Below are 72089 nucleotides of genomic sequence, written 5' to 3'. Positions count from 1 at the left end.
AAGTGGCATTTTACCATCTTGCCCAAATGCCCAATGTCATCGGGGCCATTGACTGCACCCATGTTGCACTTGTTCCTCCAAGTGCTGATGAATACATGTATCGGAACCGGAAGCTTGGCCATTCGTTGAATGTCCAAGTAGTGTGTGGCCCTGACATGGAAATATTCTCTGTTGTCGCTAAATTCCCTGGTTCGTGTCATGATGCCCATATTTTGCGTGAATCTGCCCTTTTTAATTTTTTTCATGCGTTTTATCGTGAAGGCGGCTGGTTGCTTGGTAAGTTGATCCTTATTTTTTTTGTTTTTGTTTGGGGAGTTTTGCATTTGTCAGATATATATCGGTATGTGTAATGTTGCCCTACTAATTTGTTTGCTTTGTATTATATTCAAGGTGATGCAGGATATCCTTGCCTGCCCTGGCTTCTGACACCTCTTGGCCATCCAAGCAATAATGCGGAAGAGGCCTATAACAGAGCACATGTGCGTACCCGTTCTGTTATAGAGCGTTGTTTTGGGCACTTAAAAACGCGTTTCCGCTGCATTGACAACAGTGGAGGTGCGTTGTTATACAAACCACAGAAGGTCATTGACATTATAGTGGCCTGCTGTGTGTTACATAACATTTGCATTAAGCAAAACCTCCCTGGCTACAGGCTTCCACACACACCCTTAGCAGTGCAATCCGATGACTTTGAGGACGAGGAGCCAGATGAGGAGGAGGAGCCAGATGAGGCTGGCAATGTAGTGCGTGGAAGAGTCATTGTAGAGTTTTTTGAGTGATTTTTTTTTTTAAATTTGTTTTTATTTGTTGGCTCCCTTTGTTGCAGCGTAGAGTAAATCTTTGGCCTATCAATAGTACGCTGGACATAGGCTTGCAATGCTGTTGTCCATGTATATTGTGGCCTACATGTGTATTTGGCACAAATTACTGCATAATGTATGTCATTTGCACACTGCATGCCATTGCATGTGACCATTGGGCAGTCTCAGGTGATGTCTACCTGTATTGGAATGACCGCCACTAGCGTTGCGCTCCCTGGCCGCAGCCGATCCACATACAAATCACGCACGGCGCAATAGACGCCCACAAAATCATTTCTGTCGCCAAATGGATTGCCAGGTGCCTTTTGCACAAACTATTACCACCAGAAAAAATCACACTGATCGCACAGTTGGACACTGTCCAACTGTGTGCTCACTGGGATTGAATCTGCTCACAATAGTTATCGGCAAAGGCAGCTGCCAATGCATTTTGCGGCCGGAAAAATGCCGTTGCAGGCAGCACTTTTACTACAACGTGCAGACTTACATGTAATGCAACGTGGCCAGTGTGAACAGGCCACGTGTTACATTGTTGTGCCTTACTTACAGGTTGCCCTAACGTGTGCCAGTAACGTCCCTGGGTGCAAGCAGCCTAAATGGGCCCTAAGTAGCTAATTATTAGCTCTGTATGTTTAACTTTAAAGTGAACCTCCGGACAAAAATTCTACTCCTCAGCACTGAAAAGGGCTGGTGTGTCCTTACCAGTTTCACACCATCAGAACATTGTTTCTCTTATCCAAGCCTCATTTTTAGCTGCACAGAAGAAAACTGCCCGTGCTATTTTCCCCTAATGCTGCGCAAAGCATGATGGGATTTCAGATGTGGTTTATCTGGTTTTTTTTTTTTTTTTTTTACATTTCAAATTTGACATTTGCAGCCTAGCGTGTGCAGCTGGGAGGGGTAATCAGGACACAGGACAGTTGGAACTGTGTCTCCTGCTCCTTGTCACCTCCTTTCAACCAAAAAGATGGGTGCCCCCATGACAAAGATGCCAGCCCCCATGAATCACAAACATTTGCCTGTTCTTTTAAAACAGGGTGGCTAAAAAATTATATTACCCATCTATTCTAATTAACTTAACTAATGTAACTGAATGACAGTATGTTTGTTTAGGCTGAAGTTCCCCTTTAAATTTTACTTCAGCCTCTCCTGTGTTGTGTGCAATATGCGCGTATAGCGCAGAGTCCTATGCGCGTATAGCGCAAGGTGGTATGCGCGCACGCCGCAAGGCACCGTGTGCGCGCGGCGTTCAATGACATGTGCATAGCGCGCTACGTGGTACGCGCGCGTTGGCGCCCTTAGGAAACAGGAAGTGACAGGAAGTGACGTATCTGGTGAGAGGGAAGCAGACTGAAGAGGCAACATGGTGCAGCACTTCACCAGGCGTGAGCGCGTTTATTTGGCCACCGTAAGTATCTGAGTTTGTGCCTGTGTATTACATGTATCTGTTGTCTTGCCTGTATGTATATATGTCTGTATGTAGTTGTTTGTTGTTTTGTTTCTTCATTACTGTATATCAGGGTGTGGTTCCAACCTGGCTCTATCACAGACTGTAGTTTTTGTAAATGTTGACATGTCTGTAGATCTGAGTTCTGATATTGACTGTCTACATTATACATTTTGATCAGTGTCAATTTCAGCCGCATGTTTTTTTGGACAGTATTATAAATGTGTTGGGTTATTAAGTTGTCATGTGGTAATGCTGGAAAATGTCTGGTGCTGTTATGTGGCATTGGGGAAGCAGAAGCTTCTTTTAATTATTTGTAGTACTTAAAGGGCCAGTGCACAGTATATTTTTGGGATGGAAAAGTGTTGTATTGTAAGGCTAATTATGTGGCAGTGGTTAATGGTTTGTCCTTTGTGAAATGGTTTGTTCCCATGAGTGATGTTACCCCTTGAGCAACAGAGCATTTTTCACCTTTCTGTGCTACTTCCATTCAATTGTTTAGAACGTTAGCTTTACTTTTTGCAATTAAATGAACTCAATCTTTTTTTGCCACACACAAAAGCATGTTTTTGGAGGTGTGACATTTTGGCAATTGTTGTTTGCTTATTTTCATATCTTGTAATGGGGAATTTGCCCAAAATGTGTGTTCCAATAGTTTTGGCCTGATTAGGCCAAATATAGTAGTTAAAACAAGCGTGGTACTGTATTTAAAGGGACTGTGAGCAGTGCATAACCTCTGGAAAGATGAATATCATGTAAAGCTCTTTCTCCTCATTCAAATTATATATACACCGCCGCCCTATGCCTTTTCAGTTTTGCTATGTTCATGATTGTAATTGCCGCGGCAACAATTTGGCTTGCAAATATCGAGACAAATAAAAGGCGTATAATGACAAATTAGGTGTTGTATGAAAGCGCCGAAAGATAGCTTTCCAATCATGCCCATCTTGCCATAGTGATCTTGGATTACACAGGGCGACATTTTCTGAAAGTCAACAGCTCCATTCAGCCACAAATGTCGCCGTGTGTAATCCTATTGAAGTATGGAAAGATGGGTTGAATTGTAAAGTAATTGTTTGACTCTTTCTGCCAACAGCTCAATCCACATTCTACGCCTTTTTTTTTCTCACTCTTTGCAAACAAAATGTGGCCCGCGCACATTACAATAGCAAAACTACTCAACAATAAAAGGTGTAGGGCGCTGGTTTATATATAATTGCAAAGAGGAGAAAGAGAGCTTTCAAATTAGCTGCATGTTTCCATAGGCTATGCCCTGTTTGGAGTCCCTTTAAAGACCGTGAAATTTAGGTGCACATTTGTCCCGGCTAGAAAACAATGATATTTGGGTCTTGATCTCATTTTTTGATCCCAATATTGCATGTGCTAATTAAGGAGAATGTTTTCCCATTTGGCCTCCATCCATAATTCCAAGTGCATAGTTTGGAAAGTAACAGTGTTATCCCCTCTTGACAGACCAGTTTGCCACATTAAATCCCTAAGGTATTTTAGATATTTTATTGTTGTCTTTGCTCATCTGAAATCCTAACATTTGCGGAACTGTGGCCGGGAATTATGGAATGTTTGTGTGGGCCCAAAAAAATAGTGGTATGTGAAAAATGCTTTAGGGTGTGGTTGGACTATTTGCCCACAAGATGTCCACAGTAACTTTTGGTTGATGCGCCCTGCAAGCGTTCTTAAGTACGCTTGCAGGAAGTAGTACGATGCTGAGCCCAAATTTGTAAGGTCACAATAATTGCACTGCTTCTCATAGAAGCAGCGCATCATTGCAAGGGTTATATCAACGACCGTTAATAGTTTTGCCCGTTCATTGATCTCCATTTCACCAGGCAGTGTGCATGTGAGCGTTCCCATGAGCACCTGGGCCTGGGGGAATGAGGGATTTGGCCATCCCTGTTAGTGAAAGCATAGAAAAATGGGCAGATAAATACCTACACCGGGGGGGGGGGGGGGAAGTGGTTAATTAGCTGCTGACCTTGTTGATGCACGAAGGCAATGTAGCTGGGTATTTGGCACACACTGTAAGGCTGTGTCACCAACTTGGTGAAACATTTGTCAATGCCACAGACAACACAATTTCAACACCATGGTATGTGGAGTTGCTGAAGGCAAGGGTTTCTAACCCATTCCATTAATACTCATGCCCCTGTAGCGACCTTTAGAGGAATGTTTGGTTGTGTGAGAATGGCTTGAGGTCACTTAGGCTATTAAGTCACTGAGGGCACCCCCACCACAAACCTATTCTCCCTTGGGGTTCTGTGTTGTAAATGATGTTTGTGCCTAGTAGGCTGATCGTAGTAATACTGTGGCGACAGATGACTCTACCCTCCTTGTACTGCTGACTTGGGTGGGATTTGTGAAGTGTTCTTTAGGCAGTAATAGTTTGTATGTAATGGGTGTGTCCGCTGGTAATGGCACGCTAGCAGCAGCCAACAGAACTCCTTATCTTGGTTACTGTATCACTGGCAAGCTGACACTGAGAAAAGGTCCTCAATCAAATATGAGGAATTGGTTGTGTGTGGGTAATGTTTGTGTAACTTAACCAAAGTTTCACTCTTTTCTCAAACAGACGGTATGACATTGTAGGAAATGTATGTATTAACTTCACCAATTAACATTATTTGCAATAGCCAACATAAAGGTCCCCAAAGTCTCATGTCAAACATGTGTAATGTACAGTGTGTAGCATACACACAACAATGCTGTGTTTGTTGTCATTCTGTGCTTGAAACATTTGTTGTTTGTTAAGTGGCTCACTCATTTCAGACTCAGACAGCAAGTGAGAGTTGCCTCACTGCAACAAGCAAAGTTATATTAACTACTTACTATCCAGATAATGAGTTTGAATAAAATACATTAAATTAGAGTTAACAACAATCCAATCAGTGTCACTACAGACTCAGGAGTGAGTCACCCACTTAAAATACCACATATGTCACTCTTTCAGACACAGAAAGTGAAAAGGAACACAGCATAGTTGGTTATTTGTGTGCTACCCACTGTACATACACATGTCTATCTCAGCTATACTTTCATTTGAAAAGATAATTTTTTCCCAATCTTGTTTCTCTTACAGACACTCCTCCGTACAAACTATGACGGGCTGGCGGACATGTACGCCAAAAGGCGTGTGATGGAGGAGCTGCAGAGTGAGCTCCGCCAGCACTTCCAGGGCCACCACAGCATTACCCAGATCCAGCGGAGGTGGTCCGACATGAAGCGTCGTGAGCGGAGCTTCGTCCGAGAGGTCCGCCGGGAGCATGTTCCTGGTAAGTAATGTATACGAACGATCAGCATTATGATGGCTGGCCGCTGGTAAGCTAAATATGTAATTTACAGGTCCCTATGTAATTGTGTGTGCCATGCTTTCTGTGTTTATGTGGCCCAAATTGGGGACTGAAGGAGCCTCAATGCATATTGCAGGGGTAGCTTAAGTAGGTTTTATGTGGGATCATTACCTAGAGCACAGGAACGAGCATGCATCTCTATTACCATTACAGTGATATAGAAACCTATGTTTGGTACACTGTTGTGTAAGAAAAGAGGAGGCGCCAAAAGGATAAAAGGAGAATCAGATTTAAAATGTTAAAATTGTAGGTGGCAATGGTGGACTTGCTCACCTCACAAAAACACCAGCACTGGTTAAGTGTAATAAAATCACAAAATTTAATAACTACTCCTTATCAAAAAACAACAAAATTTGCAACGCGTTTCACGGATCTCAAGTCCGCTTCATCAGGCAACAAAAAATCACATAGGCAGGAGCAACCGTGGTGCTGTGTAAACACGTATGGCGCCTCCGCTGCGGAGGCGCCATACGTGTTTACACAGCACCACGGTTGCTCCTGCCTATGTGATTTTTTGTTGCCTGATGAAGCGGACTTGAGATCCGTGAAACGCGTTGCAAATTTTGTTGTTTTTTGATAAGGAGTAGTTATTAAATTTTGTGATTTTATTACACTTAACCAGTGCTGGTGTTTTTGTGAGGTGAGCAAGTCCACCATTGCCACCTACAATTTTAACATTTTAAATCTGATTCTCCTTTTATCCTTTTGGCGCCTCCTCTTTTTGAGTACAATTTGATCCACCTGGTGGATGGGTGTTGACACCCCTTTTCCTTTTTTCTACGGAGAGCGACTTTCTTAAACCTGAACGAGGACAGGTCTAATCTCCTCGTCTGCGATTGAAGTGGTTGCCCCAATTGGCAACCCATACTTGTGAGTATAAATCTTTCTTTTCCACAATTGTGCCATATATCATACGATAATACACTATCGGGGGCTCTCGATCTCTTCTCCCCTTTTTTTTGTTGCACTGTTGTGTAAGAAATTGTGAATATTCGTTATAGGCCAAGCAGATCCCTTCATGCCTTGGACACACCATTGCATTTAACCATGAAATAGCACTACAGATATAGCAGCGAGTGTTTGTGTGATTGCCCATACACCAGTACTACAGGTGTGTTCTCTGCACCATCATTGTCAAACCATAACTTGGTTCGTGGGAATGTACAAATTATTTCACACACATCCATGTGCATTTATAAAGCAAAGTAATAGTGACAAACGTTATAGGCGAGGTTGGATTGATGGCTTATTATTGGAATGGGCCCCACTGATGATGAAATCTGTTTCTGTCACTCAAACTATTTCAAATGAAGATAAGGGAAATGGCTACGTAATTCATTGAATCAACTTGCGTTATACAACATCGATTGTGCACAATGTCATAGTACATTTGGTAAGCATTGTGTAATCTTACATCTAGTTAGCAATATACTTCTTTACACAATACAGAGGTATACGAATTGTGTTGTGTGAAACAGTGCTGATCACCCTTAAGTGGCTGAACCACTTAAGTACCATCCGTCACAGCCCCCTTAATGATCCAAGAAGGTACCTACAGGCTGATGGAATCCTTACTAATAGATGTACATATCTGCCACATGTCTGCTTTCAGAGCCACTATTAGGGAGGGAGCATTCTGAATGGCTGTATTGCTGACTCTCTACTATATAATGGCAGGTAACCATTAGGCCCCAAAAAAATGACCACCTTTCATGTAGCATGGGCCTTAAATACCTATGTTTTTCTTTTGCTCTCTATAGATGCACCAATGCCACCCCGCCGACACCGCGGGGACCCGGCACATGAGGACTCGGACGAGGCTCCGGACCAGCCCCCTCCGTTGGATGTGGGTGAAGAAGGTGGGCCATCCCAGGACCCACCTGATGTTGGGCCCCCAGCTCTGGAGGCCGAAGCCCTGGGAGGCCCACCGGATCTTGTGGCCCCGGAAGGCCCCCCAGCCCCACCTGCAGCCCAACAACCTGGCCGAAGACGCCAGAGTAAGTGTAACCATTCTTATTACTTCAAGAAAGTTTCCATGCATCTTGTTTTTAACCTAACTTTTGTTTTGTTGTGTTTTTTTTTACAGGACGTTCCCAATTGGCAGCCATAGCCAGACAAATGGCCCAAATGGCTGCTGCTTTGCAGGGGGCCCTCTCCGACTCGGAGTAATGTACATAATTTTATTTGTTTAATTTGTTTTATTGGTTTTATGTGTAGCTGATGTATATAGTTTGAGATTGTGTGTAGATAGTTTTGTATTGTGTGTGTATATATATTTGTATATATTTTTATGTAGATATTTGTATATATTTTGATATCGTGTGTGTATATATTTGTATATTATGTAGATAGTTGTATATATTTTGATATTGTGTGTGTATATATTGTGTACATAGTTGTATATATTTTGATATTGTGTGTATATTTGTATATTGTCTATTGCGTGTATATATTGTGTATATAGTTTGATGTTGCTCGATCATTTTCAAATATATGTTTCAAATGGTACACTTGTGGTTAGCATTGTGTTGTTGGTCTATAGTTGCTACAACTTAGGCTTCCTTCACTACACATGTTTTGGAGATTCTGGTTACATTACTGGCCTAATTATCTTTCTCCAAACACCTAATGCTGGATACACACGGTGCGTTTTAGCGCTTGATTTTCCTCCTTGGAAATGTTTGCCTAAAAAAATTTGACGGGAAAATTGAGCGCGCAAAAGCAACGTGTGTATCCAGCATAATGCACAGTTCCAACTCCATCGCCACACGGCCCACCAACAGTGCATGTATTCTCACGCAACATACATGGGCAATATGCATGAAAGTGAGACAGATTTTAAATTACATCCATTTCACTGTTTGTGGGCCTTCAGGCCAATGCTTTCTGCAGTGTGTGGTCAACTTGTTATACATAACCTATTGGCATGGTCACAGTCCCAAGCGCCCAACTACAATGATGGCTGAGAACTTCACACTCAGACAGCATTATAATATTGCAATAGTCAATGTGTAACTAAGGACATAGTGAATATTTTTTAAAAATTTAGGGGAAACAAGTGGCCCTACACAATGTGAACTAATCTATTGGTGGCCATACCTCAGTCTGAATTGTTTTGTTTGAACAATAAAGTACTCTTCAAAGGACACTAATGTAGGAACCTAATCAGATGCATGTTTTTTAAAGATTAACACTCTTAATAAGGTATACCCCCAAAAGAAAAAAAATGGAACTGCAATGTGTGGCCCCAAAAATTATTTATTCAAAATTTGGAGCAGCAAATCATTCTGCCTTTCAGCTATTTCATTGTGTCTTTCAATGGCTTCAGCCATTCTGGCTTGAGTGATGTTTTGTAGCTCTTGACCATTAGCCAACCGCCCCAAGATCTGATTTTGGGTTTCGCCAACCCGAGCCATCCGGCTCAGAATCAAGTTCTGGCGATGAAGATCCTCGGCCAAACGCACGTGGCTCGCCTCAAGGCCCACTCCGGCATTGGCCAGTCTCTGCACATTTCCACCCATGTCTGTAGAAGTCCGATTCAAGGTGACAAAGTCCTGGTGGAAGCGGGCCATGTGTTCCTCCATTAGTCTACGATAGTCCTCTTGGGCTTGAAGAAAGTGCTGGGAATGCCACCGGTCGTTATTATAGTCGGCCCTGGTGTAATTTGTGGAATGGGAGGAGGTGCCGGAGCTGGCCTGGTCAGAAGTGGGTGACATAATAGGTATCGTGGTGTTGCTTTCTGCAGAGACATGAAGGTTGAGGGTTGGCCCTGGCAATTCAACCATCACATCGGAACCACTATGCAGTGACATTTCCTCACCTAGGAAGAGAAGAGTAAATGGTTTCTAAGTAGAAGTTTGCAACAACCCAAACAACCTTTCACACAAAACTAGACATTACAAATTCAAGAAACCAAAAAAAATAGGGTCAGCATGCACAGGCTCCAACACAATGACAACATCATGATTAGAGTCAGTGTGAGCTATAGTTTAAAATGAACTGAAAACAAATGCAAACCATCACTTTTGCATTTACATACTGTCACAATGGCCCGCAATGTTTAATACAAACAAATAAGTTTCCTGACCCGAAAGTTCATGTACTGCATTAAATTGCAAAGCGTGTGATGTGGCTTTAAATGAAAACCAGATTGAGAGGGATATGGACTAATATGGATGCTTCCTTGTAAACAATAACAGTTGCTTAACAGTGCTGATGATGTATTTGCCTGTCTTCATGGTCAAATGTGATGTCTCAAATCCTTGATAACTTTGACCACAGCACATGATCTACATGCTTCTTCAGGGGCAGTTGCACTAAATATTAGGGTCACACAAACAGCAAAGTCATGCAACTGTTATTTAGTTCCAAAGGAAATGCTATTGACTTTTGAAGGCCACAAATCACAAAACTAGAGTGCCGGTTATATACAGCTGCATCCCTGAGTGTGATGGAATATGGTGTGAAATCAGTGCCCAAACACTGCCTACACCATTGTTGAAGTAAAATCTTTACTTTCAATCAATCCATACATCAAATTTCAAAAATTGACGGGGCCTTTGGGAGTGGCTCTATAGTGGCACTCAAATGGATGACAGTAGCAGCAAAACATTCCCGGCTACTGACAGCACAAGTCACCCTGTGTCCCCCCCCCCCCCCCCCAGCTTTTTGGGCAGCACTTGACTGCAGCTTCATATAACTTCCTGGCACCGCTCAAACTTGACACACTACACCACCCTCTGTTTAAAAGTAAAGCAGCAATAAGTGCAGATGGAGGCCAGCGCAGAGAAGAAGCAACAGGGACAGAGGGGGACTACCGCTCAGCAGAGCTGGTAATGTATGAGTGGTGTCTGTGGAAACCACAAGGCATTGGCAGCATCTCCACAGATATTGTTCATTTTCATACTGAAATACAATCACATTCTGTTGCCAGTGAAGCCAGCCATACAATCCCTGTATCATCAAATGTTTGGCCTGAGTGATCTGTTGGTTGGATGTGCTCTCAAAAATACCAGTATATGCCAGCTGTTCCTTTTGCCACCCTTTAATGTAAGGTTTGCAGACTCAGGTACATGGTACTATTTTCTTCACAATTGCCTTGATTGGAGACATCGACATACATATATACTGGTTCACTGTAACCACCATGGAGGCTGGCCATGGACTTTACAGTGAGAAGCACATACAGACAAAATACACAAATCTAATTTGTATGTGCTTCTCACTGTAAAGTACATGGACAGCCTCCATGGTGGTTACATTGAACCAGTCTTGGCAAAACATTACCGTGGGGGGGGGGGGGGGAACCACCTGTGGTGTATCAAGGCTTTGGATCCTATTGACCGTTTCCCCCCTCCTCCGTCCCATGGTGGTGGACACTATCCTCCTCAACCAACTGCTATTGACCTCGGAACCTAGCACACGCAACCACATGCACAGTACGGGTCCTCTTGACAGAAATTGACTACAATAGGCATTCGCCATGCAGCAACTATAATGCTCAGACACAAGTGGCCAGCATACTATAGTGTGAAGCACGGAAAATGCCTATTCACAACAATCACAATTATAATCCTCACTAAAGTGCCCCCACTGGAGGGCCAAAAGGGTAACATTGCCCAAATAAAAAAAATGGTCAGCTCTGGGTTCCCTACCCTGCACCACCAACGACAGAGGAAAAGGTGGGAAGCCTCTGAAGGCTGATGAGGCTTCACACACCCAAGGTCAGTACCAATGCATTGCTGAAACTTAATAGTGAATGTTGTGTGTTTATTTCACCATACCAACAACATATCTTACACAAAAACAAACGCCATGTAGAGGATCAATGTTTGGATTCACAGATTCCTTCTTTCAATGTGAATTACAACATCTAACCTCCAATGGCAGCATTCCTATTGGTCAAAATTGATAGTCCCTGCAAAATGCCATGCCATGTAGGTGTGGTTGGACATGGAGCATTGTAGATCATACAAGAAAAATAATGGAGTCAGGCACTAGCAAATCCTTAACAAAGGCGTATATGCTCATGTGCACTCACTACCTCACCAACCCATGTGTCACTTGCCATTCAAGAGCCATTGAAAGGTCCTTTGTGGCAGATTAGCTGCATGCTTTGAGATGTATAGACTCGGAACATTACCCACACACCTCTCCACCGGCCACATGCTACACTGTCACAGTGTTTTCACAAGGAAGATATGTTAGCCAGCAAATCCCTCTTCATATCCTTTGGCCTCAAGGACATATACTAACACATAAAACTCACCAGCACTTGCTGCTCCATGGGAAGCCTCCTCATGTTGCCATGAGTCAGACTGCAGGCCCTCATCCAGACTGGACCCAGAAATCACATGAGCTACACAAAAAGGAGCACACATAGAAAGGTTAGGACACTAGGCAACACAGCCAGCTCCTCGGCTGCCTTGTTCAACAGCAGTTTCTACATACACAGGAAACTCACCAGCACTTGATCCTGCCGGAGATAAGTCCACAGATTGGAGGGTCATCAAAAACACTGCAGCATCACTCCCCGAAGCAGCAGCAGAGCCAACAACAGCTACACCAAAGGCAGAGGAACACAAAGGTTAGGACACTAGGCAACACAGCCAGCTCCTCCACTGCCTTGTTCAACAGCAGTTTCTACATACACTGCAAACTCACCAGCACTTAGTCCTGAGGGAGCTAAGTCCACAGAAGACAGTCCAGCATCAGTCTGTGCGGCAGCAGCAGAGCCAACAACAGCTACACCAAAGGAAGAGGAACACAAAGGTTAGGACACTAGGCAACACAGCCAGCTCCTCCACTGCCTTGTTCAACAGCAGTTTCTACATACACTGCAAACTCACCAGCACTTAGTCCTGAGGGAGCTAAGTCCACAGAAGACAGTCCAGCATCAGTCCGTGCGGCAGCAGCAGAGCCAACAACAGCTACACCAAAGGAAGAGGAACACAAAGGTTAGGACACTAGGCAACACAGCCAGCTCCTCCACTGCCTTGTTCAACAGCAGTTTCTACATACACTGCAAACTCACCAGCACTTAGTCCTGAGGGAGCTAAGTCCACAGAAGACAGTCCAGCATCAGTCCGTGCGGCAGCAGCAGAGCCAACAACAGCTACACCAAAGGAAGAGGAACACAAAGGTTAGGACACTAGGCAACACAGCCAGCTCCTCCACTGCCTTGTTCAACAGCAGTTTCTACATACACTGCAAACTCACCAGCACTTAGTCCTGAGGGAGCTAAGTCCACAGAAGACAGTCCAGCATCAGTCCGTGCGGCAGCAGCAGAGCCAACAACAGCTACACCAAAGGAAGAGGAACACAAAGGTTAGGACACTAGGCAACACAGCCAGCTCCTCCACTGCCTTGTTCAACAGCAGTTTCTACATACACTGCAAACTCACCAGCACTTAGTCCTGAGGGAGCTAAGTCCACAGAAGACAGTCCAGCATCAGTCCGTGCGGCAGCAGCAGAGCCAACAACAGCTACACCAAAGGAAGAGGAACACAAAGGTTAGGACACTAGGCAACACAGCCAGCTCCTCCACTGCCTTGTTCAACAGCAGTTTCTACATACACTGCAAACTCACCAGCACTTAGTCCTGAGGGAGCTAAGTCCACAGAAGACAGTCCAGCATCAGTCCGTGCGGCAGCAGCAGAGCCAACAACAGCTACACCAAAGGAAGAGGAACACAAAGGTTAGGACACTAGGCAACACAGCCAGCTCCTCCACTGCCTTGTTCAACAGCAGTTTCTACATACACTGCAAACTCACCAGCACTTAGTCCTGAGGGAGCTAAGTCCACAGAAGACAGTCCAGCATCAGTCTGTGCGGCAGCAGCAGAGCCAACAACAGCTACACCAAAGGAAGAGGAACACAAAGGTTAGGACACTAGGCAACACAGCCAGCTCCTCCACTGCCTTGTTCAACAGCAGTTTCTACATACACTGCAAACTCACCAGCACTTAGTCCTGAGGGAGCTAAGTCCACAGAAGACAGTCCAGCATCAGTCCGTGCGGCAGCAGCAGAGCCAACAACAGCTACACCAAAGGAAGAGGAACACAAAGGTTAGGACACTAGGCAACACAGCCAGCTCCTCCACTGCCTTGTTCAACAGCAGTTTCTACATACACTGCAAACTCACCAGCACTTAGTCCTGAGGGAGCTAAGTCCACAGAAGACAGTCCAGCATCAGTCCGTGCGGCAGCAGCAGAGCCAACAACAGCTACACCAAAGGAAGAGGAACACAAAGGTTAGGACACTAGGCAACACAGCCAGCTCCTCCACTGCCTTGTTCAACAGCAGTTTCTACATACACTGCAAACTCACCAGCACTTAGTCCTGAGGGAGCTAAGTCCACAGAAGACAGTCCAGCATCAGTCCGTGCGGCAGCAGCAGAGCCAACAACAGCTACACCAAAGGAAGAGGAACACAAAGGTTAGGACACTAGGCAACACAGCCAGCTCCTCCACTGCCTTGTTCAACAGCAGTTTCTACATACACTGCAAACTCACCAGCACTTAGTCCTGAGGGAGCTAAGTCCACAGAAGACAGTCCAGCATCAGTCTGTGCGGCAGCAGCAGAGCCAACAACAGCTACACCAAAGGAAGAGGAACACAAAGGTTAGGACACTAGGCAACACAGCCAGCTCCTTCACTGCCTTGTTCAACAGCAGTTTCTACATACACTGCAAACTCACCAGCACTTAGTCCTGAGGGAGCTAAGTCCACAGAAGACAGTCCAGCATCAGTCCGTGCGGCAGCAGCAGAGCCAACAACAGCTACACCAAAGGAAGAGGAACACAAAGGTTAGGACACTAGGCAACACAGCCAGCTCCTCCACTGCCTTGTTCAACAGCAGTTTCTACATACACTGCAAACTCACCAGCACTTAGTCCTGAGGGAGCTAAGTCCACAGAAGACAGTCCAGCATCAGTCCGTGCGGCAGCAGCAGAGCCAACAACAGCTACACCAAAGGAAGAGGAACACAAAGGTTAGGACACTAGGCAACACAGCCAGCTCCTCCACTGCCTTGTTCAACAGCAGTTTCTACATACACTGCAAACTCACCAGCACTTAGTCCTGAGGGAGCTAAGTCCACAGAAGACAGTCCAGCATCAGTCCGTGCGGCAGCAGCAGAGCCAACAACAGCTACACCAAAGGAAGAGGAACACAAAGGTTAGGACACTAGGCAACACAGCCAGCTCCTCCACTGCCTTGTTCAACAGCAGTTTCTACATACACTGCAAACTCACCAGCACTTAGTCCTGAGGGAGCTAAGTCCACAGAAGACAGTCCAGCATCAGTCCGTGCGGCAGCAGCAGAGCCAACAACAGCTACACCAAAGGAAGAGGAACACAAAGGTTAGGACACTAGGCAACACAGCCAGCTCCTCCACTGCCTTGTTCAACAGCAGTTTCTACATACACTGCAAACTCACCAGCATTTTGGGCAGAACGTGATGGGCCCTCTGATTGTGGGATGCTAGGTGCCACTCCAGCAGGAGCCTGAAGGCCAGACCCACCTTCACCTACAATTTTGACATAGAGAAACAAAGCATTATAAATGTCATAAGCATACTCAAACACGTGTTCACTTTCCAAGAAAACAGCATCATGAATTACCCTCATCCGAAGTTGGCGCGTCGGCATCGTACCCACCCTGGATGCCATGCAGGGCCACGGTCATCAAATGCGGCTCTACCACCTGCTCATAATCGAGCAACGCCAGTGATGCGGGGGGACCACCACCGGTACCAAGGCTATGTTGAACAAACAAAAAAAAAAATATATATAATTAGACCACTACAACTAACCAGTCTGCACTATCCTGATAATCCTGTCTGTGTGACTGTGATCCAGTGGCAAACATTCAACATACACTTCACATGCTAGTATTTAAAGCCGACACATACTGCATGCACCTTTGTAATGTCGAATTCACACACTACTGCAGCCTTTAATGTGTGTACACACGTCAGTTCAAAGTGTGGGCCACAAGAAAGCTCACAGACCAATATTACCCCCTTCCATGTAGTATGAGAGACATACCTTGAGGGCTGGAACCCACAGGAGCGCTTTTGGCAGCGTTTTGGCAGCACTGCGATACGCTAGCAGTTTGCCAAAACGCTGGGCTAATGTTAATGGATGGGGCAACTTCCACAGGAGCGTTTGCGTTTCCCAGAAACGCAAACGCAGGACCTGCAGCATTTTGGGAGCGTTAGCGCTTCAATGTAAAGTATTGAAACGCTAGCAGAAACGCTCAGCAAAACCTAAACTGAGCGGTTTTGCTAGCGTTTTGCGGTTCAGCACACTGTAACAAAATGAAAAATAATTCACAGGACCAATCAGGATAAAAACGCAAAACGCAAAACGCTAGGCACCCGCTGGGGAAAAAAATACAATGTTGCAAAACATGACCAAAAACGCGCATGAATCCGCTTGCAAACCGCTCAGACAAAACGCTAGCGGTTGCGTTTTGCGTTTGCTGATTTCAGTGGGTTCCAGGCCTCAGTCTATTGTATGTAGCTGAACTCCCCATCAGACCAAAATCTTTGCAAGATGCTGCACACACTCAAGCGATCAGTAGCTGGCAAAGATCTGCTCCTGCAAAATATCCATTCCTGCAAATTGCAAAAATAGTCAATGAGATATGCAGAACACCATACACACATGATTTCACTGACATTCATCTGCAGATCAGATCCACCAGGATGGATTTTCAGATCTGCGGAAGATTGCTTGATCTGCAGATGAATGACAGCTAAATCGTGTGTATGCTGATCTGGCAATCTCATCGACGAGCATTGCAATTTGCAGGAATGCATTTTTGCAAGAACACCTCTTTTGCAGATACTGATCTTTTGGGTGTGTACAGCATCTGTGTGTGCAGCATCTTTCAACGTTTTTTATCTGATGTGGAGTTCTGCTCCATAGAAAAGAGTGTGTAGAGTATGGCTGTCATACTACATGAAGGGTGGTAAGATTGGTCTGTGATCTTTCATTTCCCAAACACTATAGTCTGATGTGTGTATGAGCCTTAAGACTGTTCAGAAAAACACTAAACGCTAGGTGAAGCGCTACACAAAAAATAAACAAAACCTATTAAAGGGAACCAGAGTCCATAGCCAAAGATTGTATACATAACTTCCAGCCCCATAGACACGGATCACTCCCACAACGCCGTCCTTTGTTGGTTGGATCCGCCGGGTCCCCCAAAAGTGACTGGAGCCGGTAACGACCATCCAGGAAGTGGATGATGGCGGCGTGGGAGCCAGTGTTGGCAACTCATCCCTTTAATTAATGACACATGAATTATGCTGGTTTTGGGGCTAGGTGGATGCAGTTAAGGCACTGATTATGTCCAAATAGCCCCTGAACCGGTATAACTTACATATGAGACTAATTAAAGGGATGAGTTGCCAATACTGGTGATAGCAATCCTGGCTTATGGGCCTTTAACACCCCAAATATATCGCAAAGCTTACACTTCACACACATTTGCACAGCTCAGATTCACTTGAAACATATTCTAGCATTTAGTGGATGTGATAGCTGGTTTTGCTATGTGCCAGGCCGCAAAGAAAAAAAAAATGTGTTTATGCATTGCATTGCCCATTATACTACATTGCATTGCCCATTATACTACATATAAACGGTTTCGATTGGATCAAATTTACTTTAACCATGGATGGCCAACAGCAATTACACTACGACATATTTCTTGCTTCCGTTGTGGAAGACAAATAATATACATGCCACCAATTACATTGACCATTATTGTAATTTAGCACAGGGTTAATTAACTAACATTGTTGTAAAAAATACACATGCTTTCAAAACTTACGCATATTGACGCAGCTTGGTCAATTTTTTGCGAAGCCGCAGCTTGATGTCGGCAAACCGCTTGCGGCATTGCTGCTCGGTCCGCTGTTGATGGTCCACAGCGCACACTTCAGCGCAAATAATTCGCCAAAGGCGGTTTTTGGTAGCCACATCTGTCTTGCCAGAATCTCGCCCGTACAGCTGATCGAAGCGCAGAACAACCTCCTCACACAGTACCAAGTTCTCGGCCTCTGAGAAACGGATCCCCCTTCTCCGGGGCTCTTGGCTGGTGGTCCTCTGAGTGCCGGAGGTGCCAGGATGGGGGCTAGGACTGCGGTGGTGGCGGTAACTGCCACCTCGGGGACTGGTGCGATGGGGACTGTGGCGACGGGGACTGCGGCTGCGGTCGCGGTCAGAGCCAGGCCGATCGGATCGGCCACTACGGCCATGACGAGCAGGGGTGGGCGACTGCACCTGGGAAGAGAGGCGCAAGCTTCTCCTCCTATTAGCATCCATGTCAACCCACAACAAAGCAGCCTCCAACTAATCCTTTAATACACACACTACATAGCTCAATTGAAATCACCAATAGAATTAATTACATGTAATTGCACACATTTTCGCGCGAAGCCGCTCGCGCGAAGCCGCAGAACGCGCGCACACGAGCATGCGAGCACGCTACCACGCAAGCACGTGCCGGCGAGATTTTCACATTTGCAGGCATCGCGTGAAGAGCAGTACTTCGCGTGAAGAGCCCCGGTTCACGCGAAGCACACCGCTCTTCGCGCGTGTGCAATTTAGCGCGCGAGCACCCATTTCCCGCGCGAGTCCGCACATCGCGAGCCACGGCGTACGCCTGTCCGCGCGCAACCGCAAGGGCGCGCGAAAACTGGGTTTGCACTGCTTGGTGAATCGAGGCCTCTGTGTGATGTGGGACTGCAATACAGATAAGCTCTCTGTCCCATCTCAGGCTATTCTCAATTTCTCTCCACTCCTCCTCTCTCTGGGCTAGTGTATGCCAAAATCGCAATAGCAATTGCTAGCAATTTGCGAGTGCAACTTTGTGAAGCGATTTTGAGAGCTATTTATGAAGGAATCACTCTGAAAAATGCTACATGCAGTATGTATGCAATTTTGAAAAAAATCACAAAGCTGCTGTGAGAACACCGTCATAGGGTAGCCAGTCGCCTTTTAAATCGCTTTTATTTGAAAAACGATTAGAAGCACTCTTGGTGTGCACCAGCCCTCCCTCATTCACCTTTGTTTCTCTCTTCCCCTAGTGCTGGGTGTCTGTGTCTTCTTGTCATATAGGAAAGTTAAATAAAAGTGCAATCCTGGTGAGGCAAATACCCTTTTCCCTCTCTTTCAGCTTTTCTCTCCTCAACGTTTCTCCCCTTCTCTGCATAAGGGCTTAGACACACTATAAGCACTTTTCTGAGTGATTTTACAGCGATTGCAATTTTACTGTGATTTTAATGTAAATCAATGGGAGCGTTTTTTAAAAAGCTCTCAGAAAGCTGAGAAAAGCACTTATAGTGTGTCTGAGCCCTTAGTATTTGTGGGTGAGTTGGGCGCCGGAAGCGCCAAATGACAGCTCTTCCTGCTGCCACTAAACTCCCCGGCAGAGTTAAATACTATTCTCCCTCCGAGTCGTTGTAACTCGGAGGGAGGTTTAATTTGGGGTACGGCGGTCACCGGAGCCCCAAATTACCCTTACGCGCTCTGCGCAGCATATTATTGCTGCTATGGGGCTCCTGGTTTGGGTAATTGGTGCTTAACGCAGTGCATCAATTGTTACTAACAGATTCTTTTACTATGATCGAATCATAATCAGGGATGAGCAGAAACTACGCCAGTGCGAATTTACGCATCGTAGTTCACAACTATGCATCGTAGTTCGTAGGTTAAGTTTCAAAACTAAGCTTACGCATTTACGCGTAGCGGTACGCCCACTATGCGTAGTTAACATGTGTATTGCGTAGTTATTCGCGTCTAATTTTCTGCGTGCAATTGTATTGCTTACAAATTTGCGCATTGGAAAGGGTAATGTACGCATAGAAGAGTCACCACTATAGGTATTACACTACCCTTCGCACTACGCGTAATTGCGTATTTTAACGCGTAGTCTACGAAATGCATACAAAGCGAATATTTGATTTTGTAGCCGTAGTTTGGCGAAGCATAATTGCATAAAACTACGCATAGTTCCAGCGTAGCGAAGTTAGCTGTCTACGACCATCCCTGATCATAATGCCTTTTCCACCTGTCAGTACTAAGTATGGATGTGGCATATAGGGTTTCATACTATAGTAAAGTGGGTCATGGGCAGGCAGAGATCCACTGCCCACCAATAAAAAGCTGGTAAGCAAAGCATGGATGTTGAAGGGAAGGGGGGGAGAGTGAAAACAGTGATGGAAGGAGGGGTACCGAAACTTTGGAAATTAGCATTAGCGAGGCAGGGATCATGGTGCCTGGAGGGAGGTCAGTAAAGATGTTACCTGACTGAGGGAGATGGTGGTCTGGTAAAGGGGGAGGGGATATCCGAGATGGAAGAGGGGCTTGTTTGAGGGATTCGTAGAGATGGTGTTGAAGGGGAGGACATAAGTGGTGGGGGGGGGAGGAATGACCCTTGGGGAATTAAAGTGGCCATACATCTGATAACTGGGCAGCACGGTGGCGTAGTGGTTAGCTCTCTCGCCTTGCAGCGCTGGGTCCCTGGTTCGAATCCCAGCCAGGGCACTATCTGCAAAAGAGTTTGTATGTTCTCTCTGTGTCTGCGTGGGTTTCCTCCGGGCACTCCGGTTTCCTCCCACATTCCAAAAACATACGGATAAGTTAATTGGCTTCCTCTAAAAAAAATTGGCCCTAGACTACAGTACTTACACTACATAATATAGATATATGGCAATGGTAGGGATTAGATTGTGAGCTCCTTTGAGGGACAGTTAGTGACAAGATATATATATATATACACTGTACAGTCGGCGTAATATGTCGGCGCTATATAAATACTAAATAATAATAATAATAATAACTTGACAGACGATCAACCATTTGATATTATCGAATCAGATAAAACATTTGTCTGGAAATCGGTTAAATGTATCAATCTGAGATGGTGGGAAATTTCGGGCCAATGTGGTTGTCAGGTGCGATAATCACGGTGTGCGATAACTATGAATGTACGACACAACATAAACCACGGCCGTTGTCCCTCAAAATGTATTATGTGGCCCCCGGTGCCTGTACTTTACCTATCATGCTGTCCCTCGAGTGTCCTTGCTGTATTTCCGCATTGGCGCTCCACGTGACTACTGGCATATAAAACGTGGGGTGTGTGTGATGTCATTTGGGCTGGGGCTGCCATGATAACGTGCCTCTAGTTTCCCCCCCAGGCCATAAGGTCCCAGTCCTCCCCTGCTATCACCCATATGGCTTCATGTACTCACTCCCAGTACCAACTTGGCACTCAGTATTTGCACCTAGGACTCACACGACACCCCTAATAAACTCCCACATGGCAAAGTACTCACACGGCACCAAGTTACCAAGCCATTATATGCACCTACTACTCGTCCATGGGCAGCTCCCAAATAGCACCCAGTACTCACCCTTGGTCCGAACCCATATGAGACCCAGTATTCTCCCATGGCACACATCCAGACCACATATGACACTCCCTACTCACTCATGTCCTGCTCACTGCACCTACATGCACCTAGTACACACTCTTGGCCTGTACCCAGCAACTGAATGGCTCCCTGTACCAATTAACACTCACATGGGACCCACTATTGTTTATCAACATCTGCTACTCATTCAGCACCCAATACTGCGTAACACCCAATGCAAATAAACACCCAATACAAACTGGACCTTTGTACCTACTGCAGCTTGACACAAACCGTACTTTGGCACTTCCACACCCAATGCAGCTTGGCACAAACTGGACCTTTGCTTCTTACCACCCACTGCATCTGGGTACCCACTGCACCTTGCCACTTACTGCCATTTTGCACCTTCAATTGCTTAACAACCACTGCACAATCTTTGCCTGAAAATAAGCTTGGGTGCTGATCAAGAGGGACAGAGGTCCCAGTAATGAAAGGTGAGTCCGTGCCTACATCAGGCTCCACTTTGCCCACTCTAATAGTGGGCACCTATCACTGCTGATTTAAGGGTGGTTGTGCCAAAAGACTTGGTTGGAAGGAGACACAAAGTCTGCCTGATATTGCGTTGTGGAGAGAAGGTATCACATACACAATTTAACACGATTGATTGATTAGGACCCCTTTTTCACATTTGAGCACCATCCGGTTGAGGATCCTCTGCACGGCCCTGGGCATCATCTTCCCTATTTCATGGGATGTTCTCCATTCGCAGCCTTCTCCTCGATATGTAGTAACTCGAATTTCACTTCCGGGTACCTCCGTGGGCTGCTGCTGCCTTTAAGCCTTTCCAGAAATCAGGTCCTATTATTATGATTTTTAAATACATTTACTTTGCCTGTAGTTACAGGGGTTACGTTTACAGTTTTTATGATTAAATATCAGGGTGTTGCTAAACTTTAAAAAAAAAAGAACCACATGATGCTGTTTTTTGGCTAATTGGCTAATCGAATTTATAACTGATAACTATTCCTGCTCCTTCAAAGTGTACAATTGCACCAAAATGTCCCCAAAGTTCTGTTCACAATTTACTTGTTACTGGGATCGTTGCAGAAAAGTCTAACATTCAAACAATCCAATAATTACTGCTGCGCTCTCTGTGATCTGAAATACACATAAAGAGACTCCACATAGGGTAATAACGTTCTGTCTGCCTATAGCACACCACCTCTGTGTCTGTGTATTCGTGAGAATGCGTGCCCCTCTCCTATAAATCCACTTCATTTAATTCTATGCACTCACCAGAAAAAAGCCACCTCAGCTTCCAGGTGGGTCTTAAAGGGATACTGTAGGGGGGTCGGGGGAAAATGAGCTGAACTTACCCGGGGCTTCTAATGGTCCCCCGCAGACATCCTGTGTTGGCGCAGCCACTCCCCAATGCTCCGGCCCCGCCTCCGGTTCACTTCTGGAATTTCTGACTTTATAGTCAGAAAACCACTGCGCCTGCGTTGCCGTGTCCTCGCTCCCGCTGATGTCACCAGGAGTGTACTGCGCAGACACAGACCATACTGGGCCTGCGCTGGGCCCTCTTGATGACATCAGCGGGATCGAGGACACGGCAACGCAGGCGCAGTGGTTTTCTGACTTTAAAGTCAGAAATTCCAGAAGTAAACCGGGGCAGGGCCGGAGCATCGGTGAGCGGCTGCGCGGGCACAGGATGTCTGCGGGGGACCATTAGAAGCCCCGGGTAAGTTCAGCTCATTTTCCCCTGACCCCCCCCCACAGTATCCCTTTAAGTTTTATTCATAAGCCTCTTGCTTGTACTCTTGTCCTGTAAAGATATATGATCTCCACATAGGGTAATACTGTTTCTGCTAATTACAGCAACATACAACACTTCTCCACAGTGCTTAAAGTGAACCTCCGGACTAAAAATCGACTCAGCAGCACTGAAAAGGCCTGGTGTTTCTTTAACAGTTTCACAGCATCAAAACATGGTTTCTCTTATCCAAGCCTCATTTTTAGCTGCACAGAAGAAAACTGCCCGGGCTTTTTTCCCCTGATGCTGTGCAAAGCATGATGGGATTTCTGATGTTGTTGCTCTCGTTCTGCTGTTTTGGTGCAATTTTTCTTTTTTTTACATTTTGAATTTGACATTTGAAGCCTAGTGTGTACAGCTGGGAGGGGTTATCAGGACACAGGACAGTTGGAACTGTGTCTCCTGCTCCTTGTCACCTCCTTTCAACCAAAAAGATGGCTGCCCCCATGACAAAGATGGCAGCCCCCATGAATCGCAAACATTTGCCTGTTCTTTTAAAACAGGGTGGGTAAAAAATTATATTACCCATCTATTCTAATTAACATAACTAATGTAACTTAATGACAGTATGTTTGTTTAGGCTGAAGTTCCCCTTTAAGTAATCACACTCTGTGTTGGTGACAATCCCCTTCACCCCACACTAGTTGCTCACCAGATATAGCCCACCTCTGGTTACAGGTGGATCATGCACATAGGGTATCTCCTAAGAGCATTCAACGGCCATATGCAAAGATTCTTAGCCTCTCTTGAGGATTCTTTTATTCCAAAATATGATCTCAATAAAACACATAAAATTCAGATAGCGTAAAACTGTAAAAAGTTTACCTCTGGGCGCAATTAGATTTGCACTTACGCGCATGTAACATAAATTGCTTGGGTCCTCTATCTCGCCGTGTGGGAGCCCCTGATAAGTCTGGCTTGAGGATGAAACGCGTAGGGTGGAGCTTAACTACTTTCACCTCCTGGAAATAGAAGCTACGTCCAGGAGGCCATGTGCGCTACCACGCGCACCCGAGGCCGATCGCGCGTGCACGCGTGCTCCCGGCCGCGGTTCGTTAGCCCAGGAATCAATGAATCGGGCCATGGTGCCCAATCACTGATTCCTCTCCCCCGCAGAAAAAGCGACAGCTTCTCTCTGAAGCCTCACTTTTTCTGCCTCCTACGTCCCTCTAAACATACATGTTACGCTTAGAGTGACGTCATGTAAACAAAACTAAGGTTTCCATCTTGTGGCCAAAAAGTAAAAGTACATCTACATTGAAAAAAAATAAAAAATAAACATATAAATATTTACATTAAAAAATTACTATTTACATCCCACCCTCCCAAAAATACCAAAATAAAATGTTTAATAATTAAAAAAAAACACAATAAAAAAACAACACATAAATATTTACCTAAGAGTCTAAACTTTTTAAATATCTATGTAAAGATGAAATATTTCTATTTTTTTTATTATAAGCTTGTAAATAGTGATGGATGCAAAACAGAAAAAATGCACTTTTATTTCCAAATAAAATATTGTCGCCATACGTTGTGATAGGGACATAATTTAAACAGTGTAATAATTGGGACAAATGGGCAAATACAATACGTGGGTTTTAATTATGGAAGCATATATTATTTTAAAACTATAATGGCCGAAAACTGAGAAATAATGATTTTTTTCCATTGTTTTCTTATTCTTACTGTTAAAATGCATTTACAGTAAGGTAGCTCTTAGCAAAATGTATCACCCAAAGAAAGCCTAAATGGTGTCGGAGAAAACAAGATATAGATCAGTTCATTGTGATAAGTAGGGATAAAGTTATGGGCTAATGAATGGGAGGTGAACATTGCTCGGATGCATAAAGTGAAAACGACTTAGGGCTGAAGTAGTTAAGGTCTGACATGCAAACGCAAGGTTGTGAACGGACCGGCCGGTCAATGGTAGCTGCGTGAACCGGAGGCTCACACACGGCGGGATAGAGGACCCAAGCGGGATGCCGCAGCACCCTCACCTGGGACCCACTAAGCGGATGGGCCCTGGGCAGCAATTTATGTTACATGCCATAGTTTTACCTTGATGCGTAAGTGCAAATCTAATTGCGCCCAGAGGTAAACTTTTTACAGTTTTACGCTATCTGAATTTTAGTGTTTTATTGAGATCGTATTTTGGAATAAAAGAATCCTCAAGAGAGGCTAAGAATCTTTGCATATGCCGTTGAATGCTATTAGGAGATACCCTATGCGCATGATCCACCTGTAACCAGAGGTGGGCTATATCTGGTGAACGACTAGTGTGGGGTGAAGGGATTGTCACCAACACAGACTGTGATCACTTAATAAGCACAGTGGAGAAGTGTTGTATATTGCTGTAATTAGCAGAAACAGTATTACCCTATGTGGAGATCATATATCTTTACAGGACAAGAGTACAAGCAAGAGGCTTATGATTAAAACTTAAGACCCACCTGGAAGCTGAGGTGTCTTTTTTCTGCTGAGCACATAGAGTTAAAGGAAGTGGATTTATAGGAGAGGGGCACACATTCTCACGAATACACAGACACGGAGGTGGTGTGCTAGAAGCAATCTGCAGACAGAACGTTATTACCCTATGTGGAGTCTCTTTATGTGTATTTCAGATCACGGAGAGTGCAGCAGTAATTATTGGATTATTCCTGCTACTTACCGGACAAAGTGAGACCATCAAAACCAGATTTACGTAATGACGGTATGATGTATAGAACAACCCATTCAGACTTCCATGAATAAGAAATTGTTGACACTTTTTTACCCAGATGCGTACCTCTAGGGGAAGCAACCCCTCCTATTGCAAGAGTTCCCAGGGTTGTGAGGTGCCCCACCTACTTACCAATACAGAGGCCCATTACCCAGATCATGTGATAAGGGGGAAGAGACACCCAGGTGTGATAAAATACATTAAAATCAATAAAATAGAAAAAAGATAAGGTGCCAAGTGCCAAACAGTGCTGTTAACTGCAAGAGAAGTGCCTAACTTGTGGCTAACAGCAATGTTTGGAACTTTTTATTTGGCCTGAGGAAGTGGGCATGTACCCACGAAACATATTGCCAGTGCATAATATAAATTCATATAAAAGATTAATTTGTCTTTATTGAGTTAAGCCACCTCATCTTTTTCTATGTTATTGATTTTAAAGTATTTTATCACACCTGGGTGCCTCTTACCCCTTATCCTGTGCCTTTACCCTCCCGTTGGGAGGGGGGGTTATTATCCCTCATTGATCCTCGGTGGCTTCAACCACCTTTTAGGTCAATCGAGATGTGTTTTTGCTACAAGAATGAGACCATCTCCAGCTCTGTATAGATACCCGAGTGGAGTCGGGGTCATATCTCCACCTGCCTACAGCGATTGGTTTCCCTTACGCAGTCCACCTTTGTGAGTATCATTTATTTACCATCCCCTTTTTCCTCCAATTACTGTGACAAACTGCACCGTTTGGGCTCCTGTTGTCTCTGTGCTTTTTCCTTGTAGGGCATTCAAAACACCTCCAACAGCTGCATACCCAGATATTGTGTTCTTGTAACGCTTGGTGTCAGCAAATAACAGATGTCTGGTTATTAGATGATCTGCAGTATCACCAATAACCCAGACACTATACCTGATTATATGGTGATTTGCAGAATCACCAATAATGCAAGTATAGCAAGCAGTGGCGTAGCTAAGGAGCTGTGGGCCCCGATGCAAGTTTTACAATGGGGCCCCCCCAAGCACTCTATACATAACAATTGCTACGGCGCACCAAAACCTGCCAATGGCAACTACAGTGTCAGAGGTGCAAGAAGGGGGTGGGGAGCAGTTTGTTAATGATTATCACTATACAAAGTATCTATAGAAGTGATTATTAGGAGCACAGGAAGAATAGAGAGCTAATACTGTAGTTGAGGGAGGGCCCTTCGGGGCCCCTCTGGCCCAAGGGCCCCGATGCGGTCGCTACCTCTGCACCCCCTATTGCTACGCCCCTGATAGCAAGCCACAGATGTGATAGCTAATTGCAAGGTATAGTGCTTGGTGCAACAGTAAGTACTGATAGGTTTAGCAACACCTCACCAGAGGAGCTGGTGGGTACTAACAGTACAGAGCCCCTCACCAGAGACAAGGGCTCCCTGGTGAGAGTAGAGTGGTCAGACTAATCGAGTTGGCAACAGACAGGCAGATAAGGTACAAAATCAGAAGGCAAAGACAAGAAGGTTTAACAGGCAGAGTCGGCAGCAAGATCAGATGGGCAAAAGTACAGAATCGTAAAGCGAGAGGGAAGTCAGAACAAGCCAGAGTCATAGACAGATAATATACAGTCTTTCAATGCTAATAGATTAAGCTATCAAAAGGTCTGAGCGCTAACACGAAGTATTCGCAACAGCTGACAAGTTGCGAGTGATTCTGCCTGGCTTAAAGGACTTCCGAGGCCAAAATCCGGGCCCAAAACATAAAAAAAGTTAGCTACCTTCATGGCTTTGTAAGGCACGGAGGACGCCGTCCACGCCCTCCGTGCCGTTCCGCCTGGTCCCCTCTGGTGAATAGCCCCCCGAAAGGCTGCGACCCCACGGTCCGGGTCGGCATCTTCTGCCCCTATAAAGATGGCCGCCGGAGCTGGCCACGGCTGTGCAGTCCGCATAGCCGCTACTGCGGCTGCGCAGCTCTAGGGCCAACCCCCCGATCACGTAACAGGCAGCGTGGATCGGAGGGTTGGCCCTAGAGCTGCGCAGCCGCAGTAGCGGCTATGCGGACTGCGCAGCCGTGGCCAGCTCCGGCGGCCATCTTTATAGGGGCAGAAGATGCCGACCCGGACCGTGGGGTCGCAGCCTTTCGGGGGGCTATTCACCAGAGGGGACCAGGCGGAACGGCACGGAGGGCGCGGACGGCGTCCTCCGTGCCTTACAAAGTCATGAAGGTAGCTAACTTTTTTTATGCTTTGGGCCCGGATTTTGGCCTCGGAAGTCCTTTAAGAAGCAGAGGAGACCCTTGGAGCACGCCCACACCCATCAGCCAATGGGAAGCAGCGAGCGTCTCCTCTGACGTCAGCCGACCGGCCGGTCAGCTGACGCGCCTCCTCCCCGCATAAAAGTCCTGTCTGTGCGCGCGCCCGAGGCACGGGTACACTGCCAGGCAGGGAGACGGAAGCAGCTGCGGTGGTAGCGCTGTTCACCGCAGCTGCCTCGCCACCGTTTATTACAGTTCTCTTAGTCACACTTGTTATGGGGTGGGAGGAGCCATGTTGACCACATTTGTCATATGACCCCGACCTATGGACCCGAGATTGTGGGGTCACCAAGGGGAGAGTGGGAAAGATTTGTGAGTGTTAGGAGTCCCCATAAATTGTAGGTATGACCCTGAGTACCACCCTAACCAGTTACTGATGTCATGTCGGTAAGACCCATCTGAGACAGTCATTGATGCTTGGAATGCCAGTATATTTGGAATGTATTTTTATTATTTACCTTTGCTTGGTTTGTTACATATTGAAGTTGTATTTATTGCACATTACAGCAGTTTAAGCAGCAAGAATTATCACATCAGATTAGCGATAGAAGAGCAGGACAGCAGACTCGGTGATCTCCTTGGAGGCACTCCACCCGGCACGTTTCCCATAGCCGTCCCAGTCCCAGCCGGCAAAGTCTCCACACTGGCGGGGGCTGGCTTCTGGAAAATAGCCGCCTCCTCCTAGGCAGTGCTACAAGAAAACATACGTAGTACATATCAAATCAGGTAATGGGCAGTATTTAAAGAGGAGCTGTCAGCCATACTATGCCAGGATAAACACGCACACATATAAGTAGATAAATACTAGCTCTACTTACATGACAAATGTATTGCACTGTCCACAATTTCATTTCAGTGAATTTTATAAAACAAAAATACGGAAATGCAGAGAATTCTGTTCCCTGGCAGGGGCCATCTTTAGTCCCTCCAGCGAAGCCAATGCTGAGGTCATTTCCTCCCTTACCCCCCTTCCCTCCTACCTACAGCAATTGCTGACACCCCTGCATCCATGAGAACCCCCCCAGCCCTGCTACTATATCAGAAGTGATTCCCCCTGTATTTACCCTCAGCCCTGCAGCGTCCATCTCGTCTTCTAGCATAACAGCACTTAGCAGGGAAGAATATGTGCAGCTCCAGCACCAGAGGAGAATCTGTGTGCGCTGCGTGTGTTCTTCCCCGCTGGGCTCTGTGGTGCTGCGGGCGGGGATGTTGCGGGGTGGAGGGATAATGCAGGGGGAGTCCCTTTGTAAATGGTGGCGGGGCCGGGGTCCCCATGGATGCGGAGATGCCCCCCGAATAAAATTACGGAGATGCCGACAGAGTGCAGGGAGGACAGTGCAGACGCGAGGCGGCCAATGAGAGAGGGACAGGCTTGAGTGACACAGGCTGCAGCCAATCAGGCTGAACTAGCTGTGTCTGGGCAAAAAAGCAAAGGAGAACTCCCTCCCGCCCCAGCCTGCACTGCATCTCCGGTTATGCGGCTTCTTGCTGCGGCTTTAGAGATGGGGACATGAGGATTTATCTACAATAAAAAAAAGTAAGATTTGTTTTTAAGTTAGGCATTGCCTTTTTAGTATCAATTTTATCTATATTACCGATAGAAATAGGGAATAGATTTTTGTTTTTAAGCCTAACAGTTACTCTTTAAACTTCCTTTCCTTTTTTCCTTTTTTTATTGGGGAGGGGTGGGGGGGGGAGGGCAGATCTGTAACCCTAATTCCTGGTACAGACCATGCAATTTCCCATCAGATAGATAGTTCAATAGATCATTTACGACAAATCCGATCGGATTTCCAATTGTTTTTCTGATTGATTTTCTAATCACTTCTATGCAAATCGATCAGCAAAACGATTGGAAATCAGATCGGACCTGTCTGAAATGATCTGTTCGACCCATCTATCTGATGGGAAATGGCATGGTGTGTACCAGGCATTAGGGTTACAGATCTGCCCTCCCCCTCCCAGGCTTTAGACTGCAGCCGACTTCTATAGGTGGTCTGTGTTTTCACATCCATATACCCTGGACATCTAAAAGCTCTTTAATACAAAACTACTTCTGCCTGCAGTAGACGTCTATGGGTGTTTTTGTGTCCACATATCCCCTTACCACGGATGTCTCAAAGGCGTTTACTACAAGGTTTTGGCTCAGTGCCAACTTTCTACTTTACTTGTGAGAATTGTGGCTGCAAAAGTTTGTAGTAAAGAAAATCTGTAATTAGCTTTTCCAATATTTAAACTAGCTGTGCCATATTTTGCCAATAAGCGTGGAGAACATTTCCTGTGCGAAAAAGATCATTCAACCAGAGCTAGGCCCGGATTTACATCACAGGAGCCTAGTGAGCTGGCACAGGAGCCACAAGTGTCCTGGCTGGCCCAGCTGCCCCTTCTCCCTTGCCCGGCCATCATAGCAACAAGAAGAAGAATGGGGTGCTTGGTAACACCCCCTGGTGCGATCAGGCCCCTAACATAATGTGCTCAGTTGCTCCCAAAGTACCACTGTAGGAAAACATAAAAAGAAGAAGGGGCGCTTTGAGCTCTCTATCAGAATAAATGAACGCTGCTGCTGGGCAGGTCTCACCTGGTTCAGAAGTGGCTGGCACAGCGTACACAGCCTCCGCAAGCTTGCGTCCCACTCAGCCGAGCCGGGGACCGGGCTCACACGCGTATGGGCGGATCTGACGTCACGTTCCAGCGTCCTCCGTGGTCTGTAGTGATGGTAACCAGGACGCTCGCTGCAGAGGCAGCGTGCGGAAGTGCACTAGGTATATACTATTACGGGCTGGGCCGGATTTCTGGCAAGGCAAGGCCATGGCCTAGGGCACCAGAAATTTAGGGGCGGCTCAGTGAGGGGCAGTAAAGCTGCTCTATGCAGCCATCCCTATCTACAAGGACAGCTTTAACCTTTGAACTCTCTATCCTGTACTTGTGTTGTCCCTGCAAGAACTGTAAGCTCTATCCTGCAGGTATACATCAACCTAAGGGCCCTTTTACACTTAATCCGTTGCTCTCAGTGAAAACGGAAAGAAAACTGATTTTCAAAGTAATGCCCATGTTTTTCTATGCCACCTTTTACACTTAACGCGTTTTAACTGAAATCTTCATCCTAATGCACTGCTATGGAAAAAACGCGTACTAACTCGTACCAATGCGTACTAACGCACACTAACGCACACCAACTGATTAAGTGTAAACGGGGCCTAACTCTCATGGTGACACAATAAATGGGTCCATCATTAACGAGATGGCAAACATAACATAAAAGTTCTTAAGGAAAACATAATTTATAATCTATACGCGCATTACTGAAATAGTTATTGTCTGTGACATCCAATGATGGAAAGTAAGTTCTCATTGGGGCACACAGAGATAACAATTATACAGACGGTATAGTTGGCCTTGGGCGGTAAAAAGTACAAATCCGGCCCTGATTACGGGTAGAATCCTGCAGCTTGCATAGTTTAAAAGAAGGTGCATAGGACTTCTAAAAGTACTTGGAAAGTACAATTTATTAAAACGACGCGTTTCACGGAGGCACACCCTCCGCTTTATCAAGTTAATCACATATACATTTATAAAGCACCTGTTTATATTACATACGTAGCTATTGCTAACCAATGGGCTTTGCATGGGCGGGGATAGTATTACCTTAATGTATTCCTTCAGATTGTAAGCTCGCAAGGGCAGGGCTCTCACCCTTTTGTGTCATGGAATGTTATTAATTCAATTGCTTGCACACTGTTAGAAATTTATACATTTTAGTCATCCTGTTAAATCAAATTGTAATCAGCAGTGCTGTATCTTGTATCAGTGTTCATATTTCCATGTATATCATTGTCTGTATCATTATGTATCCCTTGTTTGTTTTCTTACATTGTACAGCGCCACGGAATATGTTGGCGCTTTATAAATAAATAAATAATAATAATAATAATAAAATGTATCTATATTAGGGTTCAGGAATATAATGCTCCTAATATAGGAGCATTCTACTATTTATTTAGCCACACGCTAGGAAAGAAGAATTATATGTATAAAAATATATAAATATATATAGAATGGTAATGAAAAATTCATAAAAAATTAATTAAATGCCCTGCACCATGCAATGCCAAAAGGCCTTACATGTATCTCACAGCAACACTCCCCCCCCCCCCCCTCCCACACACCCCTACCACACAGCTCACAAGTAACATCCCCAGTTCATATCAATATACGTGCACGCATAGTTGGATCAGATTCTAGGAAAAGGATATAAGTTGAGGATAGCACTTCCCAGGGCAATTATGAATGGGAAGAAGGAAAAGATAACAGGGGGAAACCAGGAGGGGAGGGGGGGAGGGGGGAAGGAGGGAAAAGGGAAGGAGAAGGGAAGGAAAACACGGGGAGCAAAGGGGGGCGGGGGGAGGGGGGGAGGAAAAAAGGGTGGGGGAGGAGAGGGACAAGGGAGGGGGGGGAAGAGAGAGGGGGGAAAAGGAGGCCCGGGGAGGCCGGGGGCAACAGCAAGATCCTAGCCCCTCTAGACTAAGTCAATATAAATATATATCCCCTAACCCGACATTAACGAAAAATCGGATGGAGATGGCTCATTTCTTCTAAGCACTTGTTTAGGCCCCCTGGTTCAAGGGTCCCCAATTTCAAGATCCAAAAGGACTCGCGTCTACATAGAGCGCTATACCTTTCATACTTGTTATGATGTGACACCTGTTCTATTATAGTGGCCCTCAAAAGTTTAAACACCCTATTATGGGCTAGATGAAAGTGTTTGGAGACCCCATGATTGAGTTCCCCCTTCCTTATATTGGATCTATGTTTGTTCAGTCTCATTTGGAACTTTTGAATTGTGCGGCCCACATATGAGAGCCCACATGGACAATTCAGTAGATAAATTACGTACGAACTTTGACATGTTAGGTAGCTTCCTATATTAAATTCGATCAAAGAGCTAGTTTGAAATGTACGTGCCCCATTGTTCAAAGTTTTACAAGAGAGGCAACGTTTCGATCTACAAGAAAAACATCCCACCTTTTTGCCCTTTTTGGTCTGTACTTTCATTTTATCAGATGAAATACATGTAGATAGCTTACTGGGTGCAATATGTCCCCTAATCGTTTTCCCCCTTCTATAAACTACCCGCGGCCTTAGGGGGAGAGTTTGTCTTAATATTGGATCACTTAGCAGAACTGACCAATATTTATTAAAAATCTCTTTGCATTCCTTGGCCTGTCCTGAGAAGTTTACCACTATGGGCAGGCGATTTGGAATCGATTCCGTTGTTGTAGCCGAGGTCTTCACAACAGGGCTCCTAGGTACTAGGCATTCCTGCTGTGACAAAACAGCGGCTCTATTGTAAGCTGATTCCACCAGAGACACTGGATAGTGTTTCTACAGGAATCTGGATGTCAATATTCCCGATTGTAAATGGAAATCCTCATTTCTATTGCAATTCCGTCGCAATCTTTTAAATTGGCCAAATGGTACATTTTTAAGCCATGGTTTATAGTGGGAGCTATGGTAATCCAGATAACCATTCTTATCGGTAGGCTTAAAGTGAACTGAGCACCTTTTTAGCACTCAGGACATTTCTATAGCACATGAAAAATGCATGCCAACAATCTGTTTCATTATTAAAATAAACTTTCATTTACCTTGTATTTTACAATCAAAGTAGTAGTATTACCCTGTTTCAGCAGACCTGACCGTCCGCAGAGCTCTCAGGACGCTAATTCTTTTATTGAGCTAATTACCCATAAGTAAACAATAGCTTTTCTCTCAACAAAGGGGGTGGGTAATTAGGACTATTTGACACATACTATGTCTTTGAAGAAACAGTCCTTCTGGGTAATTAGCTCAATTAAAGAATTAGCGTCCTGAGAGCTCTGCGGACGGTCAGGTCTGCTGAAACAGGCTAAAAATACTACTTTGATTGTAAAATGCAAAGGTGAATGAAAGTTTATTTTAATAATGAAACAGATTGTTGGCATGCATTTTTCATGTGCTATAGAAATGTCGTGAGTGCTAAAAAGGTGCTCGGTTCACTTTAAAGTAGTTGGTCGTATTGATCCCTCCACTCTCCGGGTTCACCTCTATATTGAAATCCAAGAAATGTACTGTTAGGGGGTCTGTTTCCATAGTGAAAGACAGACCAAGTTCGTTTCTATTTAGATACTCTAGGTATCCCTGAAGACTGTCCGCCGAACCTCTCCAGATACACAAAATATCATCTATGAAACGGTGATGCAGGACGAGGCTCTCTCTATATGGGTTGGTGTCGGACCACACGTATTCCTCCTCTAGCCATATATAAATTGGCGAAGCCCGGAGCGAACCTCGTCCCCATCGCCGTTCCCCGCAATTGAAGGTAAAATGAATCCAAAAAGGTGAAATAATTAGTCTTCAATATGAACTCTATAGAGTCCAATATAAATTGTTTCTGTGCCTGAGGCATCAGGGGGTCTTCCTCCAGGTAGTAGCTAATGGCTCTCAAACCCAGATCGTGGGGTATATTTGTGTATAAAGCACACACATCGAGAGTGGCCCACCTATTAGAAGAAGTAGACCACTCCACATTCCTAAGCACCTGTAAAGTGTGGGTCGTGTCCTTCAAATAGGCGGGTAATTGGCTAACAAATTTTTGCAGGTGTAAATCAATGTAATGGGACAGTGAACTTGTAATCGACTCTATACCTGCAATTATAGGTCTTCCTGGGGGATTACAGGTACATTTATGTAACTTTGGAAGCGATAAAAAAATGGAATTTTAGGGGCTTCAATATTTAAATAATTATATTCATCAATTTTAAGTACACCATTGGAATAGGCCTGGCTAATTAAATCTCTATATTTCATCAAAAAGCTCTCCGTGGGGTCATGTATACGTTTTCTATAATAAAGGGGGTCCCCCAATAATCTGTGTGCTTCAGTGATATACATTTCACGATTTTGTACCACCACTCCCCCCCCCCCCCCTCCTTTATCTGTTTCCCTGATAACGATCGTATCGTTGCTTTTCAATAGTATCAGGGCCCTCTTCTCTTTTTGACTTAGATTCTGCTTCTGAACAGGTTTATTGTACAATTTGAGTATATCTGTAGTGACCAATTTGCAAAAGGTCTCTACCTGTGGGCCCTTATATTGAGTGGGATTAAATTTGGATTTTTTCTTTAAATCAGTATATATAGGTTGCATCAGTGCCGATTCCAGGGGGTCGTCTGGCACCGCATGTGCAGCAGTTGACATCACGGTGCCCACCACCTCCATTGGACCGGAACCGGTTTTATTGGGTATTCTTTTATCATTTTTCAAGGCAAAATATCTCTGCAAGGAAAGCTTGCGGACATATGCATGTATATCAGTAAGCATTTGATAAGTATTAATTTTATCACTAGGGCAAAAAGATATGTCGGGTTAGGGGATATGTATTTATATTGACTTAGTCTAGAGGGGCTAGGATCTTGCTGTTGCCCCCGGCCTCCCCGGGCCTCCCTTTCCCCCCCTCTCTCTTCCCCCCCCCCTTCCCTTGTCCCTCTCCTCCCCCACCTCCCCCCCCCTTTTCCCCCCCTTTGCTCCCAGTGTTTTCCTTCCCTTCTCCTTCCCTTTTCCCTCCTTCCCCCCTTCCCCTCCTCCCCTCCTGGTTTCCCCCTGTTATCTTTTCCTTCTTCCCATTCATAATTGCCCTGGGAAGTGCTATCCTCAACTTATATCCTTTTCCTAGAATCTGATCCAACTATGCGTGCGCGTATATTGATATGAACTGGGGATGTTACTTGTGAGCTGTGTGGTAGGGGTGTGTGTGGGGGTGGGGGGGGGGGGAGTGTTGCTGTGAGATACATGTAAGGCCTTTTGGCATTGCATGGTGCAGGGCATTTTATTAATTTTTTATGCATTTTTCATTACCGTTCTATGTATATTTATATATTTTTATACATATAATTCTTCTTTTCTAGCGTGTGGCTAAATAAATAGTAGAATGCTCTTATTTTAGGAGCATTATATTCCTGAACCCTAATATAGATACATTAAGGTAATACTATCCCCGCCCATGCAAAGCCCATTGGTTAGCAAGAGCTACGTATGTAATATAAAGAGGTGCTTTATAAATGTATATGTGATTAAATTGATAAAGCGGAGGGTGTGCCTCCGTGAAACGCGTCGTTTTAATAAATTGTACTTTCCAAGTACTTTTAGAAGTCCTATGCACCTTCTTTTAAACTATGCAAGCTGCAGGATTCTACCCGTAATAGTATATACAGTACCTAGTGCACTTCTGCACGCCGCCTCTGCAGCGAGCGTCCTGGTTACCATCACTACAGACCCCGAAGGACGCTGGAACGTGATGTCAGATCCGTCCATACGCGTGTGAGCCCGGTCCCCGGCTCGGCTGAGTGGGACGCAAGCTTGCGGAGGCTGTGTACGCTGTGCCAGCCACTTCTGAACCAGGTGAGACCTGCCCAGCAGCAGCGTTCATTTATTCTGATAGAGATCTCAAAGCGCTTCTTCTTCTTTTTATGTTATCATAGCAACAGGTGTCCCTTAGAGTTAGGTAGCCAGAGGTACCCTCAGTATTAAGTAGATAGTGGTGGGTGAGTAAGCTCTCATTTACTCTCTGTTCAGGACTCTGTATAGGGAAGGCAGGAGGGAGGCACTAGGGGAGGAGAGTGAGCCACCTTCCCATTATCAGGCACCTGTAGGCAAAGGCCTACAGTGCCATGCTCAGGACTCTGCATAGGGAAGGAGGGATGGAGGCACTAGGGGAGGGGAGTGGGCCACCTTCCTATCATCAGGTGCCTGTAGGCACGTGCCTACAGTGCCATATGGTAAATCCGTCCCTGATCTGGGCCATTTGCTGCTATTTAACCCTTTATAGTAAGCAGGGAAGCGATCTGCAAAGCGGGGGTGGGCCTTTGAGGGTTCACTTAATAATCACTTAATTTTATGCTAATCACATTCTCACTAGTGGGTTCACCATTATTGCAATACATTGGCAAAGCGTTTATTTGGAATCACTAATCCCGGCCCTAATGCTTGCTGTGTGGGCAGTTTGCATAATGGTAGCTTTGTCTTAGTAAATAGGTCCTCTGCCACTACAGGTTCCCTTTTTAAGAGCGCAAAGGTGTCCAAGAGGACCTGCAGTAATACTCACGTGTTCTGTGTTGCAGCCTGTCACCTTCACACCGGCACACAAAGCCATGGCAGCTTTTTCTGTGTTAAAAACACGGAACTGGACATATCCGGCAGTGAACTCACCTATAAAGAGTGGAAAATACATCAGCATTGTCTTCTTTATAAATGGTACAAAACGAAAAAAGGTGGCCATTAACGATACAATCCCACATACAAGCGTTTCTCATTGTTTCTTGTAGCAGAACAGTGGCGTAGTGGTTAGCACCCTTGCCATGCAGTGTGGGGTCCCTGAATCCCAGCCTGGGCACTATCTGCACGGAGTTTGTATGTTCTCCCCGTGTCTGTGTGGGTTTTCTCTAAACACTCTGGTTTCCTCTCACATCCCATAAACATACAGATAAGTCAATTGGCTTCCCCCTAAATTGGCCCTAGACTACGATACATACACTACACGATACATACAGTGACATATGTAAGGTAGGGATTAGATTGTGAGCCTCTCTGATGGACAGTTGTGACATTCCTATATACTCTGTACAGCGCTGCGGAAGATGCTGGCGCAATAAATACTGAATAATAATAATAATCGTTAAAATCAATTGGAAACAATTGGTTGTGCCCACTTATGTCCAAAAACCTGATAATTAACTCAATCAGTTAATGGAATCAATCCAGCAGTCTGATCAAACTGGTTATCACGTTTTCAGCCATTAGCGGGCATGAACAATCATTTCCAATTGATCATAACCATGATTGGATTGTTTATGATTGGATTGTTATGGAATAGTAATGATGTTCTTACTTGCGCCATTTGGGGAGTAGTACGATCTGGTCTTCTCAATGCTTCCAAAGTCATACGTAACTGCAACAGCTGGGCCGTTTTGTTGCAGACAGTTACCGGTCCCGTACACCACAGGGTATTTCTAAAAACATATATATGAATCAGATTATCATGCTATAAACTAAAGATATTTAGTAGCAAGACTATTGCGAAAAAAGTAACAGAACTGACAGGTTTTGGACTAATCCATCTTTTCATTGGGGAGTCTTGGGGTTAACTTTGTTTTCAAAAGCATTTCCTGAAAGGCAGTTGCTAGGTCTATCAGCCAAAATAGTGTTCAAATGGGTAAGGAGGGTGGCTGATATCTTTTTTAGCAATTCTTTCCAGGGAATGCTTTGAAAAGAACAAAACAGAGATACTGAGAACCCTCATAAGGAAATGGACTAGTCCAAAACCTGTCATATTTTAACTGCTTATTTTTTTCTGCGATAGTGGTCTTTTAATTGTCTGAAAGCTTTAATACCCTTAGCTGGGTAATATCAGAACATAGTGGACTTGTTGAGTTTCATGTGCAGAACACCAGGCTGTTCCGGGTTTATTAACCCTTTAACAACCAATTTATTTTAGCATTTTTTTTTAAATGTTTTCTTTCTTAGATTTCCTAGCTTTAAATTAGTACTGCTGTAATGTGTAATTATGGCCAATTGTCACTAGGGGGCAGTGTAAGACAATAAAGAGGGCTTCTGCTTTCAGATTCTATGTTTTCTGCTTGGAGAAGAGAGATCAAAGCAAGCCAAATATTTACAGCACAACGAGTTCTGCAGGCTGAAGACGAAAGCAGTGCATTATTTTAACCACTTGCCGACCACGCACTCATACCGCGCGTCGGCAAAGTGGCAGCTGCAGGACCAGCAACGCAGTTCTGCGTCGCCGGCTGCAAGCTAATTAATCAGGAAGCAGCCGCTCGCGCGAGCGGCTGCTTCCTGTCAATTCACGGCGGGGGGCTCCGTGAATAGCCTGCGGGCCGCCGATCGCGGCTCGCAGGCTAAATGTAAACACAAGCGGAAATAATGTGCTTTGTTTACATCCGTACAACGCTGCTAACAGTAGCAGCATTGTACCAGATCAGCGATCCCTGGCCAATCAGCGGCCGGGGATCGCTGTCACATGACAGGCAGGATCCTGTTAGAGGCTGCACAGGACAGATCCGTTCCTGTGCAGCCTCGGATCTCCGGGGAAGGGAGGGAGGAGAGGGAGGGGGGAATTTCGCCGCGGAGGGGGGCTTTGAGGTGCCCCCCCCCCCCGCAACACCCAGGCAGGCAGGAGCGATCAGACCCCCCCAGCACATCATCCCCCTAGTGGGGAAAAAAGGGCGCGATCTGGTCGCTCTGCCTGCACCCTGATCTGTGCTGGGGGCTGTAGAGCCCACCCAGCACAGATCAGCTAAAACAGCGCTGGTCCTTAAGGGGGGGGTAAAGGGTGGGTCCTCAAGTGGTTAAACTGTGATAACTCGTTTGTGGCTGTTAACAGGTTAAAAGTATTGTCTTACTGTGGATACAGGCATGTTACTACTATAGCATGAATGCAAACAACGTCTCACCAAGTCCCACTGACTTCTGATATGACCCAGACAGTTGCTGCAAATATTTCCCCCTTGGTAGCAGGTCCAGTGGCTTCAAAGGACAAGATCCCCGCACTTTGATTGGCCCAATAGTCTACCTGTCACCTGATAGCCAGCCTATTGGGCCAATCAAAGTGCAGGAATCTCGTCCTTTGAAGCTGAGGCCAGGTTCATTGGAGAGCTCATTAGTTTCAACGATGCACTTGTTAAACTATAGAAGTAGAGCCTAATTTAGCAGCGCACGCTGGGGCAACATAGCAGCACATGTACTCCTATGCGGGTCATCCCTAAACAAATGTACCCCCTACCAAAAGTGGGTGTGGCCATGACATAATGTGGGTGGGGCCGCTGTGAAAAGTGGGTGTGCCTATGACATGATGTAGGTGGGGCCAAATACTAGCGAAATACAGGTAGTCCCTGGTTAACAAATGAGATAGGAAGGGACTGTATCCATACTTAATTTTAAAAAAAAGTTCATGCGAAATCTGTTGTTGCATATTTGTAGCAATTTTGGTAAAATCTGGTATCAGAGGTGACAGCTGACAGCGTATATCTGCAGAGGCATCAAGTCTGTTTCTCTTTTTAACTTTTGTGTCACAGTATTTTGCAAACCCACATTAGCACATATACAGTATACAGTATGTCATCACAAAAGGTAGAAGTTTAGGAATAGCTGCATCTCCTGCATCTGGAAAACTTTCTGATAAACTAGCCCAGAATGCTGACAGGGGGACAGTGTGAAATGTATCCAGGAGTGCAGTGCTACAAGAGATATCAGTAACTTCTTCTTCTGCTTTTGCTGAGAGATTAGATGTATTTTGTCCTTTTGAAAAATGGTTAGCTATCCACCTGTAGTTTTCAATGTCCATCATTGGAGGACGATATTTCTGGAAAGAAACAGTCAGCAGTGTAATATGATCAATAATTGCTGCCTGTATGTCCGAGTTGATGGGTATGTCCTTTTCCATTAAGAATGTGTTCATAGTCTCAAAGGTCTCAAATTTACCTTCTTCGGCTCTCCTTTTCCAAGCAACCATTTTTTCTTTGCAGGCAGATGTTTTATCATGGGCAGTGAAAAGTGTGGTATTTTTACCCTGTAGAGCCAGATTTAGTGTGTTCAGTTTCCCAAATATATCGGATAGGTATACAATGCCCTGCAAATTGGTGTCATTTGACATAAAATCAATACATTTCTGCAGTTTGTCTCGTGTACTTTGACTACTTGTTTTAGTTCTTACTAGTGATGTCGCAAACCTCCGATTTTCCGTGGAAAGTTCGGTTCGCGAAAAAGTTTGCGAACCGCAATAGACTTCAATGGGGAGGCGAACTTCAAAATTTAGAAAAATTTCTTCTGGCTGGAAAGGGTCTCATCTGCCAGAGAGAGAGAGAGAGAGAGAGAGAGAGAGAGAGAGAGAGAGAGAGAGAGAGAGAGAGAGAGAGAGAGAGAGAGAGATGAATCTACCTGGCTATCTGGGGTCTCTTTGGACAAATGTTGAACACAAAAGGCAAGGCCATGCCTGGCTACATATCCTTAAGCAGTGGCTGGATTGTGTAATGGTTAAGGGCTCTGCCTCTGACACAGGAGACCAGGGTTCGAATCTTGGCTCTGTCTGTTCAGTAAGCCAGCACCTATTCAGTAGGAGACCTTAGGCAAGTCTTCCTAACGCTGCTACTGCCTATAGAGCGTGCCCTAGTGGCTGCAGTTCTGGCGCTTTGAGTCTGCCAGGAGAAAAGTGTGATATAAATGTTATTTGTCTTGTCTAATTTTTCTCTTGGATTGAGCATAAATGGTACATGCTAGACTAGTTTCAGCTAGTAGTGTTGGAGGTATAATGGATATGTTAGTTACCTACCATACACTGAGACCTGGGTTCAATCCCCAGCCACGGTATGTAAGCTGGCTTTTTAAATACTGTATTCCCTGGCAGAAGAGACCCTCCTCCCTCCGGTCGGAGGTAGAAGGGTAGAAGGGAGGAGGGAGGAGAAGCCTACAAGAGGCTAATTAAACTCTCCCTAGCAGAGTGTGTGTAGCAGCTGTCCCTTAACTAATTAGTATAGGCAGATGAGTGAGTCGAATGGCTCAAGGACCTTGCTTTGTATAAGGGGGGTGGGGCTCCACCAGTGAGTGTAGTCTGATTGGCAACAATGTGCCTGCTGACTGTGATGTAGAGGGTCAAAGTTTTGCTCAATAGAGCATTATGGGGCGAATCGAACTTCCGGGAAAGTTCGCCTTTGGCAGGCGAACGCGAACCACCGAAGTTCGCCGGGAACCGTTCGCCGGCGAACCATTCGGGACATCTCTAGTTCTTACTTCATGCAAAAACATCAAGATTTCACTGTGTTATTCAAAGACTCGTACCAACACTTTTCCACGACTAAGCCAACGAACCTCTGTATAAAATAGCAAACAATCATAATCACTGCCCATTTCATTGCAAAGTTGCTTGAACAGACTTGTGTTCAAGGCACTAGATTTCACATAATTTACAATTTGAACCATTGAATGGAAAATTTATTTTAGTTTTATAGGTATGTTTTTCACAGCCAAGCTTTCCCTGTGAATTAGACACTGGCTACTAGTGCAAGAAGGGTGGGCAACTGTCTTAATTCTTGTAACTACTCCAGAAATAGGACCCTGCATCAGACCTACGTTACCTAATCCACCGCTGCGCACTGTGTCCTTTGATCTCCTCCTCGTTCATGCAGCCGAGCATTCTATAGCGTCTCTCATGCTTCCAGTACCATTAGACATCGGGAGTCACATGGTACTGAAACGGGAGAGACGCTAAAGTATGCTCGCCGGCATGAACGAGGAGGAGATCAAAGGACACAGCGCGCAGTGGTGGATTAGGTAACGTACATCAGCTCTGCTACACTGTTTTCACTGAACACGGGGGAGAGAGGCAGCCACACGGGGAGAGAGCGGAAGGCACTGCAGCTGCTGGGAGGGGGAGTTTGTAGGGAAAACTGACCATAGTACTCGATGCCTAGATATGTGCATATATCCGCTCTGCATATGTGAGATGCTGCCAGGATGGGAGGAGAGAACTAGGGTGCATAAAGAGAATGCTGGGTTATATTGGGAGGCTGCAAGGAGTGTTTAGGTAGGGGTAAATGTGATGTGTGGAAAAAATGCCAAATGCCCATGAATGGTTGTTTTTGAAAAGCCTTCTAATATGGAACTTCCTTCTCTAGTCAGCAGTCAGTAATTATGTATTTTTTTTTCCTGGTCCCATTACAGTAATGAGCTTGAGCATCAGAGTGCAGAAAAAAATGAGTTGAACAGTGAAAAGCTGAAGCAGCACCTGAGGACCAGGAGGAGTTAATGTCTGCTGAGTTTTATGCACTACAGCCATTAACTTCTCCTGTTCCCCAAGTGCAGGCATTACTTCTCCTGGACCCCAAGTGCAGAGCCAGTAACCCCTCCTAGTCACCACCTACAGCCACCAACTTTCCTAGGCCGACTTATACTCGAGACTTTGAAAAATACCAGCTTTTGGGGATCAAATTTGGGGGTCGACTTATACACGGGATCGACTTGTATTCGAGTATATACGGTATATCTGGATGAGTTTTTTCAAAATGTCTTTTCAGCATGCTGGGCTTCATGGAGTTTTTACTAAGTTTTTGTTCACAAACTAAGCATACTGAAATTTGATTTGCTTCTCCACCACAATAATAGAACCCATATTTCAAATACTCATCATGATAATATTGTTTTTTTGTTTGACCAGCCTCTACTGAAGAACGAGATGTGGAGGATTTGGATGTCATTGTTGACAGATTATCATCACAGTCCTCACATAACCTCTCATTTTCTTGACAGTTTTGCTCCCTCTGACATCCCTCATTTGTTTCGGAAGAATCACTCTTCCTTCCTCTTATTACAAATTTATCCATGATATCCAAACTAATGATTAACTAAAATCCCACAGAATAAAATGTTCAAAGTGACTGATCAAGAAAGTGACCTCTTAATGATGTACTACTATTGTACTTTAATTTTAGATTGCAGTATATTAGTATTTTGTCTTTGTGGATTTTGTTTGTGGATGAATGTAAAAAAAGGACAGTACCCAAAATATGTTCTTATCAGTAGTCACACTATAACAGCACACGCAATAAAAAAAGATTGAAAAAATAACTAATTGTACAGTTTTTTTTTTCACGTTTGCGGTGATGCGCTGGGCAGGAGTGACAATACGATTGCCTTGCACTAGTCACGCAGTATAACAGCACACACAATGAAGATCTATGGGCCTCAGCAAGGTAAAAGATTGAAAAATAAAATAATTGTACACGTTTTTTTTTTCACGCATGTGGTGATGCGCTGGGCAGGAGTGACAGTACGATTGCTTTGCACTAGTCACGCAGTATAACAGCACACACAATGAAAATCTATGGGCCTCAGCAAGGAAAAAGATTGAAAAACAAAGAACTTTGTTTTTTACACCACCACCACCAGCCTACCTATCCACTTAATATTAACACCCCTCCTTCTCCTAATAATAGCTTTTAGAAAAGCTTTTGGGATCAGTATTTAGGTGAAACTCAGAGAAAATTGCTAGGGTGTGTATATTAATACATTACCAAATCCAACACACGCCATACAATCGTTAGTAGAAATTGAAGAGAAATATCTGGCATTACGGATCGATTTAAATAGAAAAAAACGGGAAATCCGATCGGATTTCGATTTTTCGAGAGATACGATCGTTTTTACCGAATCACTGTAAAATCGGATAATTTTATTGTATCGTGTGTGGCAACCTTTACAGTGATCTACAATGTGAGAGCTCCCTCTCACACATCCAGCCACATGCAGCAACAGTCTGCAAATGGCACTGGACGGAAGAGCCTCTGCCAACTCCTTTGCCTTCCCCTCCCCTTCCCATGGCCTGCTCCTGTATTCCTGGCTACAGGAAAATGGTGGTCGGAGCAGATCTATCTCTATCCAACCATCCCCACTTCCCCCACAAAAACTCGATCACACTTGCTTCACCCCATGACCGACCGCCCCCCCCCCCCCCACCCAGCGCTGTCAGTTCATAATTGAATTATTAAATGTCCCTGTAGCGCCGCTATGCCCAATTTACAGGCGCTCGGGCGGGGGATGTGTGCCTAGCTCTCTGAGTGGCCCAAATACTGTCTGTTACAGCAGCAGCTCCGATTGGCCGCGATGGTGGTGCGCTCGTTGCTGTGACAGACAGCATTTGGGCCAATCAGAGAGCTAGGCACACATCTCCCACACAAGCGCTGGCTCCCATTAAAGAGCCGGGTCGTATGGATCTCAAACGGCTCTTCAGACGGCTCGTACGGCTCCTCTGATTCGCGTCAAAGAACTGGCTCTTAGAGCCAGCTTGTACGCGATACGGGGGAGATTAATTTTAGCCGATGCAGCGGTTCTCCGCTATTTTGTCCGCGGCCCCTGGGGGACCCCCTGACAGATACTGATGTACCCCCAGGGGTACGCGAACCCCATGTTGAGAACCACTGGCATAGAGATTATTACCATGCACTGCTGTCATGAATTAAACTTAGGGAATCAACCCCATACTGTGGCAATTCTACCAGTACTAACACTGAGGAGGCATCACCCTTTAACCTATAGTGCCATGTGGGTTACTGGCATAAAGCATGCCTTGCAAATAACCTGCCATGTAACGTACTTGATGCTAATGAATTGATGGGCAGAGCTCCCTCAGCATTAGTACTACCTGCACATGGCAATCCTATGGCAGTTTAGTGAATAAGAGCCAATGTTTTTTTTTTGTTTTTTTTACAAAACAAAAAAAGGTTCTGCCCACATTGCTAGGAGAATCTTCAGCACTCTTCAGAACTAGAATCTTCAGAGCTCTGTTCTCCAGCTTTAGTAAACAAACACCATAGACTTGTATGTGTAAACTACAAAAATAGTTTTCTTTTTTTGGGGGGGGAGTGGCATCTGGGGTGTTATTAAAGTTTTGCTGTGTAATTACATGATTTGTAGTTAGGATCCCGTGCAAAATAGTTGTGAAATGTGACTGTAGTGTCTGTCTGTGCCAAGTACGCTCAGGTCTGACAATGAGTAAAGCAGTCAGTGGGTTACTTACCTGGTACAGCTGGAAGAGGTTACCACCTTCCTGTGCGAAAAAGCCATTGTCTGTACGATATCTCAGGATAGCTGCATTTCTCCATTGAGACACAGGGGTGTCGTTAGGAACGTGCCACACACTCAAATCTTTGGAAGTGATATCGTAATAACCAGGATTCTACAAGCAAATAGAAGATTAGCGTTAATTTGGAATACTCACTTCTGAAGTCATAAGCCTGATGGGGCAGGTTTCCTCTTCTACTCGTGTCAAGTTTTTGCAAATGCCTGTTTCCTTTGATTGTAATCTACACTCCTTACAGATGTACAGTACTGTGTGCTTCAGAAATAAAGGATAATAATAATAAGAGGCGCAGGCTGAGTCATAGACACCTGTTGCTTTATGCTCCATCCCCTATTGCCTGATGAAGCGGGGCCACGCCTGTGAAACGCATTGATATAAACCCTTTGGAGAGTATATAAATAAATTTGCTTGTTGATACTTGATATAATATCAACCTGTTTTTGTGTCTGCTTGGCCTTGGAGGAGGTAAGTCCACCACTGACTCCCCCATTTTTTTTTTAAGTTTTAGCTACTTTTATCCTTTTAGCGCCTCTGTTCATTCCCACAATGATAATAATAATGCTACTTTAAAGAGGAACTGCAGTGAAAATAACATAATGAATACAATTGATTATTGTTTACAATATTCATGTATAGATTTTTTTAGTCATTGTTTGGCCTTTGTAAAATCTTTCCTCACCCTGATTTACATTCTGAAATTTATAACAGGTGGAGACATCTTTGGTTCTGCCAGGTGATCTGTACAGAATGGGCCTGATTCACAAAGCAGTGCTAACAGTTAGCACGCTGGTGAAAAGCCCTTTATCATGCCTAAACTCAGTTTAGGCATGATACGTTTAGGTGTGATAAGTTTAGGTGTGATAAGTTTAGGCATGATAAGTTTAGGTGTGATAAGTTTAGGCATGATAAGTTTAAGCACCAACTGCGTTAGCACCGCAGTGCACAGCTGATCAAAAGTTTTGCGCTAGCAAAGTCTGGTGCACATCGCACAGAGTTTAATGGCGCTGCTTTGCATGCGGGACTTTGCACGCTATCTACACTTATCTAAACTTAGCATGCCTAAACTTATCACACCTAAACTTATCACACCTAAACTTATCACGCCTAAACTGGCTTTTCACCAGCGTGGTGCAATGGTTATCACGCCTAAAGTCTCTAACTGGCTTAGCACCGCTTTGTGAATCGAGCCCAATGTGTGTTACTGAGAGTTCTATGCACAGAGGGAGATACTGCTTGCTCGGCAGTTGGAAAAAGCCATTATTTCCCTCAATGCAACAAGGTTCACAGACAGTAAACTGTCAGGGCCATGGTCATGAATCTCATGACATCACACTGTGGGAGGAGTTTCTCCACAATATCAGCCATTGAATATGATTACACACTCGGCTCCCATCCGTGCACAAGCAATGCTTTACTGCGCAGGTGCAAGTACAGCCTGCACAGTAACAGGGAGTCACTTGTGCAAGGCTTTTTCCTTTGTGCACAAGTGGCTCCATGCTACTGCCCAGGGGGGCGCCATACTTGCACCTGCTTGGAGCTGTATTCGCGCCTGCAAAAGTGCAATCACAAAGAAGAATGTGCTGGCCTGCCGCAGTAAAATCAAGGAACATCGGATAAGCCTGCGGATCATCCAGAGTCCTTACTTCTACCTTGGTAAGTATTGTATCTAACTGTATCATAAAAAGTCAAATTTAAATTACATACATATAAATACATTCCTCCCAGAGTAAAGCATTAAAATCTGACATCCGACTAGTCTAGCACCTCATGTGGGATTCTGAGAGTTTTCTTTACTTTCAAAAGCACTTATTGAACTTCAGTTGCCCAAACTGCCAAAACTGTGTGTGATCAACTAGGAAAGTTGCTTGACACATTTGTATAGATCCTTTCCAGGAAGTGCTTTTATAAGGAGTAAAGGAAATACTTAGATTCCCCCTGAGGAGATGAACTAGTCCAACATCTGTCAGATCAGTCACCTTTTACTAACTGTAAGTGACAGGATAAAGGTCATTTACAGTGCATTTCACTCTAGGAGAGATGTACATTTTATATGTATGTATTGCACATTTCCCACATAGTGATCATTCATCCCTAATATTTTTTTTAAATTAGTATGTATTAAAGGGGTATTAAACAGATAACATGACAGCACAATTAACAAGAAATAACTCCTTAGATGAGTACATATTGGGCAGGTGCCTGTTAATTTGGTCACAGTGTGATGCTATGGGTAACATTGTCAGCAATGAGCTTTTACCAATATTGTGCTACAGGTGTGCCTCTAGCCATTTTGTCACTCCTGCCAAGAAAACCTGTGGCGCTCCCCCCCCCCCCCCAAAAAAAAGAAATAATCGTAATGCGGCAGCGTTTCACACTAGAAAATAATCGTAATGCAGCAGCGTTTTAACAAAACATAATCGTAATGCGGAAGCGTTTCACCAGAAAATACATGTATTGCGGAAGCGTTTCACCAAAATAATTGTATTGTAGCAGCGTTTCACCCAAAAATAATCGTATTGCAGCAGCGGTTCACCCAAAAATAATCGTACTGTAGCAATGTTTCACCAGAAAATAATCATAATGCAGCAGTGTTTCACCAGAAATTACACAATGCGGGCAGTGTTTCACCATAAAATACACATAGGCAGGGCTCCACTTTCATGAGGCACAAAGGGGGACAGAAGGAGGCACAGGGGGACTGAATATGGCACACAGGGCGACATAGGGAGGCACAGGGAGACAGAAGGAGTCATGAGGGTCAGAAGAAGTCACAAAGGAGGACATAAGGAGGCACAAGGGAACAGAAGGAGGCACACAGGGGGACACAAGGAGGCACATGGGCAACAAAAGGAGGCACAATGGGGGACAGAATGAGACACAAAGGAGGACAGAAAGAGGTACACAGAGGTGCAGCGGGTGGTACAGGGGGACAGAAGAAGACATGAGGTCCAGAAGGAGGCACAGGGGGAGTGAAGGAGGCACACGAGGACAGAAGGAGGCCCAAGGGGGGGCAGATTGAGGCACAATGGGGACAGATTGAGGCACAATGTGGGACAGATTAAGGCACAAAGGGAGACAAAAGGAGGCACAGGAGGAAAGAAGGAGGCACAAAAAGCGGCAGAAGGAGGCATGGTGGGGGACAGAAAAAAACACAAAGGGAGGCACAGGGAGACAGTAAGAGGCACAAAGGGGAACAGAAGGATGCACAAAGGGGGACAGAAGGAGGCACAAAAGGGTGACAGAAAAAGGCAGAGGGGGATGTATGGGGGCACAGGGAGGCAGAAAGAGGCAGAGGGGGACAGACAAAGCCACAGGGAGACAGAAGAAGGTGCAAAGGGGCACAGAAGGAGGCACAAGGGGACAGAGGAAGGCACAGGGGGCAGAGGTAGCACATGGGGACTGAAGAAGCACATGGAGACAGAATGAGGCACAAAGGGAGACAGAAGGAGGCACATGAGGACAGAAGGAGGCAGTGTGGGACTGAAGGAGGAACAGGGGGACAGAGGTCAGGGATGCTCATCCGGATTTTGGATATCCGGGTAACTCGGATATCCGACCATTTTTACACTATCCGGCCGGATACGGATTCCGGATAGTTGAGCTGAAATCCGGATAGCTATCTGCAGATAGTCTCACGGCCGACCCGGATATCCGCGGATTTCTCAGATATCTGGATCCAAATTATCCGTTCGGTGGCAAAAAGGACCTCCTCCTCCTCCTCCTCTCTCTCTGGTCTTGCAGGGATTTGTAGTATGTCAAAAGCAAGCTCACATACCTTGGCCAGGAATCGAACCCAGGTCAACTGCATGGAGGCCAGCTATGCTCACCACTATACCACCAACCACACAAAGCAAAGGACAGCACTTTGAAGTCTGGAAGTTTCCAGGGCAAGGGTGGGAAGGATGAAAAGCTAGGTGGCCATGCAGCCATTCCTGCTAACCTAAAGCTTACTTATAGACAGTCATATGAGACACATGTCGGGTGCAGGGCTGTGTGGTGAGTGATCCCATAGACCGTCATACGAGACACATGCCGGGTGCAGGGCTGTGTGGTGAGTGATCCCATAGACCGTCATACGAGACACATGCCGGGTGCAGGGCTGTGTGGTGAGTGATCCTAAAGACAGTCATACGAGACACATGCCGGCTGCAGGGCTGTGTGGTGAGTGATCCTATAGACAGTCATATGAGACACATGCCGGGTGCAGGGCTGTGTGGTGAGTGATCCTATAGACAGTCATACGAGACACATGCCGGGTGCAGGGTTGTGTGGTGAGTGATCCTATAGACAGTCATACGAGACACATGCCGGCTGCAGGGCAGTGTGGTGAGTCAACACATTGGCTTAAGACTGTACCAAATCCAATGCTCCAATATGGGGAAGCTTTGCTGTTTGCTTTTTTTGTTTTGTTTTGTTTTTAAGTGTGGTGTCACAGTTCACTCATCTCTTCAACTACAACAAAGGCCCTGGAATAGCCTTAGCTACCGTAATATCTATGTTACAGCAGGGCCCTTATAACACTTTCTCTTACAGGGCTATGGAAACTCGGATATCCGACCCGGATCGGATATCTAGGTATCTGGATCCGAATTAGTTCCAGATAGTGAAAAGTGGTATCCGAGCATCACTGGCAGAGGTAGCACAGGGGGACAAAGAAAGGCACAAGGGGACATAAGAAGGCACAGGAGGAAAGAAAAAGGCAGAGGTGGCATGGGGGACTGAAGGAGGCATGAAGACAGAAGGAGGTACAAAGGGAGACAGAAGGCATAAAGAGAGACAGAAGGAGAAACAGGGGGTCAGACATGGCACAAGGCACTGAAGGAGACACAAAAGGGACAGAATGAGGCACAAATGGGGGGGGGGGGGGGTAGGATGTACAAGGCACAGAAGGACACAGTGGCAGCTGCCTCCAACTTACGCTAAGCAGAACACCCATGGGGACGGGGCTTAGTCAGGGGAGTGGCTTCTGTCAGGGGGCGTGGCTTAATCCAGCAACATGGCGCCCCCAGGACCAATGGCACTCCAGGCAATGGCCTTTACTGCCTATGCCTAGAGGCTCCCCTGTTGTGCTATCAGGTTTGTCCAAGGCCAGATTTATACTTGTTTTGACCCTAGGCCACGTATTTTATGTGCAGCAGCGCCCCTCCCATTCCATGTGTAGCCCCCTCTTCCATGTGTAGCCCCCTCTTCCATGTGTATCATCCTTGTATTGCAGATCCTCCCATTCCATGTGTAGCCCCCTCTTCCATGTGTATCATCCTTGTATTGCAGATCCTCCCATTCCATGTGTAGCCCCCTCTTCCATGTGTTTCATCCCTGTACTACAGATCCTCCCATTCCATGTGTTGCCCCCTCTTCCATGTGTTTCATCCCTGTACTGCAGACCCTCCCGCTCCATGTGCCGCTCCCTCTTCCATGTATATCATCCCTGTACTGCAGACCCTCCCACTCCATGTGCTGCCTCCTCTTCCATGTGTTTCATCCCTGTACTGCAGACCCTCCCGCTCCATGTGCCGCTCCCTCTTCCATGTATATCATCCCTGTACTGCAGACCCTCCCACTCCATGTGCTTCATATTGTTCCCAGGACAGGAAAAGTTAAGAAATTTCAGTTGTTATCTATGCAAAAGAGCTTCTGTGGCCTCAATTCACTAAGCTTTATCAAACACTTTATCAAACGTTTGATAATTTACCTCATGGGTAAAATCTAATTTTGAATTCACTAAGGTGATAAAGATTATTGAATGTTTTATCAATAAAACATTCAATAAATATATAACACCTTAGTGAATTCAAAATTAGATTTTACCCATGAGGTAAATTATCAAACGTTTGATAAAGTGTTTGATAAAGCTTAGTGAATTGAGGCCTGTGAGTTCTGCAACTTTATAAAGTCCTGGACAGCACTGTCTTTTAAAGCACTTATCTCAACTATCTCTCATTGTTTCTTCTTTGTTTATGGTTTTTCTGCAGAGAAAAGTTCAAAGGGTCAGTAGCCTGCTCTGTGAAATAATTTAAAATGCTGAGTGAATTGTGGAAATTGCAATTAATAGAGAATGATGCAATGTTATATTAAAAAAAAGCTATATACCTGAAAATAAAAATATGACACTATTTTCTTTGCTAGTAATGTTCTATTAATTATCCGTACAAACACAACCTTTTCATTATATCATAAGGTTTTTTTTGCTGTAGTGTCACTTTAAACAATATTCAGGTGACAGTGCCCAAACCATACACTGCATAGAAATGATAGCTAACACTCAGCTATACCGCCAAACTAAGCATCCAGTGTGGTGTAGAAGAAACTGTGCATAGGGGTTGGAGGTGGTGCCAAATAAAGACAAGCACCCCATGCACAAATAACCTGATGTGCGTAGTAGTAGTAGTAGTAGTAGTAGTAGTAGTAGTAGTAGTAGTAGTAGTAGTAGTAGTAGTAGTAGTAGTAGTAGAATATTTCTGCCTTGGACAATGTTTGCCATAAAAGTTTTTAAAAACTGCATGTTTACCTCTATCCCTTGCACTTTAGCTTTAAACTGAGCCATAAAAATGTCCTTAGCGCACTGTAATAAAAGTATAGCAAGTTTGTGAAACGGTGATCAAAACTAGGTTGCACCTTGTAATCGTCACTAGTGGCTCCATCTGCTAGCCAAAATGTGTAATAATTGGCCCAGGTGCCATCTCCTGCTGGGTTTAATGGATTGCTACCCTGCTGAGTGGACCAGCGATCTCCCACAGTGCATTTCCCATTCATGTTGTTCTCATGGACACTGGCCACCAATGTCCATCCTCCACCATTGGTTGTCATATCACAGAAGGTCTGATAGTTAATTCCATCAGCAGTGGTCAGTGTGTACATTCCATCTAAACAAAATTAAAAAATTTAGTCATGTTTCCAGCCTAGTACAACACATCTACAGTATATGATCATATGTGCTAATTAGCGGGAAATACCCATGAAGTTAAATTAAATAAAGGGGTAATTCACCTGTAGCATGCTTGTCTGAAGACTTGATTTCCTTGCAGCTCCTGTATCCTCCAGAGATATAGCCTGTGGGGGGACCGGAATTTAATATTGCACGATCTGCATGATTATTATACTGTTGTGTATCCTATAGAGCAGAGATGAGTTCTGAGTTCAGGTCCACTTTAAAGAGGTAAAGTAATGACATATAGTGGAATAGAATATTTTTTTCCAGGACACCCAAGTTTACATTAAATTGGTATGAAACTCAGCATTTCTTCTACGCTCTAACAGGTTTTTTTACAGCATAAAACCTGCTAACAGAAAAAAAATGGTAGCAGGACAGCATTCAAACAGTTAAACACACCACTTTCTGAATCTGAAGTTGAGGAAGTGATTACATTATCTTGTTTATGTTTCCTTATCAGCCGCCATTAGTAGACATTCCTGGGAACGAACACTTCCAATCCAGTGCAGGAGACTTGGGCACAGCCGCGCCAACATAAACCGTAATAGGAATTACGGCTATAGCAGCGCACAGTGAGTAACTTCAGCGCCGTCAGAAGACGCAGCTGAAGTCACTTATAAAACACTGTAATTCGGCCTCCAGCAATTGTTGGAAGCCAAATTATTTCATTCCCCACTATCCATGTCGACCTGGAGGGGGGATAGTATTTAGCATCACCGGGAGCAGCAGCAGGATAAGCCATACCGGCTGCATCCTACGCCCAAGTCTCCCGGCAGTGATTCCTCTCGTAAGCCCTGGGAATGCTTCAGCTGAATACCAGCAGAAAGTGTACATAGAAGACGAATTCGCACTTGCATACATTATAATATATAAATACAAATTTAACTGTTTGGAGCTGGTGTGTTAAACCAGTGTTTCTCAACATTTTATTGGTATGTACCCCTTTTAAAGCCCTGTACTCACCAAGTACCTCCTAGCATAGTAAACATTATCACAAGTACCCCTTGACAAATATATATGTAATTGTAGTACACTATAAGTGGTTCTAAACTATTTCAAGCATTTACTATTGCGTTTAATTAGTTAAAACACTAATTTGGTGTTGTTTAAATAAGATTTATCATTTTCTGAAACTCTAAATTTGTTATTCTTGGTTAAGTATATCAAGCCCGAGTACCCCCTGGAACCAACAGAAGTACCCCCTGGGGTACACGTACCACACGTTGAGAACCTAGGTGTTAAACAATATGCATCAGTGCCAATGCTAGCCCTCTGTTTTAGTTTTTTTTGTTTTTGCACAGACTTTAAAGTACACCTAAAGTGGGGATTGGAAAAAAGTTATATACTTACCTAAGTAGTTGGAAGCTTCTGGGTGGTCCAGAAGCTTCCAGGAACCTTGTAGAGCCCACTGTTCCAGTGCAGGCAGGGTCCTTCTTAACCTTCTAGTCATAATGCCAGCCATGGAAGAGCACATCCAGACTGGGCATGCATGAGTAAAGTCTGTGCATGCCCAGTATAATGTAGCTACTTGTGCACTACTTTTTTCCTCTGCGCACAAGCATTTTGTTCTACTGGCATGTGAAGACCTTACTTACGCATGCCCAGTCTGGAAGCTCTCATCCACTGATTCCTGATTAGCGGAAGCACAGTGGGCGGCATTGAAGGTGGAGATCTGTGATGACATGACACTGCCAGCGCTTGGAACGCATGCCTCCCTGCCGCCCCTGCACTTGCCGCCGGTAATCTATGGAGGGGGAGAGAGGCAGAAGGAGGGGTCCCAGGTTAGGGAGGGAGAGATATGTCCCCCCTCCCCACCGCTGCCCCCACTGCCCCTCCTTCTAGCTCTGCTTCCCCCCTCCTAGGGCATCTATACTGGGGCAACTGTACTAGCTATACTGGGGGCAACTAAACTAGCTATACTGGAGCAACTATACTAGCTATACTGGGGGCAACTATACTAGCTATACTGGGGCAACTATATTACCTACACTGAGGGCAACTATACTAGCTATATTGGAGACAACTATACTAGCTATACTGGGGCAGTGGCAGCGCCCCCTAAAATTCTCCAAGCACCCCTAAAGCACCCCCCAGCGTGTACTGACTTTCGGCATCTAATAGATGCCGTGTAAGTTCACTGACAGCAGCAGCCCGTAGCTCCAGCAGCGGCAGAGCAGGGCTACAGTAAAATGGCGTCTGAAGCCCTGCTCTGGAGATTTTTAGTCTGCAGTGCAGGGCTTCGGGCACCATTTTCCCATAGCCCTGCTCTCAGCGCGGGAGTTTCAGTTGCTGGCTGGCTGCAGAGGATCGTGGGAGCTGCGTGCCGGACGGAGGCCGGGACAGGAGGTCTGCTGCTGCTTCAGGTGAGTAAATTTTTTTTTTAAAATTTATATTAGCAGGTGTATCGACTGTTCTGGCCAGGTCTGCTACATGATTGAAGTGTTTTCTGGCCAGGTTGGCCACATGATTGCATGTATTTTCTGGTCATATCTTCCACATGATTGCATGTATTTTCTGGTCAGGTCTGCCACATAATTGCACGTATTTTCTGGTCAGGTCTGCCACATAATTGCACGCATTTTCTGGTCAAATCTTCCACATGATTGCATGTATTTTCTAGTCAAATCTTCCACATAATTGCATGTATTTTCTGGGCAAATCTTCCACATGATTGCATGTATTTTCAGGCTAAATCTGCCGGCATGATTGCATGTATTTTCTGGCCAGGTCTGCTACATAATTGCACGTATTTTCTGGTCAAATCTGCTGACATGATTGCATGTATTTTCTGGCCAGGTCTGCTACATGATTGAAGTGTTTTCTGGCCAGGTCTGCCACATGATTGCATGTATTTTTTGGTCAAATCTTCCACATGATTGCGTGTATTTTCAGGTCAAGTCTGCCAACATGATTGCATGTATTTTCTGGCCAGGTCTGCTTCATGATTGCATGTATTTTCTGGGCAAATCTGCCAACATGATTGCATGTATTTTCTGGGCAAACCTGCCAACATGATTGCATGTATTTTCTGGGCAAATCTGCTCACATTACATGTATTTTCTTGAGAAAACCTGCACAATTATGAGAATTTTCTGGGGAAAGGCTCACGAAAACTTGGGCCCACTGTCTTTGCGTGGACATTTTAAAGGGAACCTGAGGTAAGAATAATATTGAGGCTGCCATATTTATCTCCTTTTAAGCAATACCAGTTGCCTGGCTGCCATGCTGGTCCTCTGCCTCTAATTCTTTCAACCATAGACCCTGAACAAGCATGCAGCAGGTCAGGGGTTTCTGACCAGTGGCGTAGCAATGGGGATAGCCGCCATAGCTTTGCCTATCCCTACGCCACAGGGGCCCGTGCAGAATCACTTGACTTTTTTTTTACTCTTTCTCTTTTTTTTTAATGATGCCGTCCCGTCCGCCCCCCCCCCCCCTAATTTTAAAACAGCGGCGCACCGCCCTCCCCCGGCCCCCCTCCTCTGATAAGGTGGCTGGTGAGGAGGGGACCACGTGGCGGCGCATTGATCCTCCCTGGCTGCCGGGCCGACACTTACTGTATAGTTCCGGCCAGCCAGGGAGGCAGAAGGAGAAGACAGCAGGAGGAGTCAGAGAGTGACTCAGTCTCTCCGACAGTCAGACCTCGTGGTGACTGGCTGCCACCAGGAGCAGGAGGGAGCGGACCGAGGAGGAGAGCGGAGCAAGCTGGCAAGGCAGCTGCAGCCATTTGTAAATACTTTGTGCGCACTGCGGGTGCGGGGCGACGCGTGCCTCACTGGTGCCTGGTGCTGCTGCCTGCAGTGGACGGAGGTGGGTGATGGGGCCGGCCCGGGGGACTTGCTGCCTGCTGCTGCCACCCATACCTGGCCAGCGGGCGGCCATGATGCAACCTGGTGCTGGGGGGGATAGGGCAGGGGAGAGAGAGCGTTGCTGTTGCTGGCTGCTGGGGGGGGAGATAGTTGCTGGCAGGGGGGGTGGAGAGAGTTGCTGGCTGCTGTGGGGGGGATGGGAGAGAGAGTTGCTGCCTGTGTTGGGGGGACGGAATGGGGGAGAGAGTTGCTGGCTGCTGTGGGGGGGGATGGGGGGAGAGAGGTGCTGGCTGCTGTGGGGAGATGGGGGAGAGAAAGGTGCTGGCTGCTGTGGGTGGGGGATGAGGGAGAGAAAGGTGCTGGCTGCTGTGGGGGGGGGGGGGTGGGGAGAGAAAGGTGCTGGCTGCTGTGTGGGGGGATGGGGGAGAGAGAGGTGCTGGCTGCTGTGTGGGGGGATGGGGGAGAGAAAGGTGCTGGCTGCTGTGTGGGGGGATGGGGGAGAGAAAGGTGCGGGGGGAGAGAGGTGCTGGTTGCTGTGGGGGGGGGGGATGGGGGAGAGAGAGGTGCTGGTTGCTGTGGGGAGGGGGATGGGGAGAGAGAGTTGCTGGCTGCTGCCAACCGTCACCCATACCTGGCCAGCGGCCATGATGCTACATGTGCCTGGCTGCTGTGGGGGGGAATGGTTTATTTTCTGCGCACTTAACAATTATGTGAATGCTCCCCACATAACGATTATTTTCTCGTGGCTGCTCCCCACATAACGATTATTTTCTGGTGAATGCTCCCCACATAACCATTATTTTCTGGTGGCTGCTCCCCACATAACGATTATTTTCTGGTGGCTGCTCCCCACATAACGATTATTTTCTGGTGATTGCTCCCCACATAACAATTATTTTCTGGTGATTGCTCCCCACATAACGATTATTTTCTGGTGGCTGCTCCCCACATAACGATTATTTTCTGGTGGCTGCTCCCCACATAACGATTATTTTCTGGTGGCTGCTCCCCCCATAACGATTATTTTCTGGTGGCTGCTCCCCACATAACGATTATTTTCTGGTGATTGCTCCCAACATAACGATTATTTTCTGGTGACTGCTCCCCACATAACTATTATCTGGTGACTGCTCCCCACATAACGATTATTTTCTGGTGGCTGCTCCCCACATAACGATTATTTTCTGGTGACTGCTCCCCACATAACGATTATTTTCTGGTGACTGCTCCCCACATAACGATTATTTTCTGGTGACTGCTCCCCACATAACGATTATTGTCTGGTGACTGCTCCCCACATAACGATTATTTTCTGGTAATTTCTCCCAACATAACGATTATTTTCTGGTGACTGCTCCCCACATAACGATTATTTTCTGGTGACTGCTCCCCACATAACGAATATTGTCTGGTGACTGCTCCCCACATAACGATTATTTTCTGGTAATTGCTCCCAACATAACGATTATTTTCTGGTGACTGCTCCCCACATAACTATTATCTGGTGACTGCTCCCCACATAACGATTATTATCTGGTGACTGCTCCCCACATAACTATTATCTGGTGACTGCTCCCCACATAACGATTATTTTCTGGTGATTGCTCCCCACATAACGATTATTTTCTGGTGACTGCTCCCCACATGATTATTTTCTGGTGACTGCTCCCCACATAGCGATTATTTTCTGGTGACTGCTCCCCACATAGCGATTATTGTCTGGTGACTGCTCCCCACATAGCGATTATTGTCTGGTGACTACTCCCCACATAGCGATTATTGTCTGGTGACTGCTCCCCACATAGCGATTATTGTCTGGTGACTGCTCCCCACATAGCGATTATTGTCTGGTGACTGCTCCCCACATAACGATTATTTCTGGTGACTGCTCCCCACATAGCGATAATTTTCTGGAGAAATGTTTGGGTGGGAGGTCGAGAGGTGCGTTGGTTTGGAAGGTCGTTGGGGGGGAGGCGGCGGCTGTGTGTGTGGGGGGGGGGCATTCCCAAAATTTTCTATGGGGCCCAGTCATTTCTAGCTACGCCCTTGTTTTTGACAATTTTATCAGAACTGACAAGATTAGCTGCATGCTTGTTTCTGGTGTAATTCAGTTCACTACTGCAGCCAAATAGATCAGCAGGGCTCCCTATTGTTTATAAGGAAATAAATATGGCAGCCTCCATATCACTCTCATCCCAGGTTCACTTTGAATTACAGTTAGCTCCGCCCTCATCAATGCCCTAGGTACGCCACTGCCTCCAATACAGGGGACTATACTTCAGACCAGGTGTTTTTGTACCTATACCAGCTATGAGTGTTTTATGACCCTTGTGAGATGGTCCTCAAGCCTGTGAAGGGGAAAAAGGGGAGGCAAGGGAAGGGGTGTGAACATTTGTGAATAATAAATAAGATTAGGCAACGAGGGTTTAATAAAGCTTAGGAGGGGGCATGCTGATTTTCATAAAAAAAATAACTTTTTTTCCTACAATAGATGAACAAACATTGCAGGAGTGTTTTATAAACATTTATCCTGACAAAACAAGTGAGGGGAAATGTTAAAATAACATCCTTGCCTATAGTAAATCACATGCCAAGCAGCTTTCTCCCTGCTATTCAGTAGAGTAGCGATGTCCAGGAAATCATTCAGTGAATTCCTTAACAGCCATCGGGGTCTTGCACACACATGGCACGTGACATTTTTAAGTTAGTTGCACAATTGCCAATTTTTGTCAATCTTGTATTTACTGTATAATAATGAGGTAGGTGGTGGAATTCACACTACCCAAAAATACAAAAACGATGTGCCCGGCTTGTCCTGTAACACGATACGGGACTGACACAACAATATGTAAAGAGAAATGCCGGCACCATCCAATGTAATTATACTCTTTTATTTAGTAAGGGTATCAAACCTAATGGCAGCTATGTTTTGTAACAATGTTCCTTTTTCAATCATTTAAGTAGAATCTTGATGTTTATTGGGTGACTTTGAGTATAAATATAAGTGATGTTGTGTGTGTCATTAAGGGTACAGACAAGCTTGAGAAAGGAATGTTGTTCTGAAACGTTGCTGCCATTGGCCTCAATTAATAAAAGGCTGTACGATAAAAAAATCTGGACATTAAAATACCGCATTCAGTATTTTAGACTTTTGTGTGCTAATTCATAAAAATGTTCACAGCCGCGGTAGAAGTTTGGTAATTTACCAAAGCCCATTGATAAAAACCTGTTTGGTAACAGCTGAGCAGTGTGGAGTTGTCTCTGTTTTGTTACAGGCTGTTCCCTGCAATGAGGGCATTACAATAGTAAGAGGCATCCCAACATCCCTTTAGAGTGAACATGTTTGTTGTACTGCCTCTGCTCACTCTGAATAGTCTTTCTTAACATTTTATTTAATTGCCACAGCTTAGAAGAACTTCCAGGAAGCATTACACATGCCATGCTTAGGTGATTTCCCCACTTGCTCCTTCGCATCTTCAAACGGGAACCTAAATGGCTAAACGGCCAAAGGGCTCCAGGGGAAACCTATTTTGTTCTGTTTTCCCTGCTTGCTGCAATGGGATAGAAAAGCTTATTCCACCCGAGAAGCCTGTGCAACCTATCGGCATCCAATCAGCAGCAGGACTTGCAGGAGACATGGGGCTGTTTCTATTTGCTCTCTGCTCCTGTTAGTCATAACTCTCTCTGCTTCTGCGAGTCACGGCTGGCTTCCCACAGACTCGGACAGTCTCCGCACTATTTATGCCACACCAGAGGAGCCGGTAAAATTTCAGAGCTTTACGGCATGTTTTAATCTTTATGAATTGACATTTACTGACATGTGTTGAGGTATTTACCGCACAAGTCAGTAATTTACCTCACTGCTCAGTAATTTCAGCTTTTCAAGCGGTAACAGCCTTTATGAATTGACATTTTCCTAAGTGCTTGGTAAAGTCAGCTGTTTTCTGCATTCCCGAATAAGTAATGCTTTATGAATCAAGGCCATTATGTTTGATAACCTTAATGAAAAAAAAGCATAATTACATTGGATGGTGCCGTCATTTCTCTCTGCATTTTATTTTACAATAATGAATCACCCTCCCAATGTGTACTGTCTTTTGCTATAATCATTACGCAGGTGTATTGAAGTAATGTGACATAGCTTGTGGTTAGTGCTTTTGGTTATCTTTTATGAGTTTTCCACCTCTTATTTAAAAATGATGGAAAATTTGACCATAGATAGAAAGATAGACAGACAGACAGATACTCACCAGAATTTTCACCGTATTCACCAGCAAGTACCACGGAGAACACCAGGAAGAGGTGCAGGAACATTTTCTAATCAACAGATAGAGGAAAAAAAATGTAACTAAGAATATTAGCATATAATCTTATATACACTAATGACATTAATGACTATATTTGAACTTTCCAATTAACATATTTAAGGAAACCGGAAAAAAAAAGTATCCATACAAACTTAGGCTGGTAATGGGTAGGATGGAGGCGCCCAATGTGTGTTCTATTTTAGTATTTTTACATAGAAAAATTATTTAATAAAAAGAGAGGTAATTGCTTACCTCTCCAGAAGATATAGATACCAGTTCAACTGGAAAAAAGTTTTTATTCAAAAAGCAATCTGACAACTCGTTTCATGGGTCATGGCCCGCTTCCTCAGGTCAATACAAAATGCCTTGATAGCATAGAGGATAGAGTGTAGGCGCCTCTAAAGGCCGTTGGCTCCCTCACCGTCATCCCCGGCCACCTCAATCCTCCTCTGGCCATCCAGGTGTATCTATCAGTCACCACCTGACGCCGCGTACTGCGCATGCGCGGCCTGGCTGCACATGCGTGCCCCCATCACGCTCCCATCGCTGAGAGCATTCTGAACCAGAAAATTTCCCCAAAGGGAGTGGATATGCTGCCTTTGACACTGGAATATGTATCCTCATTATCCCCAACTCATTCCCATTCTTCTGACAACCATAAAACTTTTCAATTTACCAGAGCCTTTGTCATGGTGTCAGTTATCACAATAAGAGGAAGGGAACATCTCAATAATACCTAAAACTTAAAAACTGTTTGGCTGTACTGTGAAAAAAATATACATAAATCTAATAAAGGCTCCCAGTATAACGGGCATATAATACTCATAGTAGAATTTAGGTAATTTTACTGTTATTGTACTATCCCCGATTTTAGACACTAGAATATTGGTAATTATCCTGATATTCTACTACCCCTACTGTAACCCTATTCTCACACTTACCCTCCCCTATCTACGCCTAACTCTAACCTCCCACACCTACGGTATCGGTTGAAAAGGGCGCCCGAGCTGCCTGTATGAAAAGGGCGCCGCCATAGACATCAATGTTATTTCTGGAAATATGGGCTACAAGGAGTAGAAAAGGGCGCCCGAGTTTTGATATAGGCTACAAGCAGGCTCCCCTTTGTAGCCCATATTTTTTCCAGCTACAAGGTTTTCGGCTACAGTAAGGTGCCCCTTTATAGCCCATATTATTGCCTTTTTTTGTAGCCTATGTTTTTATATGGGCTACAAGTGCTGGAAGCCGAATTATTTCATTCCCCCACTATCCATGGCGGCCTGGAGGGGGAATAGTAATTTACATATCCCGGAGTTTTTTTGTAGCCGAAGTTTTTATATGGGCTACACCAGGCGCCTTTTTTGTAGCCAAAGTTTATATGGGCTACACCAGGCGCCTTTTTTGTAGCCGAAGTTGGTATATATGGGCTCCACCAGGCGCCCTTTTTTACCGGCGCCCTTTTCATATAGACCCCCACCTACTCCTAACACTTACCTCCCCACCTACTCCTAATACTAACCTCCCCCCACCTACTCCTAACACTAACCTCCCCCCACCCACTCCTAATACTAACCTCCCCCCACCTACTCCTAATACTAACCTCCCCCCACCTACTCCTAATACTAACCTCCCCCCACCTACTCCTAACACTAACTTTCCCCACCTACTCCTAACACTAACTTTCCCCACCTACTCCTAACACTAACCTCCCCCCACCTACTCCTAACACTAACTTTCCCAACCTACTCCTAACACTAACTTTCCCCACCTACTCCTAACACTAACCTCCCCCCACCTACTCCTAACACTAACCTTCCCCCACCTACTCCTAACACTAACCTCCCCCTACCTACTCCTAATATTAACCTCCCCCACCCACTCCTAATCCTAAACTCCCCCCACCCACTCCTAATACTAACCTCCCCCCACCTACTCCTAACACTAACCTCCCCCATCTACTCCTAATACTAACCTCCCCCACCTACTCCTAACACTGACCTTCCCCACCTACTCCTAACACTAACCTCCCCCCACCCACTCCTAATACTAACCTCCCCCCACCTACTTTTAATACTAACCTCCCCCCACCCACTCCTAATACTAACCTCCCCCCACCTACTCCAGTCCTAACACTAACCTCTCCCCACCTACTCATAACACGAACCTCCCTCCACCTACTCCTAACTCTAACCTCCCCTGCCTGCTCCTAACTATACCCTCCTCCCCTATCTTCGCCCAACAGTTTGCAAGTGCTGTGTAGCCAGCCAATCACCATGCGGCTTTGGTCCTATGTCACATGACAGGAATGGAAGCTGAATTGTGATTGGCTGGCAGCACAGCACTTGTGAACTGAAGAAAGATCTGTATTGCCATCAGGAGCAGGTAATGTATAATATTTTTGTCTGCTGCTGACCAGTGGCGTAACTAAGGAGCTGTAAGCCCCGATGTGAGTTTTACATTGGGGCCCCCAAGCGCTCTATACATAACAATTGATACGGCGCACCAAAACCTGCCAAGTATAACTACAGTGTCAGATGAGCAAGAAGGGGATGGGGAACTGTTTGTTAGTGATTACTACTATTCAAAGTATCTATAGAAGTGATTATTACCAGCACAGAACCAATAGAAAGCTAATACTGTAGTTGAGGGAGGGCCCTTCGGGGCCCCTCTGGCCCAAGGGCCCCGATGCAGTGGCTACCTCTTCACCTCTATTGCTACGCCCCTGCTGCTGACTACTCTACCTTCTGCTCTTAGGCTCCCCTGCTCCTGCCCCTGCTGGAACTGCAGAGGAAACACAGCTATACATAAGAATCCTAGGGCTTGATTTACTAAGCGGTGCTAACCTACTTAGCACGTCTAAAGTCTTTAGGCGTGCTAACCAGGGTGCTAAGTAGGTTAGCACCGGTTTTCTCAATCAGATCGCGCGCTAAGTACCGTGCGCAAAGTTTTGCGCGCGCTAAGTCCTATAGGCTTTAGTGGGCACTTCGCGCGGAGCGCCCTGCGCTCTGTGCAGTGCGCGCGCAAAACTTTGCGCGCGGTACTTTGCGCACGATCACTACTTCTCACATTTCAACTGAGTTTAGACGTGCTAAAGGCCAGTGCTAAAGTTAGCACCGTTTTGTAAACCGAGCCCCTAGAGTTTACAATGCACAGAACAGGTTTGAAGAGAATCTGGAACCAAGAGACAGACGTAGTAGTGATGATCCTAATCTAATTATGTTTAGGCAACATTTCCTGTACATTTTTGAAGTTATGGCCATTTGGACATTCAACTGATTTCATGTCGTAATTCGTAATTTAGCATAATTTTCACATAATTTTGTGCCGACTTTAGAGGTGAATAGCAAACCCCGCCCCTGCATGCTATTGTCACCAATACTGCTACATTTATTAAGGGGAATGGCGGCAATAAGGATTTTTAAAAATACTTTGACGTTTTTGACAAAATCGATTTTAAAAATGCAAAGGAAAAATGTTTTTAAAACTGTCACTTTTCTGAGTTTAAAAACCTTTTTTCCTTTGCCGTTTTAAAATCGATTTTCTTAAAAACTGCATGGTCTTTTTGAAAACATTTTTGACTTGTTCCCACTCTTCTCCATAATATACCTCGCAATTTTGGTGACAATGGCATGTATGGGGGCTTTGCTATTAACCGCTTTAAATTATGTGAAAATTACGCAATTTCTTGTAATTTCACATTACGATTTTGCATTGCAATTGCTAATTACGATGCCAGATTACGATTGTGCAAAATTTGTGCTCATCACTAAGCTGTAGTAAGACGACAGATGTAGGAAGACGAGACGAGTGAGAGATGCAGCTTACCAGCTCAGGAGGGCTTCTTCTCGCCGCTTCAGTTTTAGGCATTTGCGTTGTGTCCTTTTATAGGCTATAGCGTGGCTCCTCCAACCTGTCCAGCACCATTCCTTTGCTAGCCGCAAGAAGTAGTAACACTCGTTTGGCAGGGCTCTTATATTCACCTACACTTTGTATGGGTTATGTAAACCTGTCTAATTAAGCTTATGCTATACATTTTTTGAATTGTGCCTGAAGACTGATTGTGCTCTGAAAAGCCATAGCAATTCCAGGCATTTTTCTAAAGGCACTTTTCAATTTTCTCTTTATGGAGAAACATTTATTTTTATTCTGATGTTTGCAGCAGTAGTGCATTGTGCTGTGTTATCCATGCTTCTTTCTGAGTCTATAGAAATACAGAGTGATAATGAATCAAAATTGAGCTTCCATTAATACCTCCCTCCAGAGCCAGAACAAGGTCCTCCAGCACCCAAGGCTGAGACACCAAAGTGCTCCCCTCCATCCCTCCCACCCCAGCTGTCACACACTGATTGCTATTAGACTAAGAGGTGTCCCAGGGCCCCCCAACACCTTAATCTCTAGTTATCCGGCTTGCAGTCACTGCCATGCAGGGCCGGATTTCTGGCAAGGCCACATAGGCCATGGCCTAGGGCACTAGAAATATAGGGGCGGCACATTGAGGGGCAGTAAAGCTGTTCTATGCAGCCATTCCTATCTACAAGGACAGCTTTAACCTTTGAACTCTCTGTCCTGTACTTGTGTCATTCCAGCAAGACCTGTAAGCTCTATCATGCAGGTACACATCAGCCTAACTGGGTCCATCATTAACGAAATGGCAAGCATAAAATAAAAGTTCTTAAGGAAAACATAACTTTTAATCTATATGCATATTACTAAAATAGCTATTGTCTGTGAATCCAATGATGGAAAGTAAGGAGAATTCTCATTGGGGCTCACAGAGATAACAACCATACAGACGGTATAGTCGGCCTAGGGCGGTAAAAAGTACAAATCCGGCCCTGCTGCCATGTATCCCCTTTTCTTAATTCTCTCTGCTTCAAAGACAACAGGGGAATGATAGCTGAGTGAGTTCTGTGCCCCCTCTGCCTTGGCCCAGCCCTGCCTCCTTCTCACTTGCATACAGCTTCAGGGTCGGTCAATGGATGCAAATAATTCAGAGTAGATGCAGGATTATGCAAACTTTATATGCAGATTTATGCATACATTTTGGGCACTTTCCAAGCAACAAAAATATTCAAAATAAGTTGCTCATGATTAAGTCAATGCTGATATTACATTCCTTGCCCTTTTTTTCAAGGGAATCTGAAGTGAAAATAAACTTATGATATAATGGTTTGTATGTGTGTGTGTAGTAGATATGAGTCTAATATTTTTTTCCAGTACAGGAAGAGTTAAGAAACTCCAGTTGTTATCTATGCAAAAGAGCTTCTGTGAGTTCTGCGGCTTTCAAAGTCACAGAGAGCTCTGTCTTCTGAAGCTTATTATCTCAAGTGTCTGTCACTGTATTTTGTTTGTTCTGCAGAGGAAAGTTCAAAAGTTCAATGGCCTCCTCTGTGAAATCATTTAGAATGCTGAGTGAAGTGTGTAAACTGCAAATATAAGAGAATGATGCAATGTTATAAAAAAAACTATATAACTGTATGAAACTATTTTCTTTGCCACTTATGTACTATTAATTATCTGTACTACTCATACAAATCTTTATAGTATACGTTTTTTTTTCGCTTCAGTGTCACCTTAGTTACTTTTTTGGTTGCTGGGTGGTTTAAATTGTACCCAAGCCAAAGTTCAGTTACAAAATAAGATACTTACCTAAAGAGAGGGAATCCTCAGGATCCTATTGAGTCTTCCTTCCCTGCTCTGATGTCCCCGTGCCCCCCCCCCCCCCCGAAGATTAGCAACAAGGCATTGTTGCTGATCATATTGAGCCAGCTCCTCTTCCTGATTCATGGCCGTACAGTACACGTGTGAGCCCACCTGAGCATGCAGAGTAACCTGGAGCCGTGTTACTGTACAATCGCAGACGGGCTCATGCGTCTACTGCACAGCCGTGGATCAGAACGAGTAACTGCGTGGCCTCAATGTGGCGGGGAGAGGGGCACGCTCAGGAACAGGAGTACTGCGGACCACCGAGGGAAGCCTCAATAGGATCTAGAGGCTTCCTTCTCTTCAGAGCAATGGCCTATTTTGAACTCGAGCTTTGGCTCGGGATTATTTTAAAAGCTTTATATAGATAAGTATAAAAACAGGTAAGGCAAGGATTTTTTTGTGAATCAATCTCTCGGCATCCCCCCCCCCCCCACACACACACACACACACACACTTTTGTTAATAAAGTTAAGTAATTTAAAAAAAAAAGGGGGGTTTTGTTTTTTTGCGGAAAACGCTATATTGTTCAGATGTACGCTATTATGCGGACATCCGCAGTGCACTTCTGAATTCTCTATTTGGCCAAATGCTTCCGAGTTGAAAGTATTGGACCAATCACAGAATGCAAAATTTAACAGCTGAAATGAGAATACCATGGACATTTTAGGCCAATCGCAAAACTCCGAAATACTCGGTAGTATTGGACCAATCAGATAATGCAAAAGTTTACAGCAGAAAACAGAATACTGTGGCAATTTGAGGCCAAACACAAGACATTCTCTTGTTCAGGCAGGTGGGACTATTCCACCCCTCCCCTGTTTAGACTCCAAGCGTGTCCAGTTTCTTTACAACTATGATTAAGGGCAGATTTGAGCTGATATGTTTCAGTTGTCTTGTGGATGTACCTTATTTTGACTGTGTCCATCTATCAATAAAAATGCTGGTTTTAGTGCACACGTGAGCCTGCAAATCACCTATCTTCTTCTCAACTGTTTATTTACTCTTCTAGGAAGATGCCCATGACCTTTTTTTAAAAAAAATATCTATTGTACCTACTTGTTCCAGCTGTTATGAAGGATTACTCCCCTTCATGGAGAAGGATTCTCTTTTTGCAGGTGCCCCCATAATGTTTTTGTAAAACATGGTGTACAATAGATAGCTGTTCCGCCACCCAACAGGCATGCTCAATACCAAGCTTACACCCAGGGCTGGTACCACTCCACACACGTCTCTACTGGGTACTAACTGGGGGGAGCTTACATCAGTGCACTCTTCCCAAAGTCTAGATCAATGCACATAGCCAATTGTTTGAACGTCTGGCTCCTGGGGGGGTATGACATAATGACATCATGCTGCACTTCCTGTATGAAAAGGAGGACCTAGGAGAGATGCGCTTTTAGAATCATGCCTGCGCTCTGAGTAGGCTGAGCAGTGCATCATACATCACTGGTAGGCAATGAAACGGTAATTGTAACGAAAAATCCGCAACGCCGGATGGATTGCGGAAATATGGTCGCATCCAATCCGGCAAGCGGACTTTCCAACGTGGGATGCGGAAATTCATCCACATCCGCTGCGCAAACCTGTCCGAGCACTCTGCTCCAAACTCACCAGCATGTTGCTCACCTGCCATCTTGCCTCTAGGGAGCGGGCGCGCCCGACAGACATGCCTTTATACTCTTAGGAAGCGTGTCAGCTGACCTGGAGATCAGCTGACATTTTAGCCTGCTCTGATTGGTTGCTGCCTGGGGTGGAGGCTTCTCTCCCAGGCACAGGCCCGGCCCGCTCATGAGGCGGGGTGAAACATTTGCCTCAGGCAGCAAATCTGGGGAGGCGGCACCCGCCTGTCTGTGGATGCTGGGTGCCGCCCGCCGAGCTGGAGGGGTAGCTGGCAGAAAGGGGGTATTGGGCCTAGCGGTGGGGAGGGGGGTCGAAACCCCCCCCCTCCCTCGCCTGGGTCCCCCGATCTGCGCTCCTCCTCCAGCGTTAAGTAACCAGCTGCGTGCATAAAGATGAAGAGGCAATGGGCGGGGGAATCACTCACCTCTTCCGCGTTTCATCGTGTGCTCCACTGACGTCACTTCTGGCAACGCCGCCCACTGTATACCCCCTTTCTGTAAGCTACCCCTTCAGCTCGGCGCCCCCCCCACCCACCCAAGGCTGGGGGGGGGGGGGGGATTTTTTTTCTTATTATGCTTCAGGTGGCAAAAAGTCTAGGGCCGGCCCTGCCCAGGCAGTATATAAGGAAGTGCTTTTCAGTCACACTTCGTCTGTGTTTGCGATACCCTGTGTCAGCACTCAGACCTAGTCAGCCTTGTCTCTGATATTGTGTTATATATTGGTTTATCGCCAATATATACACATATTATTACTGTTTGATTTATCGTGTATGATTCTGTGCCTGTCTTGACTACTCCTCTGGTTCCTGATTTTGTACTTCGCCAGCCCGTACCGTTATCGACTATTGGCTTGGTTTCCGACTATTCTCTTGTCTCACGTTTCTGTACTGCTGCCGCCTGATCTGTTGCCGAACCTCATTATGTCTGACCTTTCTCCCTTCAGTGGAACGTCTCCCATTGTAGGGTTCTATCAGAGGCTTGCCTCTTTGAGACGACCGCCACTAGCAAACCCTTGCTGCTAGAGGCCGAGACTCCTCCACTCCGTCCTTTGGAGGATCTCACACACGGGGTTCCCATTCAGAGGTAACCACACCTCTGAGGAATTACAGTGTGGTGGATATTTCCACAGACTTGAATTTACACTGTATATTAATATTGTTGTCTGCTGTTTCAGATTGCTGGAGGTTGTATCTCTGTGCCCTATAGAGACACTCTATTGTACCCAGTACCCTCTTGCGTACGATTGTACCGTGTCACGCTATACTTGCATTATTGGTGATTCTGCAGATCACCATACAATCAGGTATAGCATCTGTATTATTGGTGATACTGCAGATCACCAATAATCAGAATAGCAGTGCTTGCTGACACCAATCATTACATAAACACAGACCACAAAGAAGTAAGATGAAGGAGGTGGTAAATCAGCTTCAGACCGTAAGGGCAGAAGTAGAACAGCTGAAGATTACTGTGACTGCACAGCAGGCTCAGATTACTCAGCTGACTGAGACTGTCCAGAGGCTGCAACCGACACTTAACGTTCTACCTCCCCCGGCTCCTAGTGAGCCTAAAATGAATATTCCTGAGAGATTTTCAGGCGCTAGGGCAGATTTCCAGAACTTTCGCCACAGAGTGTTATCTTATTTTCAGATGAGACCTGTGTCCTCGGGAACAGAGGCGCAGAAGGTTACTCTCATCAAGACCCTATTGCATGCCGACTCCCAAACCTGGGCTTACGGCTTACCTGATGAGCATCCTGCTCTCTCTTCTGTGCACGAGTTTTTTAAGGCCATGGCGGTCATCTACGATGATTCAGAGGACGCAGTACCGCAGAGGAGTATGCGTCGGAGTTTAGGAAGTGGGCAGTCTCCTCTAGATGGGAAAAATATGCACTCTTGGACAGATATCTAGATGAGTTGTCAGAGGCAGTTACTGATGTGATGATTAGTCACCCAGAACCCAAAGATCTAGATGATGCTATAACACTATCTATTAAAATAGATAGACGTCTGAGGTACAATAAAAAAGGCAAGTACCCTATGTACTCTAGGGATTCAGGTGCTTGTAGTTCGGCAGCAGTGGAGTCTGAAGAACCTCTGCAGCTAGGTCACGGGCGCCTCACAGAGGCTGAAAGGTCAAGGAGACGCAAAGAGGGTCTCTGCATGTACTGCGGGGAAAAGGGCCACATTGCACAAAACTGTGATAGGAAACTCCTTAGCTTAGGTGTGGCTGGAGGTACCACCCTAAGCGGAGTAGTTTCACCTCCTAAACAAGAGAAAATATTATTGCCCTGCTCCTTAAACTGGGAAGGGCAGAACTTTCCTACCACAGCATTTGTGGACTCTGAGTCGACTGCTAACTTTTTAGATTTACATTTTGCTTTAAGGTTGAATATCCCTGTACTTCCGGTAGAAAAACATTTGTATGTTACAGCAATCGACGACACCCCTCTGCAAGGAAAGTCCCCACTGTGCCAGACACGTCCTCTCTTGCTGCAAGTAGGAGCTCTGCACAAGGAGATCATCTAGTTTTTTGTGTTAAAGATGTCTACCTCTATGGTAATATTAGGGTTAACTTGGTTACGGTTACATTCGCCTCAGTTTGATTGGGGGAATGGGCAGTTGACTACTTGGTCACCTTGTGGAAGGAGTACCTCCACAATATCAGGAATATTCTGATGTCTTTTGTCCTAGGGCAGCAGATCAACTACCCTTGCATAGACCATTTGACTGCCCTATAGATTTGAAGCCAGGAACCATGCCTCCCAGGGGCCACCTATACAACCTCTCGTCCCCAGAAAAATTGGCCATGGATGAGTACATCCAAGAAAATTTACAGAAGAGTTTCATCCGCCCTTCGAGATCTCCTGCGGGGGCGGGATTCTTCTTTGTTCAGAAAAAAGATGGAGGTTTGCGCCCCTGTATCGATTACAGGGGTCTAAATAAGATCACGATTAAGAATCGGTATCCACTACCGCTAATTGATGATTTATTTACACAGGTTTCCGAGGCTTCTGTTCTTACTAAGTTAGATTTAAAAGGAGCCTACAATTTGATCCGTAACAGGGAAGAAGATGAATGGAAGACGGCATTCAACACTCCCAAGAGGCATTACGAGTACTTGGTGATGCCCTTTGGGTTGTGTAACGCTCCTGCAGTCTTCCAGGAGTTCGTTAACGAAATCTTCAGGGAGGTACTGGGTCACTTTGTAATAGTATATTTGGATGACATCCTAATATTTTCCAAAAATCTCACTGAACATCGCCAACATGTTAAGTATGTGTTGCAAAAACTTAGAGAAAATCAATTATTCGCCAATCTAGAAAAGTGTGTTTTTGAGGTAAATACGTTTCTGGGATACGTTATCTCCACTACAGGGTTGTCCATGGATCCCAAGGGAATGGCCACAACCATCTGGGCTTAAAGCACTACAGAGATTCTTGGGATTTACAAACTACTACAGAAAGTTTATCAAGGGGTTCTCTTCTGTGGTGTCTCCACTTACTAACTTGACTAAGAAGGGGGCTGATGTCTCTCCTTGGTCAAAAGAGGCATGTGCAGCATTTTCCTCTCTAAAAGAAGCTTTCTGTTCTGCTCCCATATTACGTCATGTAGATGTTGCTTATCCTTTCTTAGTAGAAGTGGATGCCTCAGAGGTTGGAGTGGGAGCAGTATTGTCTCAGCGTTCAGGAATTCAGGACAAACTTCATCCCTGTGCTTTCTTTTCAAGAAAATTCTCTCCTGCCCAGAGAAATTATGATGTTGGGAACAGGGAATTGTTGGCCATTAAGCTTGCTTTTGAGGAATGGCGCCATTGGTTAGAGGGGGCAGAGCATGTCATAACTGTATACACGGATCATAAAAACCTACAGTACATTGAAAAGGCTAAAAGACTCATCCCCAGACAGGCTAAATGGGCTCTCTTTTTCTCCCGTTTTAATTTAATAATTACATTTACACCAGGGATTAAGAACGTCAAAGCAGACGCCCTTTCTCGTTGTTTTGAACCCGAAACTGCTCCAACCCCTTCCCCAGAAAGTATCTTGTCAAAAGAGATCATCCTGGCAGCCACTGAAATAGTTGAAGACCTTACCAGCCTTCTAAGTCCTTTCCAATTGGAAGTCCCAGAAGGGAAACCAGAAGGGGTTCTATACGTTCCTTGTG

The 72089-nt window shown here is 45.2% G+C and overlaps 1 protein-coding gene across 1 annotated transcript; it reads right to left on the bottom strand.

Annotated features, from left to right (window-relative positions):
- Positions 1-28314: 28314 nt before the first annotated feature.
- LOC137536237 (intelectin-1-like) lies at positions 28315-64524 on the bottom strand. The gene is made up of 8 exons (XM_068258360.1): positions 64427-64524; positions 60548-60614; positions 52548-52610; positions 52176-52423; positions 45498-45656; positions 37806-37926; positions 37023-37126; positions 28315-28574 (listed from the first exon to the last, which is right to left on the bottom strand). Exons 1-8 carry the CDS (start codon positions 64466-64468, stop codon positions 28422-28424), a joined length of 957 nt encoding a protein of 318 aa, XP_068114461.1. The 5' UTR covers positions 64469-64524; the 3' UTR covers positions 28315-28421.
- Between the last annotated feature and the right edge of the window lie 7565 nt (positions 64525-72089).

This window comes from Hyperolius riggenbachi, chromosome 10 (assembly GCF_040937935.1).
Source record: "Hyperolius riggenbachi isolate aHypRig1 chromosome 10, aHypRig1.pri, whole genome shotgun sequence".
Lineage (NCBI taxonomy): Eukaryota > Metazoa > Chordata > Amphibia > Anura > Hyperoliidae > Hyperolius > Hyperolius riggenbachi.
Note: the sequence above shows the minus strand (reverse complement) of the source record. Positions and strands in the feature narration are given on the sequence as shown.

Coding starts and splice junctions, on each gene's coding strand:
- LOC137536237 (XM_068258360.1), bottom strand. CDS start 64,468: ATGCCTAAAACTGAAGCGGCGAGAAGAAGCCCTCCTGAGCTG. Junction 52,611..60,547: donor TGAATACGGTGAAAATTCTG/GTGAGTATCTGT, acceptor GTCCCCCCACAG/GCTATATCTCTGGAGGATAC. Junction 37,127..37,805: donor CTACTCCCCAAATGGCGCAA/GTAAGAACATCA, acceptor CACTCTTTATAG/GTGAGTTCACTGCCGGATAT.